At 50.6% G+C, this 71,672-nt stretch overlaps 1 protein-coding gene across 1 annotated transcript; it reads right to left on the bottom strand.

Moving 5' to 3' along the window:
* Nucleotides 1–10,709: 10,709 nt before the first annotated feature.
* Klf13 (KLF transcription factor 13) lies at nucleotides 10,710–41,475 on the bottom strand. Its single transcript, NM_001109147.1, has 2 exons — nucleotides 41,275–41,475; nucleotides 10,710–11,110 (listed from the first exon to the last, which is right to left on the bottom strand). Exons 1-2 carry the CDS (start codon nucleotides 41,378–41,380, stop codon nucleotides 10,821–10,823), a joined length of 396 nt encoding a protein of 131 aa, NP_001102617.1. The 5' UTR covers nucleotides 41,381–41,475; the 3' UTR covers nucleotides 10,710–10,820.
* Nucleotides 41,476–71,672: the final 30,197 nt, after the last annotated feature.

A 71,672-nucleotide genomic window follows, 5' to 3' on the forward strand; every position in this document is an offset into this window, starting at 1 on the left:
ATGAATGTACCAATCTCGGCATGAACGTTGTGGAAACATGAGCACCTCCTGGGGTTTTAATTCCTTCTCTAGGGACTCAGCTGCAACATATGAAGGGGGGCAGGTGACATTCAGCCCATAGCAGGCAATGTTGTGTGGGAGGCTGGCATGGCTGGGTGGCTCCCATTATTCTGTAGCTCGATTTCTTGGGACAGTCAATTTGAGGTGTGACTCCAATGATCGGATATTCAGGGTTTTTTTGTCCTTTCTTCATGCTACTATGCTGGGGGACAGGAAAAAGAGGTCTGGAGCACATCTGTCCTCCTATGGACTCCTGTTGGGGACATCTAAGGTGAGTTCTAAGGGTAGGCCATGGTAGCTGGTGGGGTCCTTGGAAGTGTGGTGGTGGGGCTCATGTCATCAGCTGGCCTTTGGCAAGCCTTTACCTCAGAGAAGTACCCTTGTAGGTTTTCCTGACATAAACTCTACCTGAGCAGTTTCGAAATTTAGAGAATAAAAGCAAGTAGACGAATGCCTTCTGTGTCTTTGGGTACCAAAGTTTGTGTCCCACGCATCTTCTGTCTATAAATGCATAATACAGACATCGAATAACTGTAGATTGTGTGTGTGTGTGTGTGTGTGTGTGTGTGTGTGTGCGCGCGCGCGCGCGATATTGATGCTGAGCGTCTGCCTCACTCCCCACCTTATGATTTAAGGCAGGGTTTCTAGATGAATCTAGAACTCACTGATTTTGCCAATCTGGTTGGTTATCAAGCCCCAGAAGTCTTCCTGCTTGCTTCTCACAAAGACGGGATTGTTGACACATCCACACCCTCTTTTTTACAGGGGTGTTGGGGATCCAAGCCCAGGCCTATGTGCTCACACAGCCATGTGCTCTGTAGCCATCTCCTGAGCACCCCCCCCACACACACGCACACACAGAAATCCTGTTCTTACAGGATTTGTTTCCCTTAGAAATAAGCTTGGTATCGTGTGATTCAGAGCTAACTCCTCATCTTGGATGTTAAGAATGTTTTAAATATTTTTGGCTTTCATATTTCATAATTTAATATCTGCTACATTTACAAAACCGTATGTGAAGGAAGTGTGAGTTCTGACGGACTCCTCCCACCAGCACCAGCCTGCTGGCAATTGCTATGTGTGCCTCCCCTGGCCCTTCATCCCCACTGCAGAGGCATTACCCGCCTGGATCTGAGGCTTGTAAGTCCATCTTTACACAGCTTCTGTGAACTGCCACCTGCTCCTATCACAGTGAAGGTCTTCATAGGTAGGAAGCTCACTGGCCCACGATGGGAAAGACATTGTTGAGCTGAGGAACAAGGCCATCTTCTCACTCGGACAGTGTTAGGGCTACAGTGCAGGGACTGGTCTTGTAGACCTCTGTGACTAAGAGAAAGGATCAGGACACAGACAAGAGGTGGGGGTTGGTCTGTTTACTAGAGTAAGCACGTGCTGACCTGTTTGCTAAGCACCAACAGCAGTCAATCAACAGCCTTGCCTCCACAGTGTCTGTGTTCAGAGGACTCAAGGGGGAAGCTGATCGCGAAAGCTCCATTAACAAATAATACCGATTTTCTCTCTGCCTGGTGCTTCTGGAGAGCACACATAGAAATCATGCCCCGACTAGTAAGGTTGAAAATGGAGGACAGTAAGACTCAGACAGTCATAAAGAATGACTCTGGCATTATCAAAAAAAAAAAAAAAAAAAAAAAAAAAAAAAAAAAAACCCAAGCCAGCTGGGCATCGTGCTACATGCCACATCCGCACTCCCGACACTCTAGAGGCTGAGACAGGAGGATTGAGAATTGTCTAGGCCAGTCGGAGCTAACCAGAAATTCAACAACAAAAACCAGACAAAACTACTACTGGCGAGGATGCTGTGAAAAGGGACCCCTTCTCACTCTGTATAGTCAACGAGGATGAAAGTGACCCAGCACAGGAATTACGGAAACAGCAGCGAGAAGCCAGTACACACTAAGGAGTAGGACTCCCCTGTGAGCTGGTAATCTCACTGCTAGGTGTTTGTGCAAACGAAGTGAACCCAGTGTGTTGGAGAGATTCATGCATAACTGAAATTACGGGGGCACTACCTTTATGGCATCAACAACTGGGCAGAAGTACCCCCAGTTAGGTCATAATAACTTTTTACTTAACCCAAAGCTGTGCAAGCCTGGGAAGGCCACTTTGCCTCTCTAACCTCATCCTCTCTGTGTTATAAATCAGCCCATCATGCCTTCTGCAGACGGTGCTGACCAAGCAGCAGCTGCCCCTTGGTGTACAGTGATGTATCAGGCCGCAGTGGAAGTGGAGAAGCTGAGCTGGCTGCTGGTCCAGGCATCCAGGCAGGTGTGTCAGTGTAAGCCAGACAACCCACACCCCAGGCTGGCCTTGGTCTCCATCCACAACAATCCTGCAGGGCCGCACGCCATTTCCCACAAGTGTCTGGGAATATAGGCCAGACCCTGGTTGGCCCGAAGGCTTGGCAGGGCTCCTGATCTGCTGCTGCAGTGCCTGGCCTCTGCTGCCTCCTGTGAACGTCACCCTCCATACGCCATGGCCAGGCCTACTTCCCAGGAGAGAACAAAAGCCTGAGCAGGCTCACTGTGGCTACACAAGTCGTGCTCAGTGTGTTCAAGACGGAAGCTCAAACTGGTATCAGCGGAGACGCAAGCCCTGTCCAGGACTGCAACGGTCACCACTGCGATGAAGGCTGAATATGCTTGCAGGGCATGATGGTGTCCGTGTCCCAACGATCTGGAATCTAAGGTGAAGGGAAAGCTATGAAGGACCACACGAGCCCACAGCAATACTCAGATCTGGGAGACCTGGGGCCTTCCTTCCCAGCCCTTCTGTTCTTTAAGAGCAGCCCGGTGGGCCTGCCTTACTAGGTAGGTCGGATGCAATCACAGAGGCAGAGACACTAAAGAAGGTTCCCTCGACGGTTTGGAAGAATGATAGGGACACATGCCAAGGAACGTACACGGACTCTGAAAATGTTCAGAAGGAAGCAGTCATACTGACACCTTGACTACAACCCAGGAAAATTCAGTTTAGACTTTTTGACCTTCAGAGCTTTGACGAGAAAAAATAATATTAAATGCGTGTTGCCCTAAGTTGCTGTCTAGGGAAGTTTGTTAAAGCAGTAACATGAATGAGTCCAGGAGAGCCCTTGCAGTACTGCTAAAGCCTGCTGACACCTCCTCCTACTGTCATGGAGTCAGTCACCCTTGTTGGTGCAGGACAGACAGACAAGGTGGCTGTCAGTTTTACCCGATCACACTGCTTTGCATGTAAGACCTGAGGAGTGTTGCTCACAGTAAGTGTTCTATCATGGCACGTGTGAGATTTGACTGGGGAACTGAGCCCTCTGTGTCCTCAGCACAAATCACACGCCTAACTTGTCATTTAAGGTCCTCTGAATGGCTGACAGGCTTCAAGGAGTGCTCCCTCCAAGGGTCTCCATGATCATGCCCTGTGAATCACCTAAAGCAGACAGGCCACCCTGTGCATGGCGAGTGACTCTCCTAGGACACAGCTTTCTTCACCGTGCTCCTGTCAAGCAATGTTTACCATCTGCTTGAATGTCTCGTGCAGTGGAGGTGCTCAGAGTCTGCAAGCTGGTTCCAAGGGTGGTGCTGTGGTTTGGTTTTGGTTCCTTCCCAACAGGAAGGCACGCTGGAGTTAAACCATGGCGAGGGGTAAAAGAGGCACAAGCTTAACCCAACTGTGACGTTTAGAGCGAGATACTTGGTCAGGAGCGAAGCCCCCGTGACTGAATGTTCCTGAGAATCCTGACGTGATACATGCAGTGCACACATGCCCCTCTCTATGTGCTGCCTTGGGACTGTGATTGGGGGGGGGAAGGCTATCAGGTGTGGGCAACAGACCTTGCATCTATAGTTAAGACTGAGTCAAAACAAACCTTTTGTTTAATAGCTAACCCTGTGACACCACATTCCCAAAAGCAGAAGACAGACAAGGACACGTGGTAAGTCCACCCTTAGGAGAGGCAGATGTGGCTTGTGAACCTTGGCCACTCTGCTCTCTGGGATGACGGACGCCTGACACACTCCCATCTGACACCACCCCTCGGCGGGCCTGGACACGGGCAGATATGGTACTCCACCAAATCGCCACCAACTGCAGAGGGGCCTTTCTCCGCCTTGTCCCAGGATGACATAAAGATGTGCTGCTTGGATGTCACGTGTACTAATGAATTCCACCTCCACTTATCAGTAAAAGCTGACGCTGGCTTCTTACAGGATGTATTTTGTTTCTTTTCCACGACTGGGGCCCCTTCAAGGTCTCTGGGGCAATCAACGCTGCTTCCCTCTCAGAGCTCTCAGTGGTGACGTCACTAGCGACGGGCATTTTCTTTTTCCTGTCAAGTATTTTTAAAGCCTCCAAGACCCTTTCCTTACACAACTGTTTATGGAAGCAGACCCACCCTAGGGTTGCTGCTCTCTTCGGAAGTTCCTACACAGTAAGGGAACACTGCCAAGGAGGTGAACTACACTGTCCTGGGGCAAGACTCCAACTGAGAACCGGCTACAAGGACCGCGTGCCAACACATGCTTCAGGATGACGTGTTTATGGTTGTTAACATGTCTGGGTGCTTTCAACACACATGCCTCTCCTAATCTTAGCAAAGTGTCTACAGGGTATGTAGCTTCAGGAAAACCCATCATCAACTGAAATGCCTTATTTTTCAGTATTTAGAATCTCTTAGGGGGTTCTACTTACAGATACAGATTAAAATGGCTCACAGCATGGGTGCCACTGCATCCTCTTGGATCAAAAGGTGGATATGGGCCTCAACCGGGTCTTCTCCCCGGTCTTCTCCCCGCCACCCCAACTCTGTCCATATGCTACTGTTGATACAGACCATGGGGGACAGACCCAGTCACATCCTGACCCTGCTGGCTGTTAGTTTCCACTGCTGGCATCCAGGAGCAGCCACAGACAATTAGATTTGGCCTCTGGTGTTGACAAATACCAGATCTCTTGCCTCTCCCCTAGGCAGTGAATTTTGGCCTGTAACCAGCCGGAGAACTTCTGTGGCTAGAAATAGACATTTTCTAGAATCCTAGACAAAGGGTGGCTGTATCCAAGGAGAGTGTAGGTGCTTATGGGAGTGCTGTCCCTTGGGTCGGAAGCATCCTCCAGGTGTCCATGTGGCAGTATTCATAGATGGCAGAGCCTAAGTCTTCAGGTCCTGGTGCTGTGCCCATCAAGGGCACAGTGGAAACCTGGCATGTGCCCCCTCCCCTCCCACCCCCATACCCCCTTCCTCCCTAGCTTATGAAAGAGGTGAATGGCAATGCTCCCCCCATTCCCTCTTGATATGACATAGGCTTACAGTGAAGGAACTAACTGGCTATGGTTGACCCTATGAAACCGTGAGCCAAGACCCCTTCTCTGAGCTGACTATTCTATTTGTTACAGTGACAGGTAAAATAAAGGAAGGCTGAAGGAAGCTTGTAACGCTCTGGATACACAGGCATCACATCTGTCCACTGACCTTTAGTTAATGAGCTCAATGAAGCCCCACAAGACAGGATAGAACATACAGAAGAGAATCTACCCTTGTTCAAAGCTCCCAAGCTGAGATTCTGCCTCTCCCAATCAGCGGCTGCAGTTTCTCCAGATTTTAGCTTCTGCCCCTTTAACAGAACCTCTGCAGACCATGCCCCTCAATTGAATCACCTAGGCAAATAAAATAATGAATCATAAATTTTATTTCAAAATGTAAACGTCACTAAACATGCATACATGTTAAAACAATAAAATTTACAATTTCATTAATTTTTTTCTTTTGCATAGGACATTACAATATAGAATCTATGCCTTACAAAATACATAACAAAGTTTTATCCGAGCAAGCCAAGGCCAGATTGGGAACTGTACAACTGTAATACTTCACTGTAGTGATCCAGGAAAGACGGAACATGGCCTTTGGAAGCATGTTGGGAGCTAGGTTTAAAAAAAAAAAAAAAGTTCCTATGGAAAAGGAAACTGGGAACTGGATGGAAATGGCCTTGGACCCTTGGATTTTGCCTTGGGATTTTGGCAAAGGATCCCACAGAAGTTCCACTGATGGCTTCTGGCTTCGGGTGGGAAGCAGTCACCTGGGGCTGTCCAACAAAACCACAGCAGGGATTTCCAGTCACCAAGGAAGGACAGGAGCTCTGACCCCACAATGCATAGTGGCTCAGCAGGGAGCCTTGTGGTACTGTCCATGGGGTCCCCACACTGGACACCCGGGGCCTCTCCAGTGTGCAATGGGGCAAGAGAAAGATCCTTTCACCCATGTACTAGGGTAGACATTGTGAGTCAGGTATGCCACTGGAGCGGATGACCAGGCAGTGTCTGAGTCACAAAAGATGTAGCTACTCCTGGGGGAGGAATTCTCCTAAGTCTAGGCTCTCGGCCCTGAGACCGGCAACCCGGCCCACAAGCATTCGGAATGAGCACAGGCAGCTGATCTGCAGTAAGTACTCTAGGGAAACGGTGGGAAGAAAACCCCACCCTCACGCCTGACCTACGTTTCCTGCCCACCCCCAGTAATGTGGGGGGAGGTGTCTTCTCTGCCATCCTGTTTGTTTCTAAATAAAAGTAGTGAAGTTTTAAAGCTGTGTGAGATGGGGGAGGTGGGGGGGGAGGGGAACGACATTATGATTGGACTGGGCTAAAGAGTTCCAGAGCAAGTCCACTAACCCTGTAGGGGTCAAGGAAACCAAGCAAGCTTCCCTTCCCTGGTGGTCTGGGGCCTCTCCCTCAGCAGTGCTCCGGCTTGTATCAGCAGTGCACTGGACTGTGCATCCATGGTCGGGTTCAAAATTCTCTGCACAGTGTCCAGGACAAACCTTCGAAGACTCGGAATCAGGAGAATTAGTCATAGGACCTGGCTTTTCCTAGTGCCATCCTGATTTCAAAACAGTGAGTCAAACATCTGGATTTTAGCTTTGAAAGATGCAGGCACCAGGACAGACAGACGGAAACTCTGGGCAGGAAAAAAAAAAAAGTGGGTGACCTACAAAGCATTTCTTACTGATCACAACATGGCTACACATGAACCTTCCAGCACTGTCTCTGACCAAATGACCTTCTGTGAAGGGGAGAGGGGTGGAGGTTGGGGACAATCGGTAACACCTGTCAGAAGTCAAAATAGGTAGCCTTGTAAACAAAGCCACAGTCAGGAGCTGAGACGTGAGGCCAGCTGCTGCTCAGTTTAGCCTCACAGGACGGTGCCCCTGCTTGGTGGAGATCCCAGACGAAGCCTCTAGGAAATGCCGACCCTGTGCAGTCCATCATAGCACCTGCTTCTGGCAAGAAAAGGGCCAGTCTTCTGGACGGAGCAGACGGGGCGGGGAGGCATTAGTCTTGAAAAGTAGCCTCTCTGTTCTGCCACATTTCTCTTGGGACCACAGAATATCACCTTCCCTCATCCACCCCCACATCTAACATCCTCACTGGGGTCGCCAGGATGCAAGATTTTGCACAGGCTGCACTCTGGTGAATCCTTCCCTTGCCCCAATGCTGGCCTTGGAACAAGGTTGCGATGGTGTGGGCTGGAGGTGGGGAGCCTTTGTATCTCAGGTCCTGTGAGTGGGGGGCCGTGGCAGGACACAGGTAGGGCACCTCCAGGACCACACTCCCATAGAGGGCATCACTGTCCATCCCTACGTAGCACCCATCAAGAGAGAACCGAAGGCCCTCTTTGGAAAGGGCTATTTTCTGTATGGCTGTAGGATTCAGTAGGCATCTGGGGAACAGACAGTGGCCCCGTGATATGGCTGATACAAAGAGGGACTTTCTCATTTGGGACATGAGCTAAACTCCAGCCCCTTGATGGCTGAAGTCCAGAGCTCCTCTTAGACGCTGCTGTAGGGAACTCTCCCTTCACTCAGGCACTTTCATTGTGGGATCTCATCTTCCCATCCCGAAAATAAAGATTTGACTTTTCAGTATTATTCCTGGGCACCCTATGGGTTCCTCAAGTCAAATTGAAACCAGGAAATATGGCCATAAACCGCAAAAACTCAAAGATCCTGCAACAGACCCGGGCTGGGAAGACAGTGCATCTCAGAAGGCGTCCCTTGTTTATGACAAGATGGGAACCTAACGAGAAGCCACTGGAACTGAATCTAGTCACGTTCCTTCCTCCCTCCCACCCCTTGATGAGATGAACTGAAGCCCCAGATGATATGGGGGGGGGTCCACGAGGGGTGCCCTGGCCCCATGAAGGACCACACCCTGCCATTAAAGGAGAACCACTTTGGGAATGAAGACACGTTCATTTGCCAAAAATAGCCAACGCCTGCATATTTCTGTTTTAAGGCAACGTTACCCTTCCATCTATCAGACGGAACAGCCCTGGGTCATTCAGGGGAGAATTAAATTAAGTGCTCTCTTTGGAAACAGCCTACGCCCGCTTTCCCTCCCCCTCCCCCCAACCCGCTCTAAAACAAACCAGCTCTTTCTTTTATTCCAACATGGTGGGGCTTAGAGTCCTTTTACCCTTCCTCTGGGCAGACAGTGGTGGAGTTAGAAAGTCTCCTGCTGTGACTCTGTGGGTAGGTTGGTCACAAGGAGACACCTTGGCTAGCCTTTGGGGCACACTGCTGCCTCTGTCTTCAGAGCTGTGGATGTAGGTGCACCAAAGGACTTTGGAATAAAATTCCTGAATCTGGAATGTGAATTCCTGAGACATGAAATGTGTTCAGAGTGTGGCTTTCTCTGCCTCACACAAATGACTTTGGGAGGGACTACACTTTGGAACTCAGCAATGAAGATCGCCACATCCCAAGCACCCAGGGTTCCCTTCAGTCAAGGCCCCGACCACATACCCCGTTCTCTTCCCCAGATGAAATGCAAACATAGCTGTTACCAGCTTTGCACTGGACTAGGGCAGGGACCATCCCCACCCACTGTGCCTGCTCTGGGCAACAACAATGCCACAGCCTAACTCAGCACCTACTGTGCCACCAGAAGCCACCATATGCCATTAGCCTCTCACAGCTGACATAGGTAGTTAGAAAGGGGTGCCCAAGATCCACATGGGAGCCATATGACAACAGCCAGAGACTGGAGACTTGGCTGGGCATGGTCTCTGGGTTTTCCCTGTGCTGAACCCCACAACTGTGTGAGGGTTGGGGTGGAGGCAGAATGGCCACAACCAAGGCACACTGGGCCCAGGAAGCCCATCTACGACCCTCTGAATCACAGGGGCCGATCCTCCACATCAGAATGAAGAGAGGTCTCTGTAAGATAACACAAGTCCATCCCAAACCCACCCACCACCCAATACATACTCGAGCTCACACACACACACACACACACACACACACACACACACACACACACACACACACACACACACACACAGAGTCCTGGGGCCTTGTGTTCCTAGGCCCCAGTTCTTGGGAGAAGGGGAAGAAATGCCTGGGCCTCTGCAGGGTGGGAGTAGATGACACTCCAAGTATCTGCAAAGGAGCAACCAGAACATGGTCTTGCTGATGAGGCCCAGCACCTGAAGCCAATGCAGCCCAGGTCTGGACTCCAGAAGAAACAGGACAGGCCTGGCTTGGACTCCTGCTGTCCTACCAGCAGGCCACCCACCCCTGCCCTAACCCACACTGCAGACTGGGTGTGGTTTCGGTGCTCCCAGGCAGGGCAGGCAGGAGAGGAAAGTGGGTAATGCAACAGTGTGGAACTGTGGGTTTGCTAAGTCTGTACCCAAGGTTCAGAGAAAGTGGTTCCCGCAATTTTCGTACGGCACCTCCCAGAGCAGCAGAATCCTTGTCTCTCCAATAGCAACTCCTGCAGTGCTGCTCAGAGGAGGAGTCGGCTGGCGATGCCTTTGCCACGGCCAGTCCTGTGGGATATGTGCATGCTGCCACACACACAGACTAAGAGGCAGAGGGGTCGTGGTGGTCCTGTCCAGGTGGCCCGGGGCACGAGAGCTTAGGGAGCTGATTAAACAACAGCAATTTGGGGGTGGGGGGAGCAGTTTCAGTACAATGTGCCCAGGGCACTGTTTCCCAGTCTGAGAACATGGCGTGATAGTGAAGGGTCCCAGGTGCCTTCGTGTAGGGCAGGCAGGGCCCAGCTGCCTCCGTGGGTTGTTGGCAACAATGAGGTGCCAATCCAGGCAGGGTTTGCATCTGGCCTCCATTTCCCCAAGGGCTTCTGGAGGCAGGTAGGCAGGCAGACAGGCAGGACCAGCCTTAGAAGGCAGATATCCTCCAGAGTTCCACAGGCAAAGGCTCCCATGGTCTGTCCTGGCTTACCACATCCCTGTGAGGTGGCCAGTCCCTCGGGCCCACCTGTGCTCTAAGCCAGGCCAAGGGGGCAGAGGACCGCAACTGAGTGGTAGGCAGGAGAGGGTCACAGGCCTCTGGGGGTCTGCTTCACAAACACAATATCAGTGACCACATCTGTTTCCAGCTGTCCTGTTCTGCCCCAATGTAATCCTAAACCTCACAGAAAACTCCAGAGTGCAAATCTATGTACAAAGTAAGGCGGCAGAAAGGCATGCATGCCCTCACTGACCTCGTGGACCGCGTTCATCCCTGAGAAAGGGGGGAGGGGTTTCCAACACCACTGAATCTCAACTTCGTGGATAGCTGTATTGTGCAATTTGTGGGTGGTGTTTTTGTTTTGTTTTGTTTTGTTTTTTTTGAGAAAAAAATTTTTTTTCCTTTTTTGTTAAAAATTGACACCTGAGGTGAAGAAAACTGTTTTGCTGTGGACTTCTCAAGTTCGCTCAGCTTTCCTATTACCAAAGGGGCGAGGAGGCGCGGTCCGGGTGCGGGTGCTCAGGGTGAGCTGGCCGGGCTGATGGTGGGGCTGCTGGCATCCGAGCGGCTGTAGTCGCTGAGCGAGCCGGTCCTCGAGCCCCCGCCACGCCGCTGCAGCATGCCGGGATGGAAGTTGGCGTGGCGGCGTGCGTGCTTCGTCAGGTGGTCGCTCCGCATGAAGCGCTTCTCGCAGATGGGGCAGCTGAACTTCTTCTCGCCCGTGTGCGTGCGATAGTGTCGGGCCAGCTCGTCGGAGCGCGCGAACTTCTTGTTGCACTCCTGCCAGCTGCAGGCAAAGGGCCTCTCACCTGCGGGTGACAGAACAGAGGTAAGTCTGGGCCATGCCCCACCGCCTACAGGCCACCGACTCTCTGTCCTCCGAGGCCTATCTTCCCGTCCTGCACCGAGCCCTCCGCCCACGCCCAAGATGGAAGCAGATGATGTCTGAGGAAGGAAGGACGACAGGGCCAATCCTGGCAGCGGATCCCAGACGACCATGGCGTGCCAACCAAAGCTCTCAGGGAGCCAGTGGTGCTCAGGCCTGGGCGAGGAGTAGGAAGGGAGTGCAAGGTCATGGGATACTCTTCCTCAACTTGTCTAGGAAGGAAGGGTCAAACACAGCCTGCTGCTTTTGCTCCAGAGGCCCTATGGCGGGCCAGGGATGTATCAAACTTCCGACAGGCTCTAGGAGACTCAAAGCAGGATGGCAGACAACAATGACGACGCAGAAAAGCCCAGGAGAGGCCTACACAGGTGTGAAGGAGGCCAACCAGTGTAGGACACATAAAGGTACTTGCTTCATCAAGCCCGATAACCTGAGTTCCAGCCCCAGAACCACAAGGCAGAGGGAACCAATTCCCAAAAATCACCTTCTGGTCTTTACATGTGCATGCCGTTCAGATGCATCACCATATTCCAATTTTTTTTTTCAAAAAAGAAAGGATGTTTAGATACAATTTTAAAAATACTTAACCCAACCACAGTCAAAGAAACGGGAATGTTGGATACACTGCTAACTGGTCCCAGAGGAGGGGGGTCGAGTGAAAAATGTTACAAGCTGACTTCATCCTCAGACATTAACAAGGCCTATCAATCTCTGGTATTACATGGGTCAGGCTAAACCCAGTCTACACCAGGCAAGTTCCCAACTGCTTGCAGCAGGATGAGCAATGAAAAGATATAGTCAAACCCTAACTACCACCACCTCCACCCCGAACCTGTGAGGTGGCCTAATTAAGAAGGAGAAAAAAAAAACAACCTCTTTGTAGATATATTAGGGAAAGATCTTGAGATGAAACTACAAGTTACACAAGAGGGAAGCTCAGTGAAAGGGACATGGCGGTAGGAGACTGGACCATCTATAAGCTCTGGGTTGCTGGATCCAGCACTGGAAATGAGGAGAGAGGAGCAGGAAAGTGGATTCTCCATTGGAGCCTCCAGAAAGAACCACTCCTGCCAGTCAGTGTCTTGCTCTTAGATTTCTGGTTTCATTCAAGAAATCTGAAAAGTAAATTTCAGCTGCTTTTAGCTATGCACTTTGTGGTCACATGTTACAGCAGCTAACGGATATGCCAGCTCTCACAGAAAGGCCCCCGTGGTGATGCTGTACACAGTCAGCTCTGGCACCAGGCCTGGCATGTCCCAAATGTCTTATTCTTACTTTGTTATCCCCCGCTTAGATTGGGGTGGGGATGGGAGTTGGGTTCAGGGTGAAGTCAGAAACCACGGAACTGAGATAGCCCTGGATCCCTGTTCTTTTTTTTTTTTTTTTTTTTTTTTCCTTTTTTTCTTTTTTTCGGAGCTGGGGACCGAACCCAGGGCCTTGGGCTTGCTAGGCAAGTGCTCTACCACTGAGCTAAATCCCCAGCCCCTCTTGGGATCTTTCTGCTTGCACCCCTGGAAGCCTGTGAGATGGTTACACATGGTCCAAGTGATGTAATGTAAGGGCTTCGAGTAAGGGAAGCCTCTAAGGAGACAGCTTGCTTACAGAGAAGAAGGCAGGAAGGTCTTTCCCCACTCTCACTGAGTACACGCTCAAGATAGGACCCTCAGGACATAGTCCTCACCCCAAGAGATGATTGGCTTCCACCTGCTCCACTCTCTCTTCCTGCATCAGACCCTCCCCCCCCCCAAAAAAAAAACCCCTTAGGTCTGAACAGAAATTATAGGAGCTCAAGCTAGACGCTCACTCACAGTGGTAATATCCAAGGCTAGGAGACTGGCAGACACTACTATGAACAATGGAAGATGGGGGGGGGGGGGCATAACACTTCACACTTCAGAGCTTCTAGTACTGTAACAGCCCCTGATAGGAATTGTATTTGAGAAAAACACAACACAAAACAAAAGCCAAGCACACATTCCAGTAGCTGTCCAGAAGTGAGGCCATCAAATTATCCCACGGCCTCTGGAATTTTCCACTGAACTCTTTATGAAGGGCAAAGGTAGCAGAGGTTACTGTAGTTAGCACAATTGTATCTCATGGCCCCATGAAAGGGTCTCAGGTGCCTACAGGAGGTAAAGCCCAGCATCACTCTGAAAGTGCTGTTCTGGAGACGGGCCTCAGGGTGGGGTGCCTGAACTGAAACCACAGAGGCGAGGGCAGGTAGCCCAGCATCATAGCCGGTGACCCACGTCCTGTGGGGTGGGCTCATCAACAGCCCCAGTATCCCCCACCGCGGGCTGGAATCCTGCATCTGCCCTCCAGTACAGCACAGCTAGCTGGCAAGGATACGGTGTGAAGGCACTGGCCCTCCCAAGTAAGGTAGCTGGATTAGAGAAAATAGATACCCATAGAAGTCTGGCCTTTTTGAAGAATCCCAAAGCTCGCCTCCTCCACCCCGGGAGCACCCCATTCTCAGAAGCTACAAGGGACCAGGGGACAGGGTGTTGAGTGACCAATACAGGTGTATATATGTGCCTGGGAGTGGGGGAGGTGACTGGAGGCACAGGGCTAGATGGGGATTAGGCTTTGAAAGGGGAATCTCATGGGAAGAAGGGAGCTGAGGACTGAATGTGAGCTTTGGGACTCGGTGAACAGGGAAGTAGAGGAAGGGAGACTGAAAGCCAACTGCTATAGGGGGCTGGGTCAAGGCTAGGCAGTGCTGGTGGCACAGGGTGGGGGGAGGTGCCTACACTGGCACAAGGGGCAGAAGCTACAGGCCAAGGGAAGGCTGGGAGGGAGCTACCACAGAGCCCCTATATGCAGGGTGTGGGGGAGGGGCGGGGCGGGGCTTAAGCCTTGAGGGAGGAGAGGGGGTACATGTGCTCTGGGGTTTAGTGGGAGGTGGGAAAGGCCATGGGCATTTGGCGCGCCAGAGACACGGTTACATAAATGTTCCTTGGCGCCGCCGCGAGGCCGCTGGTAGCAGCAAGCAGTGCATGGCGCGGGCTGAGCGTGATTGCCTCATCTTATCAGGGAACACAACGTCCCCATATGCTCTTGCCCAAGCCACAGGCTTGGGCGGGAACAGCATGTTCTCTGTGAGGCCAGCCAGAGGAGGGGAAGCGACCGAGGAGGCTCTCCTCCCGCCAAAGCCCTCACTGGGATTGGGCGCGCACTGTCACGCAGCAGAAGGGCACAAGTGCTGCTGGCTTCCCAGACCGTTCTAGCTCAGAGCCTGGAGCTGGGTCCTTCGGTCCAAAGGGCATAGCTCCCATTACCTAGCACCAGCCAGAGAGCTAAGCCTTACTGCCACTCACTCCTTGCCACCACGTGGGTGGGCGTCTTCCTGGCTCCAGCAGCACCTGCACAAACCATACTGCCTTTCTGCTTTGTGTGGACCTCTCCAGAGTAGCATGTGTTTTTAGAGAGAGACTTTTCTGCTGTCCCACCCCTGCCTCATGTATGCAGTGATAGTTGTGGAGAGGGGGTAGAGCAATCTCCTGTTTGACCTTGGTTTTTGGTTTACTGCCCAAGCCCCAGCATCCAACTGGAAGCCTACCTTGCTCTCTTACTGTGGAGGAAGAAGAGGGGGCCTGCAGATGATGCTCCACTGACCTGAAACTGCAGCTAAGATCGACTGAGCTTATGCAGTATTCCCAAATTATAAGATCCGCTCTCAGGAGGCATAAGGAATCTATGTGGGAGTCGGGAGGCAAATGGTCAGAGGCCTTTAAGAGACCCTACACCTTGCAGGCTCTCAGTCTTGGCTACTCCATACCAGAGTGGGCTGTCATTCCTTAGTAAAGAGATTTGGTCTGTAGTCACTGGCCTGGGGCCACTTTAGCTTCAACCTGAAGAATGCCTTGAAGTAGTCTTCACTCCAGGAAGGCTTGCTTGCCCTCCTAACATAGCTTAGCCAACAGCAAAGCATTTGGGTTGATCAACTGGAGACCTCCAAAAATTTCAGGTATATGGCCCCAGTGGGCTAGAAAGAATTGTTTCTGAATGGTGCATGGACTTACCCATCCCTCCAGGCTACATTTGGTTGGTGTCTTGGTCACTAATCTGCAGGTGACTTGTCTCCCCTACCCATGGAACAGGTGAGAGACCTATATACCCCAGGAGAATCAGGCTAATGGCAGAGCCAAAGCCATAGGTAGGACCCGTGACTCAGTCTGCACTGGGAGAGATGCATGCAGCAAGGAAGCTGTCTCCCCTACCCCCATCACTGCTGCTAATGCCTTGAGTCGACATCTTACCTTTCTCAGTCACTGTGAGGGGCATGTGAGGGAACTTCCTGCAGGACACAAGTGGTGTATGCCTGAGCCAACTGGTGGTGGTAGGGCATGGAACAATGAGAAGACCTGCTGGCTACAGATGGAGTTCGAGCCCCTGGCCCCACTGCGGGCGCGCTGGCCTGCTGTTGCTGTTGTGGGAGCCAATGATCATATATTCTTACACTTGATCTCAGCCAAGAGACTAAGAAGTGACGATCACACAGGAGCCGTCAGGAAGCAGAAGGGAGACTGCCATTCAACCTCAATGTACCCTGGACTGATTTGTGTCTTGACAGTCTCTGCAGTGGAGGCCAGGGTATTTCCTGGAATTTGCTCTTTGGTTGTTGTAATTTGGTATGGAATAACTTGTTACTAAAATGAGTGTGGAAAATTAAGTTAGAAAAGCTCTATGAAGGAACCACCGTGTTTGAGGATATAACTGTGACAGCTAATAACTAGTTGCTGGGGTGGGCAGGAGGTCAGACCTGGACCCAAACAGAGTGGCAATTTCATCAGATATCACTTGTCCCTCACCAGCTCTATTTTTGAGGTTGATTTTATTTTATTTTTAAATATGTGTATGTTTATGTGTCTGTGTCTTGGTGAGTTGCAAGTGCCACTAGTGACCAGAAACTCAGGGTGGGGGGTGTTCCACAAAAGGCATTAAAACAATTAGTGTCTGTAAGGGTTCACACCACGCTTCATACATTAAACTAGAATCAATTGTACACAGCATCAGTACAACACATGGCCCTCCATAAACAGACACAACTTTTATGCAGTAGTTCAAATTTCGAAAATTAAGATAAAGTTTAAGTTGTCAAAGATTTGAACGTGAAAGATGAAACCATGAATGTTCTGTGAGAACTGTTTTATAAATCAAAGTCCAGAAGCCATGAAAGAAAAGACTGATTGATAACTGGACTACATAGAATGTCATGGACAGGGGTTGAGGATTTAGCTCAGTGGTAGAGTGCTTGCCTAGCAAGTGCAAGGCCCTGGGTTCGGTCCCCAGCTCCAAAAAAAAAGAAAAAAAAAAAAAAAAGAATGTCATGGACAAAGTCATTATAAACAAAGGTAAAAAGTAAGTGACAAACAGGAACACATGCATGTGAAGCTCATTCTCTTCAATACAGAGAGTTCATGGAAACTGGGAGAGCCAGTGGAAAACCGGGCAGACACAGTTCATAAAGAGAACACAGTGGGTCTCTCAAACAACCCCTGAGGTTCCCCCGACCACGATGTCAAGGCAAAGGATTCCACTGAAATGTACTTTTTATTCACCAGATGGTCAGGCTACAGGGACACTGCCATTCTGTCCCTCTGCTCAGGACAACTGTGAAAAGCTCCTCTCTGGGAGACTGGCGACATTAGAAAGATTATAAATGTGGCTGCTGAGACGATGGCAGCTCAGGATCAGCCCATTACGGGAGAGGACCAGCCCCCACTGTTGCATTTTTAAACACTGCATCATATTCTTCAACCCTCTAAACCTTTCCGTGCCTAACCTACAAATGTGTACACACCTGTGTACTTATAGAACGCACCCACACCCGAATGATCAGCACAACTGAAGCCCAGAAATAAGCAGCACTTTTCAATAGATGGATAAGGAAACTATGGAACACATATACCACAGAAAGTGGGTGTTCTTTGTGGACTGCTACAGACAGGCTACCAAGTTTCACAGAAGTGAGAAAGACCAGGCCCAGCACAAATGCCCGAACCATTTGGATAAACAGTATGGAGTTGCAGAAGCACCTACCTGTCTGTGCAGAAGTGAGCACTGGCTCTCTTGAACAGACAGAAGACAGGAAAGACAGAAAAACAACTTAACCCAAGCCAAGCTCCCCCACTCCTCAAATAATCTGTAAGGTAACTAACTACAGAATGATCTAATCATGATGGGGTTGGCAAGATGCTACAGCGGGTAAAAGCCCTTCCCGTGCCAACCGGACAACATGAATCAGATTCTTGGACCCCACAGTCAAAGGAGAGCCCAGTAGAAGGAGGGCCCCCACAAGCTGCCCTCTAACCTCCACATGCGTGCTGTGGCATGAACGCTGCTGTGTACATGCACATACAATATACAATAAAAAATTAAAAATAGAAGATCCTACTCATGGGTGATGTAAACTTAAAAACCAGACGTCGGGGCTGTGAGAACAGCTCACGTGCCTCTTGCCTAGCGCATGGGCCCCGAGCTGCACTTCCAGCATGACAAAATATAAGAATAAGAGTTAGACTTTAAATACTTTTAGCAGGACGTGGCACCCTTGTGTCTGTGATTCCAGCATTTTGGGGATAGGGAGGCTGAGACTCCATTTAAGCAGGCCTAGGCTATCCAGTGGGTTGCAGGCCAAGCTGGGCTCATATAAAACACTGTACCAGTAATAAACAATAGTAATTTATCTGCACACTCCTGGCCAAGCTCCCATGTTGGTTCATTTGCATTCTAGTGTGTACAACATCTGTCCCTCACCAGCCTTCTCTGTTTTTAATTATGTGTATGTATGTTTGTGTGTCTGTGTCTATGCCGTGAGTGCAGGTGCCACTGGTGGTTGGAAACTCAGATGCTGGTTATTAACATGCTGCCTAATGTGTGTTCCAGGAAACCAACTTAGGTCCCCTGTTCTTAACCACGGAGCCATCTCTCCTGACCAACCAGCTCTCTTAACATGAGTATCACTGAGGAGATTCTCTTAAAGCCATATGGGAGGGGGAGAGGGGAAGCGCTGCTTAGATTAGGAGAAACTCCAAAGGTCCACGAAGTACAACTCCTAATTATAGGAGCTGTTCTAAGGCAAGGCTCCATGCTTTAGAGACTCTGAATCATCCAGCAAGTGATTCTGTTCAAGGGCATCCCTGGATAAAGGACTTGACAGGCAATCCAGAATAGGTCCCTTCAAGACAATGTTTGAAAACCTGCCTGTGTGTATGGCAGGTGCTGGCAGCCTAGAGGCCAAGTCCTACCCACCACCATTATATACATCCCAACATCCATCAAAGCAGGAGAACTGGCTTCTCTGTATCAGCCAGAGAATGGCGGGCACCACGGATACAGCAGACTTCTGGGAAACAGTTCACTCTTAGACCAAAAAGAAAAGGGCAAATGGGAGGGCCACAGGCACAAAGAGGACCCTGGGTACTTCCTCTGGTAGAGTGGGCTAAGGTTGTGATGTCTGGGACAGCCCCGGCTAACAGCAGCTGCTTTCAGAGATCTGTGGTGACTCCCAGAGAATCTCCTGCTGTTCATTACACGCAAGCCCTGTGCCTACCTGGGGATGAGGGTAGAGGACACACCCCCTGTGCAAAAGAAACTCTTCCATGGCACCAAGGCCTCAGGGCTGGGTGAGGCATAGTGATGGGGTATGCCAGCTGCACTGCTGGCAGCTCCACCCCACATCCCCAGGACCCTGTAAGCAGCTGCGAGAAGGGTACCTCTGTGCTTTAGGTAATCAATGTGCCTCTTTCTCTTGCCTCTTCTTGTACACCCCACCCGTACCCCTGGTGCCTCCTAGACGCTTTTGCTCTCAGATATCCCGCCCCAATGGAGGAGCCACCAACAGTGGGTCAGCTCTACCTTTACGTCAAGCCGGCTCAGCCGACTCTTCCTCAGATGGTGAGTCAATGCCCATCAGAGCTGGGCCTCAAAGGCCAGATTTTGCCTAGAAATGAATCTGCCTACCCTTCCTTACCACAGCAGTGCTGTCAACAGATGCTACAGCTTGCTGCCTGCACGGTCGGATCACAGGTGAAGAGAGGACCAGAGGAAACCAGTGCCCCCATCTGACCCACGAATGGGGGCTGAGCAGTACCAGTCTGAGGTACCTGGTTCTGAACCTTCCAGATCCAACCCACAGCACCCTGTCACTTCAGGCTTTGAAAGCAAGGCTAGCAGCTACTTCAGAGCAGGTTGTAGCAGCTGGCTAATCAAAGTCAGCCTGAGAGGTAAGCGCCCCTGCAGGAACAATCCCAGGCCAGGGCCACCAGTCACCAATGTGCCTGCTGCAGCAGACAACACCTAGCATCTGGGGGAGGCTGAAAGGGATACCTCAAAGTCTTGAACCTGCCCTGCCCCAACTGACACAGAGGGTTCTAAATTAACCGGGAGGAGGGAGGGAGGTCCCATGAAATTGCTGGCAGGACACAATAAAACAATTTACCCAGAGTTGACTTCATAAAGCAAACACATCGGAACTGCCTTTTTTTTTTTTTTTTTTTTTTAAATCATGGGGCCTGGCTATTTGGTTTTTTATTTTAAAGGAAAAAAAAAAAGGAGTGGGGGGGGGGCGGCTCTGTCATTTCTGGAACAGCTGCTGAGCAGTAGGACTCCTGCTTCACACCCTCAAGGCCAGCCAGCCAATCTCTCCCTTACAGGATCACAGACCCACTGACCCAACAGACGTCTCCAGTTACTGGCAACTTACACCCAGCATTTTCTGGGAAAACCATCGTGTTCAAAGGTCTAGGCTGAGAACAGGCTTTCCTGCAAAATCTCCATACACAGGTATAGACCTTCAGCTCTGCCTGCAGCTGCTCCCAAGTTTGGGAATTCTGCTCAGGAAGCCCTTTAAGAAATTCCAGGCCCTGGGGTTGGGGATTTAGCTCAGTGGTAGAGTGCTTGCCTAGGAAGCGCAAGGCCCAGGGTTCGGTCCCCAGCTCCGAAAAAAAAAAAAAAAAAAAAAGAACAAAAAAAAAAAAAAAAATTCCAGGCCCAGCCAGCCCTGCCCAGTGTTTCCACACAGCCCCTTCCTCCTTGAACCCCGTTTCCTATTTGCCCTCCACCCTATTTCCTATGCCCTTTGCCCCCCTGCCCTGGGGCAGGACCCTAAGGGAGCTGATTCAAGAGACACCACCCAGGGAGGAAGGAAGGCAGGTGCTTCGGTCTGTACACCCAGGACTGGAAAGACCTTTCCACTGTAGCTTTGCAAGGGATTCTATGACCCAGGCCTACCTGGGTCTGCTGCTGCTAAGGGAGGTTCGGTGACAGCAGGACAACTCCCAGAGCTGGAAGTTTGTCCCAAATCCTGCCCCTCCTCCAGTAAGTCTCTGGTTGGAGGTGGCACTCCATGCTCTGTGGCATCTACAGTTGCTTCATTCATCTGGAGGAGGGGTAGGGTGTGTGTGGGTGGAAGCTCATGGAATTGTCTAATGTTTTCACAAGCCACAGACAAGGTTTAAACACAGCAAAACTCTTGAAGCCATGTTTGGATGCAGGCAAGCTTCATATCTAAGGAGTACCAAAGTATGTATGTACTCTATGAGCACAGCAGAGAAACATGGAGTATTCTGGGGTACAGATAAGGAGTAAGTATGATTGTCCCTTCTGAAATTCTTGAATTGTCAACTGAACTGGTTCAGGCAGTCATAAAGAATATAACAACACTCTACACAAAGCCACATATATACCTGCACGTGTGTGCGTGCGTGCAAACACACACACACACACACACACACACACACACACACACACACACACAAATCTCCCGCTCCCAAACAGGGCTGTTTCCACCAAACTGTCACCCCCAAACTAAACAAGGAAGTAACACTCATTTGCACACTTGCCTAGAGAGGGCAATAGGACCACATGCCAGACATTTCATAATAGTGTTTCCCCTCCTTTAACTAAGGGTTGCAAAACACATTTGAAAATTTCCGTTTCTATGAACCCCTATAAGACAGTAATAATTCAACACCCTTGGTTTCTGCCAGGAGACTAGCAACCATCACAGACAGGCTCTCCCAGGAGCTCTATCCTGTGACTCCTGGAGTTCTATACAGGGAGAAAAGTATCCACTCTAAAAGCTTTCAGATGCAGAATGCTGTGTCAAGGGTCTCCTCCAGGTGATTACGGCTATGAGGGGAGAGAGCTGAACCCAGAGAGCAGACATTTCCGTTTCTTCCCATTCAATTCTTAGGTCTCGGCTCTGCTTTCCAAAGGAAAACAGAGTATCTTCTGCAGTGTATCTTCCTGGCTCCATCTTCCCCAAGCTGCAGAGAGCCACATGGGGGCCTGCTTTCTTTGTCATCCTGAACTGAAGGGACCATATCCCATTTCAGAGACCAACATCAACAGGCTCTCTCTGGGACGTCCGTGGTGGCTGCTGCACAAGAACACGGCGCTCAGACAGTGGCCTGAAGCCCCGGGAGGATGTGCTCGCTCCTGTTTCAGACTTTCCAAGACGCCAAAGACAGACAAGACACCTAGGTTTAATTATCTGACAAAAAAAAAAATCTTCCTCCTTTGAGGCTGATCTAAAGAAACGGCGACTTAGCCAGGTATGGCAGTGCATGCCTTTAATCTCTGTTCTCCGAAGGCAGAGGCAGGAAGATCTCTTGAGAAGGCATCCTAGTCTACAGAGTGAGTTCCAGGACAGCCAGGACTGTTACACAGAGAAACAATGTCTCAAAAGGAAGTGGGGGGCAGGGAGGGAGGTCTGGCAACTTGTAGCCACCCAGGAAGTCTAACAATGAGCTCCCAGCTTCATCAATGAATGCATAATCTGAGCGTGACACTGAAGAGGATGGCTAACAGCTCGGGTCTTCTGACCTTATGACCACAAATGAGAACAGGCGAGGACAGCACTAGACGCTCACGTTCACGACAATGCCAGAACATAAAGCTGCCAGCACTAAGTGCTGTGAGACCAATTCACTGTCACACTAGGAAGAGAGAAGCAGCCACTGTGGAAGGTCACTCACGGACTCTTACGAATTTATACAGCCTTATGCACAACACCCTAATCCCACTCATAGGTGAATTAAAAATGGATTCCATGGGCTGGAGAGACGGCTTGGTGGTTCAGAGCACTGACTGCTCTTCCAGAGGTCCTGAGTTCAATTCCCAGCAACCACATGGTGGCTCACAACCATCTGTAATGGGATCTGATGCCCTCTTCTAGGTATCTGAAGACAGCTACAGTGGACTCATACTTAAAAAGAAGATAAATTATGAGTGAATTTTGTTAAGCTGAAGTAACCAGACATAAAAGGCTGCACTTCACATGACTTTTTATTTCATTCTGCAAAACACAAACCTATAGACAGGAAACCCATCAAGGATAGAGGGATTTCAGACGAGTTAGCTTCCATAAAGGGATAAACGGGGTGATTTCTATAGTGGTATCAGGACAATTGATAAAGACTGCATTTGTCAGCTCTCACGGAACCTTGGTGCAGTCTTGATTTCAACCCAACACCATAACAAACAAACAATAACCAAAACCCCCAGCACTTGGAACTGTACTCACAAACAAGGCATTTCAGGCTACACAAATATACACCAACCAGGAAGTTGGGGAATCCCAGGCTGGAATGCAGACTAAGTCACATGCCTTTGTGCAGGGTGGGACAGCAGCTGACCTAAGTTACTGGGAACACAGTGTTGTGACTGGAAACTCTTTGGAGTAGGCAAAAGGACCTGCACTGTAGTCAGCAAAACATAAACTCTCATCACGGTCTAACAATCTACACCTGCCTCCCAGGTGAGCTACGGAAAGGGGACACTGCTGAGGGGTAGAGGTTAAGGGGTCATAACAAGAGGCAGTCTAGTCCCAGAGGTTGTCCCCAAATGAGACCTAGATGTGGATTTGTGCTTAACTCGGCGTGTAAGTGCAGGGACAGAGAGAAATGTGTCTTTCATCAATGTGTTAAACAATATATAAAAGGCAAACACCCCCCCCCCCCCTCTCTCTCTCTCTCTCTCTCTCTCTCCCAGCTCTACCCACAGATTGGCATGGCAGCAGCCACACCCCAGTCACAAGGAGCACACCCTGATCCCGGATTCTGATACCGTTCTGCAGTGAGAGGAAACAGGGTCCTTTGGATTTGATTTGTGGGCTGGGACAGGAAAAGTCCGTAAACCCGAGTATCATGTAATGCCAGAAAGTCAGGAAACAGACAAAAACTCAAAATGAAGAGGCACGTCAAAGGGACACAGAGGAACAGGCCTGAAAGAGTCCCGGGCCGGAGCCGGGACATTTGAGTAACAACATAAGTAGCAGTAAATTCACATGAAGTGCATGTCCACAGGCATGAAGTGGAGAAGACAGATTCTTCCTTTCTGTTGTGTTTACCTCCAAAAGCCACACACCCAATCCAACTAAAAGACAAAGACCAGACAGCTGCAGGCCAAGGAGCAGTCTACAGAACACTCAGCCAGTGTAGACTTACTAGTTCTGCTGCAGTGTCTAAGTACCTGACCCCAGCAATGTAAGGAAGAGTTTATTCTGGGCTCACGGTTTAGGGGGGCAACAGTTCCTTATGGCAGGAGGCAGGAGCATTGGGCAACTGAACTGGTCACAGCACTGCCTTCTCGGGTAGCAGAGAGCTGAATGTTGGTGCTTGTCTGCTTTTCGTACAGTCTGGGACCCCAGATCGTCAGGAGGTATCACCCACCCAACAGGTGGGTCTTCCCTCTCACACCCAGAGAGGTGGCTCCTGGGAGGTGGCTCCTGGGAGGTGGCTCCTGGGTGACTCTGAATCTAATCTGGTTGACAGTGATATCAAACATCACAGCCAGTACCCCTCAACATTGTTGAAGGTCTACAGTAGAATGCTATGTTTTAGACACGGCATGGCTGCTGCACTAATGAACTCATTTCCTCTAAAGTTACCTGCACAAGATCAAGACAGTGAGCATTCTAGCATGGCCTGGGGAAGGGCTCCTGAGGTCCTACCCCTAGCTGACAAGCTATATGGTAATCAATGGTTTTTGGCTGCTACGGTGGTGGGACTGCCATTTTTTTTTAAAGGGTTGTGGCCACCGTTAAGTTGCCCATGCTCTGGTGGGTGAATGACCCCAAAACCCATATTCAGGAGGGCAACATTAACTGGATTCATTGACTTTGTTTTTTTTAAAAAAAAAAAAAAAAGAATATAAGGGTTAAAGAAAGACAAGCTGAAGGGGTAAGGGGAAATGTGAGAGGTGAGTTGGGGGCTGATAATTAAGATACAGGGGGCTGGGGATTTAGCTCAGTGGTAGAGCGCTTACCTAGGAAGCGCAAGGCCCTGGGTTCGATCCCCAGCTCCGAAAAAAAGAACCAAAAAAAAAAAAAAAAAAAAAAAAAGATACAGGGTATACATGTATGAAACTGTCAAAGAACGAATAAAAGTATTTATTTAAAAAGAACTGACAAAACTGGGCACAACGGTGGTGTATGACTTTAATCCACAGAGCCCAGGAGGCAGACAGACGGAACTCTGCGAGTTCGAGGCCAGTCCAGTTTACATAGCAAGTTCCAGGCAGCCAGGGCTATACAGAGAGACCATGTCTCAAAACAAAACAAAAACAAACACCCAACAACCAAAACCAAAACCATAAAAACAAGCCAAATCTTAGATAGCAGGTGGGACCCAGGAGTCATGACAACTATAGTCCAGCCGCTGAGTGGCAATGATGTCCCTTGCCTTTTGTGATCCCAACAACAGGTCACATGGCCCTACTTGGAGTGACAAGCTAACACTGCTGAGCTAGTGCAAATGGCTAAATCAGATTCACCTGACAGAAAAAGATGAAGATGGATAAACTAATTTCTCCCGCTCCTCAGCTACATTGAGAGTAACCCTCGGTGGTCACTTCTGTCAAGCAGACACTCCCTAATTAGTCATTTCCCACCTGGAAGGTAAGTGCACAGGAGCCACACAGCAGTGTGTCACAAACAGGTATCTTCTGGCCCCGCAACCATTCTTCAGAGGGACTGACTTCAATTTGAGAGGCAATACCCAAGTAAGACTGTCCTTCGCAGACTCCCTTAGACCTGGCTTTATGAACTGCTTCTGACCAACCAAAACTAGGCAGATTTCCTTGAGAGAAAAAAGAAAAGAAGAGAAGAAGAGAAGGGCATATTTTCCTTCCTTCTCCCTTTCTTCACACCTGGGTTATGCTCCAGTGCCTCTAATACAATAGCTCTTCCTAGACTTCCTGTGCTAGACCTAAGGCCAACAGGCATTCTGGGAAAAGCTGGAAGCTTAGCTGCAGGCATGGGCCACCTTCTGATTTCCACTGACACAAGTGAACAAAGCAAAAGATAAAGGGCAAGGGTAACACTCAGAAGCTGGACCCTAGACAACAGAGACAGCGAAAGGGGGTTCTCCTTACTCTACACAATGTACCTGACCCAGAAGCCTCTGGCAGCGTTAGGATCAAGAACATTATTAGAGGCAGTGCAAACACAGGGTTCCTCTCCTCACAGACGGCTGCCCGCCCTGCCCATACCTGCTACAGCAGAGACTAGCTGATGGAAGGCTTTAGACAGGGAGTCTTTGGGCTCAGGGTGTGGCAGCTTTCTCAACAGAGCCAGGGGAACAGCTCACAGTGCCCCCCAATTGGTTCTGAACCCCCAGGCAGGGCAGAAGACGCCTTCCTGAGGCCTGAAGGAAATGTCCTAACAGACCTCTACCATCAGAGCAGCACCACCAAGCACCAGAAAACTCAGCTCCTGGCCCTGTAGGCCAAAGGACAGTGGAGAGCAGGGGACAAGGGACAAGAATGAGAAGCACACTTCCCAAGCTCCCACTACAATCCTGAGACTGAGCACGGCAGGAATGTTAGAGGAAGTGCACAAGGCTGCGGAAGCCTGAGGCAGAAAGCAATGGAAGAAAATGGGTCAGAAATGAAAAGCCCTGCACAGTTAGAACAAATGCTGAGGAAAACGAGAAAACAGCAGAAGGGACAAATGGACGAGGAGGGGAAAGAAGAAGTGAAGGCCAACCCAAATAGTTTCGGTCCCTGACAATGGAACCCCAACGGGAACCCCACCCCCACCCCCACCCGAGGCTGGTCAGATAACTCATGAAGAAAGTATGTAAGGACGCCCTTCAGATGCCAAACGGCAGGGGAGAGGGGCCGCAATATGGGAAAGCTTACAGCAGGCATGCTCACAAATATACACCTCCCATAGATAGAGATAGCTCAGTGGTTAAGAGCACACTGCTCTTATACAGGATCTGAGTTCAATTCCTAGCACCCACACTGGACAGCTCATAACTGCCTCTAACTCCAGGTCCGGGGTATCTGACAGCCCTCTGCAGACATCTGCACTCACATACACAAACCCACACACACACAGACGTAATTAAAAGTGAGAGGGGGTGGGAGGATAATACAAATACAGTATGTGTAAGAAGCTCTCAAAAAAAAAAAAGTATTTGGGTATTTTCAGAGAACTTGGATTAGATTCCCAGCACTTACATATGGCTCAGTTCCAGGAGACCTTCTGTCCCAGGCACGCATGTGGTGCACACATACATACACGCAGGCAAACATCCACAGATACAAAACAAAAATAAACAAAATTTAGAAAGAGGAGGGAAGGGAAGGGGAGGGGCAGTCCAGAGAGGAGCCAAGCAGGGGAGACACAAAAGGCCAACAACAGAAGGGCTCTAGCCTTAGCAATGTGGGCTCCATAGTACCAACGAAACTGGCACAGCCAAATCTGAACTACCAAGACCAAGATGGAGCCACTTCCCATCCTCTGAGCCCTCTCCGCACCCTCTTCGCCAGCAGACGGGGCACAAGATGTAGAGCAAATGAGCCTCCCTCCACCCTCCTGGGCACACACTGTAAAGACCAGACCCAGCAGGTACACAGACCCAGGAAAGCATCTGGTAACAGAGAAAACTATGCCCAAGGCAATCAGGCTGATTCCATGGAGGGGGTGGGAGGAGGCGTACACATGTGGTGCGCGGGTGCCCTGCAACTCCCATTCAGTCACCTATTACCACTGGGGAGGAGCAACAGTGCCATGGGCGGGTGGTAGGGGGGCCACAGCCTCATCTGCCATCATGTAAGTCAAGAGATAAAGCCAGATTCTTCTTAGAGGCCAAATGCCAAAGGAACAGCCATGGGACTGGCAGTGTTGCCTTGGGGTGAGGCACGGTGGGAGGGACAATGAGAGAGCCATTTATTGTAATAAAATGTGTCCAATAACCTGCTGCTTAAGCTTCATAGGTTTGCTGGATATGTACACTCACCATTCCGCCCCCCCCCCCCCAAGAACAGTTTTTAAAATCCCATTGCAAAATGGGGTGGACACAAATTCTCAGCATCTCAGCCATTCCTGGGAGAATTAAGCCCTGGAGAGAGCTGGCCCTGCTGGGTCTCCTTGGGCCTGTGCAGGCAAAGCATGTCCCCTGCTCTGGGCATCCATCCTGAAGGCACTGGGCCTCTCCCCGCTGCCTATGATTGCTTTGCTGCTAGCTTCAGGAACATCAATGGAGTAGCACAGCCCTGGTGGCAAACCACTGCCCTTTCTCACTCACAGCTAGCTAGGAGTTGAGGCTGAGGGTCAGTGTAGGTTTTTTTAAACTTCCTCTTTTCCAGTGTGGGGCCCCAATGTGTGCAAACACAGCACACACTCAACCACTGGGCTGCATCCCGATGCTACAGTTCTCCAGGTGGCTCCAACTGTGAGGTAAGGGGACCAGGTTTTGGGTTTCTTCAGGCGTCAGAGTGCTATCCTTCATGAATTACACATGTTGGACTTTCGTGTCAAAAGAAACCAAACCAAAACAAACAAACAAACAAACAAAAAAAAAAACCAAACCAACCAACCAAACAAACAAACAAAACCACCTGACATTTAAATACTTAGGGTAAAGTAATGGGGTGTTCCAGAAAATCTTTCAAAACAACTGGGAGGGAGAGATGGGGTGGAGTCTGTAGGATACTCTTCACCATGGTCGTTTAGCAATCCCCAGCCACAGGCCCCACACGGGCCATACTTCCTCCCTAGCTGGAAGGCTTGCCCTCCCCTCCCTGGGTGGGTCCATCCTGTAGCCTGAAGCCTTGGACCAAAAGTCACGATCCCCTCACTAGAGTCTAGTGTGCCTTCCATGGTGGAAAAGCAGTGCTGGGCAAACTCTAAGGCTGTGCTTGGCACACATGACAAGCTAGGGCATGGGGCCACTGGGAGTGAGGGGGTGACTGTAGCCAAGTGCTACACCTGACCCCTGACTATAAACCTGGGTGCTGTTGTCAGCAGTTCTTAGAGGGTGAGGCAGGGCTGTGGGGGTATGCCACTTTCCTGGCACTAGACTGGTTTTGATATAAAAGGAGAAAGAAATGGACAGGCGCCCTCCTGTGCTCCAAGCGTGGGAGCACCTTCGGGTGCAGGGCCTAGGACTGGGGCCCTAGGCTTATGCCTACAGACAACCCCTCCTCCAAGGCTAGGCAGCAGAAGCTGCCTCTCACAGGCTGATGGCTCACTGTGGGAACTGTGGCCACAAACCCTGCAGCCCCCCTTCCCAGCAGCTATTCTTGGTCTGTGTCTCCCTTTGGGGGGGGGGGGGGATAAGGGTGGAAATGATCAGAAGCTAAAGTTAGCAAACTACAAACAATTGAGGCCAGGAATCCGAGGTCAGCTAAGGACAACAGTTTGTTCTCTGCGGCCCTGAGGTGGTTTAGCAATAAAGGGAACTGAAAATGAAAACAGATCTGGAAGCTGCCCAAGCCCTGCTGGGACCAGGCATGCTGAGGGTGGCCCCAGGTGGGCCAGGCCAGATGGCCGAGCAGACCCCTCCTCCCATGGTACCCCACTTTGTGAGGAGATCCTCTGTGTTCTGGCAGACACATTCAAGGGCACCTACAGCTCTGACCACAGAGATCCTAGGACAAGCCTTCCCAGTCCTAAGCTAGCCGAGACATTATTGCTGGGTGGCCGGCACCATAGCTGTAAAGCCTACAATGACTGCACCTTATAACTAGGCTGACAAGTCTCCTGTTCTGGGCCTGTTGGCCAATTTCCTTTTGAACATGACCCACTGAAACTGCCTTGGTGGCAGACAAAGAAACCAAGCCAAAAGGGAATCTGAGGGGTGCCAGGAAGACTCACTCAAGCAAGAGGCTGCTTGAAGCCCAGTTCCCCGGGCAGGGCGCTGCTTTCCTCTCACCTCCCCCTGCAGCCCCTCCTCTCGAAGGCCCACCCAGAGTCTGAGGAGGCCACAGGCTGAGGGGAGGTGCCAGTGGAGCTTACAGTCAGGACAGCTGTGTCATGGCTGCAGACAGGCAGAGGGAGGACAGTCTAGCCTTTTCCTGTTCCACACTGAAAAGCTTCCCTTCCCAACAACAGCTCCCAGTGACTACCCAGGAGGACCCACTGCTCAGTGTCCTGGATTTCTTCTATCTGGTGATATCCGCCACTGGGGACTTAGAAATGATGCCCTCCCTGTTCCTTAGGAAATCTGGCTTTGGACACATGATGAAAGAGACTGAATGCAACCTTTCATTAAGTTTCTTTTAATCCATTTGCGAATGTCGAAAGAAATGAATCAACCAGAAGGCACATCAGGGGGCTAGAGAGATGGCTCAGGGGTTAAGAGTACTGCCTGCACTTCCAGAGGTCCTGAGTTCAATTCCCAGCACCACGTGATTACAATCATCTGTAATGGGATCTGATGCCCTCTTCTGGTGCGTGAAGGCAGCGTACTCATAGATGGAGAATAAATTCATAAACACACCTTAAAAAAGAAAAAGAGGTCCCATCCTCAAGGACAGTGGTCTAGATTGAGAGGGAAGATGCCAGAGCCATCCCTGGGCATGAGGAAGGTATATGGGTACACTATTTTCCTGGAAGCAGCCCTATTTCTATTTCAAAGGAGAAACAAACTCAGGAGGGGTTCTTCTTTCTCAAGAATTAGGAGTGTCTTGAGGGTGCACAATGGAGCTCAGGGTATTCTGCCTGCAGTGCCTGGGTCAGAGTCAGACACCACCAAGAAACGGTGCACACGGGTGTAACTTTCAGCACACTAAGTCTGCTGCCCATACTTGGGCCAGGCAGAGCAGCAGGGCCCACTTCACCACTGTGGCTACTAAGTCCGCATCCCAAGCAGAAGCCAGAACTCTAACAGCACACGGCAGAATCCATTCCAGGGTACCTTTCCTGCGGACAGCTGAGAAGAGTAGAAAGTGGTGGTGTAGCCCACTGTAAGCATTCTGTGGGCTGGCCCCTTTCAGTGTTCAGACTTCTGTTAGGAAACACCTTCCTTCAACTGCAACATCTGAGAATCCTAACCTTCAAGGCTGGATCGTAAGGCTCTCGTCTCATGTGTGAGGCAGGGCCACAGGGTGCACTGCTTTCCTGGAAGCAGTTTTATTTCCCTTTGAAAGGAGAGACTACAGTTCCTGGGTAAAGGGTGAGTCTGAGCCCCTCCTGTCACAAGCTTACTTAAACAGCACTTCTGTTCACTACGAAATCCTCTGGACAACATCTACGGAAAGCATACTTCTTTCTTTGCTGAGGTATGGACCGCAGGAGTCCTGAGGCCTTCCTAAAAGTCTGCTTACTGACCCTGGAAAGGCACATTCCTTAGCTGGTCCTAAGAATTCACACTGGAATTACTGAGGACAGCAGTCACAAGGCTGCCGCAGGAGAGCGCATCAGTACTGACGCTCACGCTTCTCTGACCTGGGGCTTGAGTGAGGAGGCAGAGAACTGCACAGGAGCAGCCCACTGAAGGCCAGGCTAGGGTTGTGGGACGAGTGAGTACAAGGCTCTGGGGGTCGTCTCTAGAGAGGCACACACACAGGTCAGGCTAAAAAACATCACGTAGTACCTTGTGGACACTCCCACTTGACTAGGAGGCTAAGGCTCTGGGTTCAATTCCCAGCACCATCGATGATGACCATCTCAACAACAGGGATGACTGTGGGTGAAGTGCCTGATTTCCTTTCACGTTCTTTCCTCGACAGCTTCCTGTCACTTAAATCATTTTTAATGAGAGCTTTTGGCATCAGAAGGTTAAGTGAAGAGAAGTCCAAGTCAGTGTTTCAACGAGGTAACTTCTTCCAAACACAGCACACCTCAGGCTGTCCCCAGAGCCCCAACAACGAGACTCAACTGTCAACTCAGGCTTTTCGGGCCTTGACATAATTTGGAATCTCCCCCCGGGCCCTGGGGTGGTGGAGTGGGGTGTTCTTGCAAAGTGAGTTGTTCTGGAGACAGAAGAGTGCTCCACTTGGACAACCTTGGTCCGTCTTCCAGCATCTTTCACTGTGAGCACCTTGCTTTCACAGGAGAGCCATGAAAACTAATCCATCCCATAAGGCCCCAGGCCAGTGGTGGCCAAGCCTGGGCTTTGGCTAAACTATGGGGGGTTCCTCAGAGCTCAGCGGACTTCATATTCTCTGCTAAAACTATGAGGGATTCTCTGCTGACCTTGAACTCCCCGAGGCCCTTCTTAAGAGAACTGACTCTAGGCCTGACCAGCCTGGTATCCCTTGAGGACTTTAGGCCAGGCCCCGTGTAGGTTACAAGTACTACCAGGACCAGGCGCAGGAACCCTAGATCACATTATGCACCAAAGAGCTTTCTCCAAATACTCGGTGAATGGACTCTAGGTTCATGTCCTTTACCGTGATATAAACTCTTTTGGGGAAACACAGAATGCCTCCTGGATGTTAAATATCTCAGGGAGATACATTCAGACAAGCATCCCCACCTACAGCTACCCCTGCCTCCTCAGGGATCCACACTGAGATCCATTCACACGTCTACCTGTCCAGCCATAGACAGCCATTCTCATTCTACTGTGACAGACTATGTACCTATGTGTTGAGTGGGCACTAGGAGCCCTGTGTCGCAAGGGGCCTGGTCTGTCACCCGTCTACTTTTTCTAGCCTCAAAGGACTCGTGTATCTGTCCAAGACTCCTGGGTCACAGATGCTTGATGTCCAGAGACCTTATGCCTTTCCCAGACCATTTATGCTTACATCATTAACAACTTAAGAGCTGAGGCTGCATGTAGTTAGTGTCCCTAAGTCCTAGGATGATTGAAGGTCAGAGCACCTGTCCCCAGGACATCACAGGGTAGAGAGCACAGCATCTAGGAGACGGTCACAGCTCCCAAAGGCGGCTCTGACAATCCAGCAACTTTCAGAACGCTACGAGTACTTGCAATTCGGTCATGGCTGATCATATTCTACCATCTGCCTTCATGTAGGAGTCCAGGGAGTATCGAATTAATCTGCTTTTTTTGAACTCATACCAAGTTCACATTGGCAGGGGAGCACTGAATGACTGGTAGCTGTGCCCCCCCCCCACCAATGGACCATGTCTGCCCAGGAGAAACAGCCTTCAAGCACCTCCAAGGACTTGGGCCACAGGCAGAACAGCCAACGCTCACTTGCAGAGCTCCACAGTCCCCTCTCTCCAGCCATCAGCATGTTTCCTCTCTCGTGCTGTGGGGTCCAGAAGAGGCTCAACCCCCACACTTGAGCAGCAGAAACTCTAGGGCTATGAGGGGTAAGGTAATATAAAGGAAAGGCCAGAACCTGGAAGGGGACCAGCGTGAGACGCTCTACTATTCCCCAGGTCCCACTGCTACCACACAGGATTCTATATGGGTGAATGAAGGCGGCTGCGGGTCCATCTGGAGTTCTGGGAAAAGCGTCACAGCCCAGACAGTGATGCAATATTGTAACATATTACAAATCCAGTTTCCACTTCCTCTCCCTAAATGGGTGGCAGAAGCATTTCCCAAGGGGTTGTCTGGTATTCCCCAAGATGAACGGGGCTGTGGTCCTGCAGAGAGGCAGGGTGCAGGAAAAGTCCCATGAAGAGGAGCAACAGACCTGCAGAAGACACAGGATCTAGCCCTACCCCCATCATCCATGCTACCTGATTCCACAAACACTTCACATCTAAATGTCTCCTTCAAAAATCCACACTGGGATAGGAGAGTGCATCGGAAACCCCGGAGACACTGAACCTGAAGCCGACATGAACTTGGCCTTCCAGCCTCTTGAACTATGATAAAGTCCTTCTGTCCTCAAGCCCTCTGGTCCACGGTGCATGACGGCTGCCCAAAAGGATGAAGTCCAGGAATGGTATGTTCCGAAATTAACTCAGTAAACTGAGGGTCCTGAATGAGGAGACAGAGGTCAGACAGAGATGCAGATGGTGGAGGTTTGAGTAAGAATGGTCCCCACAGCTCAGGTATTTGAATGCTTAGTCGGGTGGCACCATTTGAAAAGGATGAAAAGGCGTGGCCTTCTAACAAGAACTGGGGGTGGGATCTGAGGTTTCAAAAGCCCACGTCAGGCCCAGAGTCCTTCTCTGCTTCCGGAATCAAGATGCAGAACTCTCACCTACCTCTTTAGGGCTATGTCTGCCTGCATGTGATAATGAACTGACCTCTGAAACTGTAAGTAAGCCCCCAGTTAAATGCTTCCTTTTCTAAGAGTTGCCGAGGTCACGACATCTCTTCACAGCAATAGAACAGCGACTAAGACACAGACCGAGTCCCAGAATTCCTAACGCATGCAGTTCTCTGTGGAGAGCAGGCAGCTCACACACCTGTGCAGTGACTGCCAGCCATACCTTGGCTGGCAGCAAAGGCTACCCGGGCCGTTTATTTCTAAGTCTTCAGTGAGAACAAGGCTAAGCAGCTCTCTCCTCCCTTGGGTGCATCTTTGGGGGGCGCTGTATTTCTTCTTTGAGGCATTTATGTATCAACAAAATGGTCTGCTGTAATGTATCACTTTCTATAGAAATGTGTGTGTGTGTGTGTGTGTGTGTGCGCGCACACACACACACTCACATGCACCCACACGTGTTGCTGCTCTTCGGAACACATGAGTTGAGCTGGCAGCATTCCCTGAGTTCTGCTGTCAAGTCGAAGTACAATCGGGGTAACTGGGGTGGTGCAAAGCACCTGCTGCCCCCCTGTGCTTTTGCTGTGAACTTTTGTTTGGACTTTATCCCATCCAGGTCATTTTGGCAAGAGAAGCAAGTGTCCGCCCCAGCTCCATGCTTGACTTGAATAAAGAGACAGGGATTGGCCTTCCCTGAGTTTTCCTCCACTAGTGAGAGAACTCTAGTGTGAATCTTGTCTCCAGCTTCCTGACACTATATGCCTAGAGAAAACAAGGAGTCTCAGGGTGAGGGAGAGCCACAGAATGGGACAAAGGCCAGGCTAGAAGTATCCAGGGTATGACTGAGAATCATGACTTTTCCTTATGTTGAGAACCAATGCTATCCCGGGAGTCTGGTAACCAGGAAGAGCAGCATACACATTCATACTCTACTAAAACTGTGTCGAAACATGGAGGTGGTACCACTCCACAACAGCCATGCTGCACAGGGTTCCAGATGCCAGGAGGGAGTGCCCGGAGACTAAGTCCTTCAGGATACCCTTGGGTGGTGATCACAAATGCCTGTAGCTACTTTTTTTCCCTTGGCCTCCCAAATCATGCTGTCATCTGCCTGCCCCACCTCGGTCTCTCATGCTGGGGTGGGAGTGTACTGGAGATCTCTCATCTTTCAGAAGTTACCACTTAACCCACAGGCCAGGATCACATACCACCAGGGTCATGGCCAGTCTCCTGAGGGTCCCCGTAGACCTACAAATGCATGCCCTGTTATAAATGGCTTACCACTCCCTCCAAATTGTCACCCCTAACTGCAAATGATAAAGCAGTTCCCCTAGCCTCGTGCCCTCAGGCCATCTATCTCTGGGGGCTGAACCTTGTTTCTAACTCTAGCAAAACTCTCTCGTTCCACAGTCACAGATGCTGATGACAGCAATTCCCATAGTGCACTAGTCCAGTGGGTCTCACCAAAGAAGTAGGTAGCTAGTTCTGTTGACAGAGCTCTCTAAGGGCACCTGCTGATCCCTAGAGAACATCCACATCCCAACAGAACTTCTAATTTCTCAAGCCCTTACACTTTCCTACCTGTTGAGCTTGTTGTATGCTGTCACAGGCCCAGGGGACAGGGACCAGGCTCCCACCCAGGCCTGCCTAGTGGCACAGCCTATTCCTACTACAGCCTCCCTGAGTTCTGGACCCCAGGATGCCTCTTTCCTTGGAGCCTATATGGCCCTAAATGCACCTCCCAAGACCCTTTCTGAACTGCTGGCACACAGGGTGGGGTGATAGTGGCCACCAGGACGGCCACTGCGATGTAGTGGCCATACCACACAGAATCCTATACATGGCCTTAGAATACATAGGACCCTCTATATAGAAACTGGAAGATATCAAGGACAGGTAGCATCTTTAACCCTTCCTCCTGATGAAGGTGACAGCTATCCTTGAACAGGAAAAGATACAGAATTAAACTGTGGCCCTATACTAGAGTAAGCTTGCAGCAAGAGTGCCCTGAACCTAATGCAGAGGCCAGGATCACGGGTGGGCAGCAGGAGGCTTTGAAAGGTGGGAGCAGCAGTGACAGAGGGGAGGAGAATGGCCTGCACAAGAAGCCAGGCTCTGGGGAGAATACAGATCATTAAGGGATAGAGGGAGGAGCCGAGGTAGGAAAAGCAAGTCTAGAATGGACGAGGGTAAGATGCCTACTGTGGAGGGTAACTTCTAGACGCGCAGGAGATAAGACTGGTCAGGAAAAAAAACTTGTTTACTTCAGGGTGCATTTCTCAGAGCAGTGTGGGGACGCACCTTGGTGTTTATGGGGTACCATCGTGGGGTCTGGCCAGTACTGGGCATACAGGCCCAGTGGGTGCTCTGGATGAACTCCCACTCTCCTCCTTTAGAACAAGAATGGAGCATACATATCCAACCAGCAGTTGCTCACTGTACCCACAGGGCACTTCGTGTGGGCAGGAGTGCAACTAGAATCCTTTCCTGTGCGTTACCTCGTGTCTTCTTTGGACCGTGGGACAAATATGATTTCATATGGTTGGAGTGCATGAAGTACTCATGCCAGGGTGCGCAGATGCACATGAAGCAGAAGGCTATACAGTGGAGTGGTCAGTCCTACCACAGAGTGAGCGCAGCAGGCACAGCTGCCCTGGTCTCCTGACTCACAATGGTGATGGCTCTCACATGGGCCGAAAGCACATGCTTAACAGATGAGGTCTACCCATTTGGTCACATCAGAACCCAGTGTGGTAAGAAAGGGGCTATGGTGTGGGGCCAGGAGGCCCCAGAGCAGCTCACACCAGGATATAATCTGGTGACACATACACCCCACACCCCACATCCCCTCCCAGCTGCTTGCCTCCAAGCACACCAAAGTCACTTGGGCCTAGATCTGCCCTACCCCAACAACACTTTAGCCAGGCACCTCCCTCCAGGAAGAGGGAGGCCCCTAGAAGGCTGGCCAAGAGGGCTGGGGAAGGAGCCAGAAGTGTCCTCAGGTATCCCAGTCCCCAGGACAGAAGAACCAGACAAGCCAGGGCCCTCACGTTCAGGGAACAAGAAGAACCCCACGTCACTTACCCAGCACTTCCCAATCTACCCCACAAACTCACTTATGTAGTCAGGGTCAGCATGTGTCACTGGTCAGAATGGCCCCTGACCACTCTCTCTACTTTATACCCTTGACCCTCCCCATCATCTCTCCCCCCAAACCCAGGGCTTCTCCCAGGATGTAGGATGAACTAAGAAGGAACAGGAGTGAAAGCACGGGCCTCAGACCTCCACATTTCACACCCAGCCCAGCCCAACAACCACCCTGCACAATCATCATGGGCAGAAGAGGAGGGGCACTGAGAGGCCAGGGACCTCAGCCTCTACTTGGTTACCTAGGGCCTCTCTATCTCCACTGCTCTAGCTAGCTGGCTTCCTCTACATTATGAAGAACAAGCAGGCCCTGCAATACCTCACAATACCATAGCCACCCGACCATGGTTTTGTATGAGGAGAAGAGAACCAAGTAGAACAACAAAAAACACCCCCCCAAAATTCCATGGACTCCATTTAGTGTTAGTCAACTACTCCTGAGCATGGGGCCTCCCTGGAGTGTGGGTGACACATCCTACTGTGGGGAGGGGGACCTTCTGATAATTTCCTTTGCCAACAAGTATCAATTGCAATGGCTTCTTCATTAGGGGTGGAATTTCGTATCCATTTGTATCCAGGCTGGGATTCTGTCTGGTTTGAACCTGTGCAGGTCTTACCCATGCTAACAGTCTCTGTGAGTTTGTTTGGATTCCTTCTTGACAGAGAAAGAGGGGGAAAAAGAGAGACAGAGCGAGATAACATGAAGTTGGTGGGCAGGGAAGTAGGGAAGATCTGGGAGGAGTTGGGGGGGGGGAAATATTATCAAGGTACGTAAAATTTAAAAAACCTAAATAAAAAGCTAATTAAATAAATAAAGAAGAGCCAGGCAGAGAGAGCCGAGGTTCAACTCCTAAGTGAATAATAAGGCTTCCCTGCCCACAAGCAACGGGGCAAAACCAAGGCCACTACCTGACAGGTACCAAGTGCCCATGAGGAGCTGTTGGGTGTGTGTGTCTTGAGCTGAGGACAAAGGCATCCTTGACAGCCAGGAGAGGGGAACTAGCCACACACAACCAACACACAGGCTGAATGGCCTGGACAAGAGACCATTCCCAAGCTGATCAAGTCTACCAAGGAGGCTGGGTTGGCCGATTGTAGGTACTGGAGCCCAGGGTACCCGCAAGCTACCCACTCAGTCCTTTGTAGGAGGGTCTAGAGGGCGCCTCTGGTGGGAGTGCAGGGTCATTCTGCTGTCCTACGTGGTCTGATAGCAGAGCCTGAGCCCGACTCTTAGCCGTTTAAGAACAAAGTTCCTGGGTCATTTTCTGTACTTATAAACTGTCTCCTACCAGTGGGATATGGGCTGAGTCTACAGACCAAGGTGGAGGCTCCTGGGTAGATATCGGGTCCTTACTGGGACAAATCAGCACCAGACTCCAGTGGTCTTCACAGAAATCCTTACTGGTCTTCATGTCTTCCCAGTCTCCTTCTTACTGCTAGGAACAAAGGTGGAGAACCTAGAGCAGCACATGGCCTAGGTTACACATAGTGCGTGGGCAAATATAGGAGGCTTCCTGGGACACAGAGTGCACCCTGTATACACCTACTCTAACGGCAGCCCCTGACCTTTGCTTTCCTACCTACTCCATGGCCTTCGGGACATCCAAATGTGCTTAATAAACCGCCTTGCCATTGGTTCTCCCAGGATGGTGCTGAGTAGGCGCCTAAGCCCTGAAGGGGCTCAGATCCCCCCACCCACCCAAAAGGGGAGAGGGGGAGGGGGCGGGGAAGGGAGAGACTGTTCCAAAGACCACAGGAACAGGAAATGCACGGCAGCATCATGCCCTGCCTAAGTAAAGGACCCGGGCAGTACAGAAGGTCAAGGCCACCTCCTGTCCCCCAGCAAATAGGCTCGCCAGAGTGGCAGCATTCTTAGGCATCCGCCAGAGCAATCAGATACTAGGAGAAAGGCAGGCCATGTTCTTATTTATAATCAGTCAACACATTCACCTCAGACCACACAGGAAGCGTTTTCATGCCAAATACACTAACTGGAAGATGCCGAGAAGACAGGAAAGAGGTAAGAAAGGGTGGTTCACAGCTGAGAAGCCAACCTCAAAAATGCTCCCAGGCTTCCCTTTAGGAAACAACTGTTGCATTTGCAAATAGAGTCGCTGCCCACCCCCCAAAGAAAATAAAACTTGGGGTGGGGAGCATGGGGGAAGGGAGGCATGGGGTGTTGGTTGGTGGTTAAAGCTGGCAAAAGCAATTACTTCTGAAAGGATGAATGCCTGCTGGAACCAGAGCAGTCCAGGGAGGCCACGGATAGAGCAACCTGTCTTCGGTATCCTGATGGGCTCCCCATGCCCCTCATGTCCCTGCATGACAGCAGGCCTGCCCCAGGAGTCCACAGAAATACTGGGTGTGTTCTACAAGCTCGCTTCTGCACCATCACACGGTGAAGGTACAGAACCGGCCATGACACCTAGAGCGCGCTTAGCTTCCCTGAAGAACAGAATAACACCCTTGCTCAAGACTTCTGTAAAGTATAGCCCAGAGCACACCTGGACTCAGGACTGTTTCTCTTTGGGTGGAGACACTCTGCAAGGCTGGCATTGCTGCCCCCTCCTATGAAACTGTCCAAAACTACAGACATGGTGTGGGCTACTGGCCTTCAGCCGCCCACCAAGCCTTATCCAAGCCTTGAGGTTTCAGTTCATCTGCTCCTGATAAACTAGCCCAACTAAATACAATTTACTGAACTTAAGAGGTCTTGGTTACCTAGCAACAAATGAGTTGTACCTGGGATGGGGCTGCCACTCCCTAATCTGAGCACAGCTCAATACCTATGAGGTCTCCATAGCAATCCGAGGACGCTCATGGAAGCTGGAGGTTCTTACTGCTGTAGTTAGGTCCTTCAGGGGTGGTCATGGGGATCTGGAGACATGAAAAGCAGCAAAAAACATCTAGGCAACCATGAGCAAAACTGCAGGACTTGACTTGGGGCTGAAGAGAAGGTTCAGTAGTTAAAAACCACTTGCTGCTCTTACCGATGAGGGAGGTTCAGTTCCCAACACTGACAAGGAGGCTCTCAACCGTCTGTAGCTCCAGATCTAGGGGAATCTGAAGCCCTCTTTTGGTCTCCAAAGGTACTGCACTCCTATGGTGAACTTACAGGCAAAATACTTACACGCATTAAAAATTTCTGGACAATTCAGGGCGTGGTGATGCATACCTTTAGTCCTAGCACTCCGAAGCAGAGACAGATTACTGAGTTCAAGGCCAGCCAGGTCTACAAAGGAAGTCCTGGACAGCTACGGCTGGTTACACTCAGAAACCCTGATTTGAAAACACACACACACACAAACCAAAAGCCAAAAAAACTCCTTCAGTACATGAAATTCTGTTTTATCAGGCTACACCCACACACAAAAGGGGGTGATGGAATGGGGGGGGGGGGCTGCACAAACCCTCTTGGATGCTTGAGTCATTTTCTCTTCTGCTCTTCAGAGGTCATCTTGACCAGACAGACCAGAACTAAGGATGAGAATGCATGGTGGTGTGCTGCCCACTTGTACTTCAAGGCCAAGCCTCCTTACTAACAAGCTGTATTATCTTTGTTTACACAATAAGGCATTGCCAAATAGAATGCGTTCCTCAAAGCAAAATGGCACAATGGGTAAGGACACCCATTGCCAAGCCTGGTAAGTCGAGTTTGATTTCTGGAACCCACATGGTAGAGAGAACTGACTCCCCCAGGCTATCCCCTGACCTTCATGTGTATGCTGTGAGACGTGCACTGTGCGTGCACGAGTGCGCGCATGCACACGCATACACACACACACACACACACACACACACACACACACACACGAGTAACTGTAAAAGCAGCTTTTAAAAAATGAAACACCGAGAGGTTTTTAAAGAAGGGTGCTAAAACACACCATCTATGAAGCCAAACCTCACACAACTGGCCAAGGACGGAGACAGCAACACCACTGAGCCTTACAGACAACACGCAGGTCTCGGGCCCTTCCCCACCCCTCAACGCAATGTTAAAAACTCTAGTTGTTTTTTTTTTTTTTTAACACTATGAAATAAAATTCTGAAAAACAAAAGAACGAAAGCCTCAATTCTGCAAACATCCTTGAAGAGGTGACCCTCGGTCATATTAGGAGGATGGCATCTAAGTTACACAGAGGAGGGGTGGGAAGGCATTCAGTGATGGGGACACCAGACAGCCCTCTACTCAGGGGCTAGGCCAGGCCTCTTGCTGAGGACCAGCTGCTGCTCCCTAGTGAAAGCAGGCAGAGCTGGAATGTTTAGACTGAGGGAAGCAAAACCAGCCCTGAATCTGAAATCAGTACAGCAAATCTGGACATTCCTTTGGTGCTGGACTGGGGGCCTGCCACACACGGCAACTGCAGAGAGTTGCCTTCCTGGCAGGTCCACACTGAAAACAGAATAAACAGTCCATAAAACAATCCAGCCCCCTTGACATGCATAAACCACGAGACTGACCCTGCAGGACCATAAGGGGGGAGCCTCAGCGAATAAACTATCTACCAGGTGACCTAGACCAGCAGTACTGGTCAGAAAATGGACGAACCAGCTTCCCTGCTTACTCACCAGGCTCTCTGTTGGGGCAAGGATATATAAAGTGACCGACAGTGAGACAGAGTAGAGACCCTGGCAAACCAGGAGTCCCTGGGAATGTACTGTTGTGTCCACTCATGGGCTGGCCATTCCCACAGGGACATTCCCATCAACAGCCAGGCGTATGGACAGGAGAGCCCGGCCAGGTGCGGCTGACCCAGGCTGCCTGCAAGAAGCAGTCGGAGCTTAATAGCAGACATAATCCTCACTGGCATGGCTGAGGTGTAAAGCTAGTTCACACCCTAGACTCCTCCAGGAAGACTGGCTTTGGGCAGGAAGGTAGGTGGCCCCGGGGGCTCTGGAAGCTCCACTTATGGGCATCTGAGCACTCCAGGAGAAGAGAAGCAGCTCCCCAAAATTTTCCATGGAACTTAATCAGCCTCAAAGCCAATAAATCCTGGTGTGGTGTTTACGTAAGCGCTCCCAGCCTCTGGCCCTCAGCCAGTGCTCCAAAACCTACGCTGTGCCAGCTGTCGGCAGTGGGGTGCCCTCTGTGCTGCCCCCACCCTGCCTCACCAACCTAAAAGAAAAAGTCAATGAATCATAGAAATGTTCCTCCTATAAATGGAATATAAATGTTTATTAAGAAATTACGGGAACCAGGTCAGGCATTTTGCAATCTTAGTCATACTAGCTAATTAAAAAAAAAAAATCAAAATAGAAACCCATCTTAGAAACTTGAGACAATGAAAGCTTCTCTAGCCAAGGAGCGCTTGGAGCCTAGACTCAGCTTGGTTGTCAAGGCAACTCAGTATTTACCTCCAGTTCTGCTGTGTAGGAGGATCCTGACTGGGACCAGGAACAGCCAACCAAGCCACCTCCTCCCCAACACCACACAGGAGAGGTGCCAGGGTGTCCCCAGAGAGCAGAAGGAGGAAGCCACAGCTTCCCTCGGGGATGTGTACTGTCTCCCCAGCATAGACACCTATAGCACAAGGGAGAGGCACCTACATTCTCCTTCCTTCAGCCCCCTGTGCCCCAGTTCCTTGAGGGCTGGAAACCACTGAAGGCAAGTTAGAACCAGCTTGAGTCCAAAGTATAAGGAGGAAAGAAATTAAGGGTGGATGTGCCCAGACTGCACCCTCAGCTGGACAGCCCATGCCCACACTCAGATCCTATCCAGGCTCCTAGTCTGTGGGGAGGCCTGAAGGAGAGCAAATTCCCTCCTGTTCAACTACCGGTCCCCTCTATATCCGGAGACCAGTCCTGTCTGCACAGGCACCTCCAGACACGCTACTCCCTCCTGCTCTGCTCTTGCAGGGCATCAGGCTTTCTAAAGGGTTCAAGTACCACAGGGACAAACGTTCCTGCTGCAGCCTGTATACCTACAGGGCGTCTTACGGCTGACTTCCATCCAAGGGAGCAACTGACCCATGTGCCGGCTGAACGGCTCATATATAATAGTGTACAAAGTACACGCAAAGGCACATATGCACACATGTACATGTGGGCACACATCCATACACACCCACGTAAACTCTTTCTTCCAAGCCAAGCTCCACGAGTAACTGGACAAATGAGTTTGAAACTCTGGATCATAATTCAGGCTAAGAGACAGATGTGGGAGTGAAGGCCTATAATTCTAGCTCTTTGAGAGGCTGGGGCAGGAGAACCCCAAGTTCCAGCAGAGCCTAGGCAACTTAATGACATTACTGATGGAGAAAAACTGCTGGGGCTCAGTGGAAAAAGTACTTGCCTAGCATATATAAAACTGGGGATTCAATCTCTATGGGGACAGGAAAATAAAGACTGAAGTTTCTCAAAAGCTAGAGTGTGAACTTAAGAGTGATACAATTATCCAAAGCATGAAGTCTCTCCATGGGACAGGCCGTACCAGAACCTTGTCTTGCAGGCCTGGCAGTTTAGGAAAACCAGCTTTCTGACTGCTAACATGGCAGAACCGTGCCAGTGCGGGTAACACCCTGACTGTTCTATTTGAGAGAGCCACATCCCTCCACGAAGTCTGGCAGGCACACAGCCTTGACATATGGACATTCTGCAGAGCCCCACGCTCGCACAGAAGACACCATGGGTTGTGTCAGGCCAAGTAGCAAAGGGGGCACTCTAGAAAAGATGACAGCTCAAAGTCCCTTTGTGTCCCAGGTGCTGCCATGGGCTGATAGTCAAAAACAGCAGATCAGAGAAAATCTTCCTGAGAACCTCAGAGAGCCTGAGGCAATCTGAGGGTCCCAAAGGTCACCTACGAGTTGCAGGTCACTCAGCAAACCTGGTAGGAGAGGAGCATGGGAGAAACATGTAGGCACCATCACCACTAAGCAAACCAAGGTGGTGGGATGGGGTGCTGAGTGCAAGGAAACTGGAGAGGCACGGGCAAGACAAGGGAGAGCCTGCTAAGGACTGGACACCACAGCCAACACATCTTCATGTGACTGCTGGCCACTATGTAATTAGCTTAAGCTCACCGTCCTTGTTCAAACAACATGTTTGGGGCTTGTGGTTGGAAAGAGGCCCAGGTTCACCCCGGGATACCCACCTCTAGGTCCGAGGCCTGAGTGGAACAAGAGCCAGATAGTGCTTTGAGTAGCTCCCCAGCCAATAGCCAGGAGAGTGGCCTAACCTTTCCCACAACTCCAGGCCAATCTTCTGAGCACACACCTCTGTGCACCTTCACTAGCTCCCAGGAGTTTGGTCTATGTGTACAAGTCCCCACCACGATGTCCTCTTTCCCATCGCTTCTTTGTACAACCCTTTCCTACTTCCCAAGCTAAGCAAGCTCCCTTTGTTCTTTCTCTTCCCCAGTCCTGTGTGTGTGTGTGTGTGTGTGTGTGTGTGTGTGTGTGTGTGAGAGAGAGAGAGAGAGAGAGAGAAGGGGTGCAAGTGCACATGGTCATCTGTGGAGACCCAAGGTTGTTGACTCCAGTTGATACTTTCCACTTTTATTTTTTGAGACAGTCTCATTGATTCAGCTAGGCTGGCCAGCCAATGAGCTTCAGGGGTTCTTCCTGGCTCTGCTCCCATCCCCAACCCCACCCCCAGCTAGGAAGAGTTGGGGTTACAGGCCCAGGCTGCCTCCACAGCTTTTCACACAGGTTCTGTGTGGACTCCGGACCTCATGCTTAGGATGGCAGGCCCTCAATCAAGTGAGCCATTTCCCAAGCCTGTTCTCTGTTTTTACAGTTAAGGACAATAAGGGGTCAGAAAAGGAATTCACAGCAGTAAGACATTCCTGCTGTTACTGCAGGACTGACACACTCTGGTGTGTCTTGAAAACCGATTCTTAGGATTCCCTAAAGCTACCTTACCTGCACACCACAAGAACTTCCCAGAAGACTTGTTCCTTGTAGAGGGTGGACCCTTTCCAGCAAGGCTCCCAGGCCCCACAAGAAGAGCTCATCTGCCTTGGGATCCCACATACGAAACCCAAGGACTGCTCAGTCCCATAAACCTGAGGACTGTGCCGACTTCAAAGGTTCTCACCGTAAGAAAAGAGGTAGCCAGGAAAAGGACCACATACCCATAAAGGTTAACTACTGGCTCTCCAACTTGGTGTGTGCTACCAATGTGGCTGGGGCAAGGTGATCCTCTATGAAGTCTCTGGCTGCTGTCAAACTTCTTCCACAGGAGACCAACCAGTGCCAAAGCGCTACCTTTAGAAGTCCCCTCAAGACCCAGGGAAGTCACTGAGCCACTGACTCTCTGGCAAGTGGCTTCTTTTGTAACTTGGGGATCAAACAGAGCCTCATTCTTCTACAAGTGTGAGCCACACACCCGAGACCTGATAAGTGTCTTTGAATTTGGGTCCCATGTCTTGCTCTTCCATGATGCACCCTGGGTCTGGCTCTGAGGAGATAAGCCTGCCCTGCCCCCCACACACCCGTGGCAGAAGTACAAGGACATTTAATCTAGGGTTTCAAGCCTCAGGGCTTTTCTAAGCAGGTCACCTTGGGACAGACTGGCCAATGGCCACGGAGTGTGGCCAAGTTCCTGGTTAGCAAGTGTTTTTGTGTTCAGAAAGAGAGAGAGAGAGAGAGAGAGAGAGAGAGAGAGAGAGAGAGAGAGAACACACGAACAGATGCCCACCCCCACCCCCGGGAAAAAAAAAAAAACCTCTGAAAGTATGTTCTTGGTTTGGTTTGTTTGAACCATGCTGCAAAGGAGGGGTTTGTCTAAACCATGATACCATGCCGTGTTCCACCAAATGTGCGTGTATAAGGAATGTATATACACACATGTGCACACACTAGGGCACACACCCACAGTGCTCATACCCAGACCTTCATCAAGAGTAATAATGGAAAGATAGAAGACGTAACAGCCAGCCACAAGTCAGAGAGAGTTGGGCATGGACACCAGCACTCAGGAGCAGGGCAAGACCAAGCTAAATAGCAAGACCCCAGATAGATAGATAGATAGATAGATAGATAGATAGATAGATAGAGAAAGGAAGAAAGAATGAATGGATGGATGGATGGATGGATTGATCTAGGCAAAGAAAAAAAATCAAATGAGGACAGATTGGGCAGATGGACACCTCTTTACCACACAGTCCTATTTCCAAACAAGGGAACCCTGCACCTCTACCAAAAGCAAGACTCATAAAAAGCTCATCCACAGTTGTTGGGGCTGTGGGTGGACCCTAAAATACAACTCAGAAGTGGAAAGCAGAGTATCCACATAGCCGGCATACTCCAGCTCTGAATGCCTGGCTCAGACATTACATTTACGTGTGTCTTAGGGTTTCTATTGTAATAAAACAAGCAAGGCAGCTTCTAAAAGAATGAGTTTATTTGGGGTTATATTCCCAGAGGATTAGGGTTCATAATGGTGGGGTACAGAAAGTAGCAGACATGGTGGCTGAAGCTGAGTGGTAAGGGCTCACACCTCAAACCACAAACAGGAAGCCAAGAAAGCAAACTCAAAATGGTATCTGTCTTTTTAATTCTCGAGGCCCACCCCCCAGTGACGTACTTCCCTAGCAAGGCCACACCCCCTCGGCCTCTCCAAATGGCACTAAGTAGAGACCAAGTATTCAAATGGCGGGGGGGGGGGGCGGCATTTATCACTCAAATTTTCACATGAGTACATATATGTGTGTTTACATGTATACAGACAGACAGTCAAGGGATAAAGGCAGGGCTTTTGCCTGAAGGATCACTATTCCGGCTCCCAGTCAGCACCTTATACCCAGTCTATCCCTGCTAGGAGGACTCGACCGTTGAGGTTCGGGTCCCCATTACACTGGCCTATAACAATGGCTACATCCTTCTCCACGCTGCGCCTAGGGAATGGGTGGCAGCTGCTTCATCACCCCAGTCCTGCTCAGAGGGCAGAGCCAACTTCTAAACTACCTAGCCTTTACTTTCTACTTTGAAGAGAAGCTGATTTCTTGTGAAAAATCCCATTTGAGCTATAAAAAGCAAGCAAAGCCACACAGACTCAGTGGGCACAGGAGAGCTCTGTCTTCTTGAACGTAGGTAGTGTCCCACCAGGTCCTCATAGGTGCTGGTGACAACCACCATCCAGAGGAGCAAGCCAAGTGGGTTACAGGAGGTCGGGCCATAGAATGATACCGATCACCCTCTGACTGACTACAAATGCACCCGAACGCACTTTCACTACGAGTGATGCTCTGGGGCACTTGCTTGGGGAAGGCAATGCCCAACGTTCCTTCAGGATACTCTGTTGACTTTAAGAAAAACATGTCCCTGTACAATAGGGATTCAACAAGTACCATCTTTTTGTTAAAAATTTTTAATAGATATATTTCTTTCCTTACATTTCAAATGTTATTCCCCTTCCCGGTTTCCTGTCCATAAGCCCCCATTCCCTCCCCCATAGGGGGTATTCCCCCATACAGCCCCCTTATTCCCCCCCCATTCCCCTGAACTGGGGGGTCCAACCTTGGCAGGACCAAGGGCTTGCCCTTCCACTGGTGCCCCAACAAGGCCATCCTCTGCCACGTACACAGTTGGAGCCCAGGGTCAGTCTTTCGGAACAAGTACCATCTTAACCATGTGATCCATCAAGGGAACTAGTTGGCATCTCTTCTCTAGAGTGGTTAAGAGCACTTGTAGCTCTTACAGCAGCCTGGGTTCAGTTCCCAGAACACACGTGACGGCTCACAACCAGTATCTCTAGTTCCAAAGGATCTGGTGCCCTCTTCTGACCTCCTTAGACACCAGGCATGCAAAACACTTGTACACTTAAAGTAACTATATCTAAATAAACTTTTCTTAAATGTCAATTTCTCAAATGGTCAAAAGACATACTCATGGAAGCCGAGGATGACCTAGATAGATCCTGGCTGGGAATTTGGGGACTCCTTACAGAAACTGAATACAGACAGCACTCATAATAAAGAGCCTGGGAAGGAGAGAGATGAAGTAAAGGGGCAGAGCAGGGCACAGCATCAGCTGCTCAGCCCCAGTCCCTAAGCACTCGCAGGAGTCATACCAAAGTGTGTGTGGGGGTGGGGGGGTGGGTGCCTTTCTTACCGTGTCACACAGAATGCTAGCCAAGGAGCAAGCACATGGTAGGTAGCACTTGTGCTGTGCCTCAGAAGCCCACAGCCCACTACGAACCCTTGATGCACCCTCGCCTACAGTGTGTGCATTTTTTAAAAGATTTTTTTTAAATTTATATGAGAACATACAATAGCTGTCTTCAGACACACCAGAAGAGGGCATCGGATCCCATGACAGATGGCTGTGAGCCACCATGTGGTTGCTGGGAATTGAACTCAGCACCTTTGGAAGAGCAGTCGGAGCTCTGAACCACTGAGCCATCCATCTCCACTCTTAACCCATCGGAGCCTTAATTTCCTTATTTGAAATGAGCTGTTCTGCTAGTTCTGTCAGATATGGCTGCATACTCCTGAAATCCCAGCCACCCATGCGGCTGACTAAAAGCTGAATGTCATCTTTGGCCACATGGGAAGATCTTGCCTTGACATAAACTAAAAAGTATTGGGGATGCAGCTCAGTGATAGAATAGCTACCTACCATGCCTGCTTAGGTTTGCGCCCCAGTACCACAAGCACAAACCCTATATCCTAAGGTCCTCCTGAGAAAGTACAGAGATGCCTCACACCAAGCATGTGGTGTGGGAGTGTCGGAGATGTGGCTGAGAGCATACCCCTATCATCCTAAATCAGTGGCTCTCAATCTGTAGATCGTGACTCCCACAGGGGTTACACATCAGATACCTTACGTATCAGATATCTACACTGCAATTCATAACAGTAGCCAAAATACAGTTGTAAAGTAGCAAGGAAATAATTTCATGATTGGGGGTCACCACAAACATGAGGAACTGTATTTAAGGGTTGGAACGGGAGAAGGTTGAGAACCACTGATCTGGATGTTCTCGTGAACCATTTAAAGTGCCTTCTTAAGGTACAAACTGTATATATTTTAATGCACTGCTATCTGAAAATCTCTGTGAGGACTGTTGGATTATACAGGGTCTCTGATGCAGGCCGAGAACTGCCGGACACAAGGATGGTGTGCCTCTCCACAGACACATGTACACCCCTCTGTGCTCCTTGGGTTTCTTTGGGTATATATTTAAATGCACACACATGCACGAGTGTGTTTATGAGCATCTTAACTGTGTGTTTCCTCATCTTTAACAGCTTTGGGATCTAATTCACCTTGTCCCTTTGCTTTGCTACAACTAAGAACCAAATAACCACAAGGTAAAAGTTACATAGTTAGCAAGAAGAAGCAGGGCCTGAGGATAGAAAGGCTGTCACGAGTTCATTTTGGTGCCCGCCAACAAGGCCCTTCTCTGAGGTGCTCCCTAGCACTCTGTACCTCAGATCCAAGGCCTCTTCTGGAGCGACCTCTAGCCTATGACATACCCTTGCCTGTCAGCACATCCCAGTCCCTGGTCGGGCAGGGGGCTTCTGTGCAGGGAAGCACAGTTGACTGTCATAGGGACTGAACACTAAGTGAGCATTTATTTCCAAGGATCTGGAAAAACCAGCGCTAAGGAAGCCAGGGGAGCAGGCACAGAGTCTGTGGGAGTAAGCCTGGTCTAAACCATCTAATGTGGGTCTAGATTCTAAAGTTCTGTGGCAGCAAAAGAACTAGAGATAAAAACTCTTTTGAAAGACAGCAGTGACACAGCAGGTCTCCTCCTCCACCCAGGGGAGACCAAGAAGTGCAGCTGGTTCCTTGTCTTTCAGGTCGACAGGTTCCACACGTACTGTAATCAGCTCACAGACAGTGTGAGCAATGCCACCGGGTCTCTACAGAAATCACCAGCTCCTCTGCACAGAGACAGTCATCTACAAGCTGGAAACAGCAGAACCAAAGCCTGACGCACAACTACGCTTTCGTCGGGAGGCAGGAGGTCACGAAAGCCATGGCCTGGCCCTAGGACCGACCATTCCACGGAAGACTCACACCACAAAGAACAGTACTGTCTCCTTTAAGTAAACACATGGAGCAAACCCTGCAGAAGAGCCTACTCATGCACGTCTTAAACGTCAGTGTGGCCGCACAAGTATGCACACATGTAAACACACCGAGGAATCCAGAAAGAAATGCACAGTGCAGGTGGCAATGGGTATCTGTTTGGGAGACAGTTCTCTGTGCTACTTGTCCAGAAGAGACTATCTACAAGATGGCTGAGATAGGGCTAGAAGCCATTGGAATAGCAATGCTCTTGGACAAAGGGCTGCTCATCAAGGAGCTAGGCTCTGCCCTGGGTCCTACCCAAGCCATGCCCTGCCTTCTGGGCAGCTATGTCAGTGTACCTACCAGTGAGCAGAGAAGTCAGCAGTGTATTGGAAACGAAGCTCTGAGGTCAGTGTGCACACTGGGAAGAGGAGGCTGAACTATATGGCCCAGGAATCCCATCAAGAATCAAATCCCTGCTTGGTGGGGAAGGATAAATCTGCAGGCTAACCCCTCAGAAATGAATGCAGGGAACCGTTGAGGGCAATCTTATTCTACTTCCTAACCCCTGCCCCAAACAAGAGCAGGCAACCACAAACCCCGTTCCTGGCTGCAGTGGAAGGACTATGCCCAACACTGCACTTACCTTCCTCGGGATGCCCTGAGATCCACAGGGAGCATACAAGGAAATATTTCGGTTCTAGGTGCTAGAAAGGAGAGCAGCACAAAACCACTTTGAAGACAATTCTTTATGGGAACAAGGAGAGGGGAGGAATCTATTCAGGGTATCTGAAAACCAACCAAGTGACCCACCATTCCACTTCAGTCCTACCAGCCATGCAGGCCTCGCCAGATGGTGTGTGTGTGTGTGTGTGTGTGTGTGTGTGTGTGTGTGTGTTTGGGGGGGGGGGGTCGCTGCTCAAAGGAAGGAGTAGGCCTTCTGAAAATCCTCACATTTCCACCTCAAATCCCCCAGCCTCCAAAACAACCTGCTCTTCCAAAAGTAAGGTCAGCAACACCCCCCGCCCCCAAATATGGGCTGAGAGGTTCCAATTAAATAAACAAGTGGCTTGGGTTGCTGCATTTCTTTGTTCTATCCATTTGCTGTAACACTGACTACTGAAATGTAGGCAACGGTCCACAGAACTACTAGGGAGGGGTCATCACCTTACAGCTAAGCAGAAGAAGGGGCATCACTTTGCAAACAGCTGTTTAGGCAGAGGACACCCATACCAGAGGAGAGCCCTAGCTACGTACCCTTGGCCTTCTCAAGGGCACTAAACATACAGCACCCTACTCCCAGCTTTCTAGGTGGCCAGGGCACAAGCCACTAAACCACAGCGAGGTTTGAGAAAGTTGCCGGCTATCTTGTTAGCTAAGGGGGTGATAATAATCACTGCTGCCATGCAACTCTTATTCTGGGGGGGGGGGGGGTTTCGGGTGGAGTAGATGTGGCAAGGCCTTAGTCAGCCACTGCGATCCACGAACCAAACTGCCCCAAAGCCAGAACCTGAAATCCGGAGATTAAGTCACGCCCAGGGACCACCTTGCTGTGCCCAAGAAACGCCCTGTGTCTCTTTTACGAACATGAGGTATTTAAGCGCTACAGGATCTAGCAATGGCTTCCCAGATCAGAGGCAGAACCAGACTCCACCCAGGGGCAGACATTTGAAATCGGCAACTCTCATCATCAGACTCACCTGGGTACCAAATAAGATGCAGCCTAGACATCTACTGGAATCCCTAACCCTACTCTCAAGAGGGCCTGGAACCTTACTTACAACTACCCCAGAGGTGCAGCCTTCCTCTATCTCAGCACATATGGAGGGCGGCACCGATTACAGACCGCAGAGCAACTCTTGGCACTAAAAAGAAGGCTGACTCTATCCTCTTCTACCTGCTGAGTTTCCTGGCGCTCCGAAGAGAATGGCTCCCTTTCCATTACGAAGATGCGGTCCCCAGCGCCCCCAAACGTTTTCTAAACGCCAACTGAGACTGAAAGGAGGAGCGAGCCAACAAGGAAAACATCTTGAACCCAACACGCCCACGACGTCCAGCCCCTCCCCTCAGGCAAGTCCTCTGCCTTTCACCAGATCGGTTACGGAGTGCTGCAAGTGGGAAACCACGGTGAAATATTCTGCACCAAGATTTCTCAATCCGATAGCTGTTCGCCGAACCCCCGCCCCAACTCAGCACTCTGGGTCCATCAAGTTATGAACCAAGCTCTCTGCTCCTCCCCCAAAGCCACACCCACCCCGGCAGCGGCTTTCCCTTGCAGAACTGGGAACCCGACACAAATCCCACCCACCTCCTGGGCTCACACACCACGAATTTCGACTCCGAATGCCGGGGGATGACACAGGCTTCACTCAACCCCATCACCTGCCACGTGGTTTAAGGAACCACAGCAAAGGGCTGGGACTCCTCATCCCCTGCCTTTATGGCCAAAGTTCTGAGTCGCCCCCCACCCACCCATCCCCGGCCTAGAGCTGGGGCTCGCTCCATTACAAATACACCGGCAGAAAGGCCTAGAGCTCTAGCCTCCACCGCTTCAGTGTCTTGAGCTTCTTGGTCTGCCACTTAACTGTTCTCACCAAGAAAGAACAGCCCCTAGTAACAAAGTAACGGAATTGAGTATTTTTGCTGTGAACTTGCCTCAAAGCTGTATAAAGAGTTAACTGTTACGAAAGAGTTTCCGTGAGCTCAAAGAAGAAAAAACAAAACCCTAAATGTTTGTGTTAACACCAAAAAATGGAGGGGGGGAACCTCCACATACGAATCAAATACCAAAAGCCCGCTGCAAAGCAGTGCCCGGAAACCACAGAAGTGAGTGACCCCCAAGCCACCCCAGGTTTCAGGCTTAAGCCGGCCGCCCCCGTACAGGTGCCACCTGCCTGTACCCAGTCCAGGAGCAGGTGAGAGTTGGATCAGAAAGGGCAGTGAACGGAGCGCGCATTTCTAGAGAAAGCGCAGCCCCACAGCGCAGCCCCCTGCGGCCGGGCGCGCCCCCGCCGGCCGGATGGGCTGGGGCTCCCACAAAGAGCCGCGGGGTGGGGAGCGAGGACTGGGACCGCCCCCCGCGTCGGCCAGCGCCGCCGCTGGGTCGGGTTGCGACAAATTAAACCTTAGAGCCCTGGAAAAATTACAGGAAGAAGAGAGCGAAGAATGTGCCGAGTGGCTGAAGAGAGCCCTGTCCCCGCGTGAACTTCGCCCGCCCCGGCCAGCCCCTCCCTCGCCAGAGCGCGCCCAGAGGCCTGGGGAGGGGGTGGCGAGACTCCAGCAACGGGAGCACCTACGCCCCAAAAGGGAGCGCCGCCCGTCCCCCCACCCCAACCACCTCCAGCGCACCTGCCCGCGCCGCCCGCAGCCCGGATGACGACATCTACCCCCGCGGCCCCGCCCCAAGAGCCCAGGAGGGGGCGTGCCCGATGGGGGCGCGGTCGCCGAGAGGGCGCCGGCTCGAAGCGCCACGGCCAGCGTCACGCGAGGCCGGAGCGCCAGGGCAGGGGCGCGGCCGCGATCGCCCTCAGCTCCCCGCTCCCCGCCCCCGGCCCCGGCCCCCTCTTGCGCTGAGCCCCGAGCTCTGGGGGCGTGGCCGGTCCCAAGCAGTCCCTAGTCCCCGCGTTCGCGGCGTCCCGGCCGCCCCACTGACCTGTGTGAGTTCTCAGGTGCGCCTTGAGGTGCGAAGATTTCCCGTAAACTTTCTCGCAGCCCGCGTAGTGGCACTTGTGCTTCCTCTGCGGGGACTCGAGGTCCGCGCGGCTGCGGCCCCGCCGACCCCTTTGTCTGAGGCCAGGCTCGCCGCTCCCCGCGGGGCCCGGCTCTGGCTCCAATGCCGCCTCGGGCTCGCTCCACGCGGGGCTGGGGGGCGCGGCCGGCGCGCCTGCTTGTCCAGGGGAAGCGGGCTCTGGGCCGGGCGGCGGCGCAGGGGGCGCGGGCGGCAGGCGGCAGGGGGTCCTCGCCTTGCGCGCAGCAGCCCCTTCTCTGCGTTCCGCGGGGGCGGGGGCCGGCGCCTGCTGGTTGAGGTCCGCTAGGATCCGAGCTACCACGAAAAGAGAGGCGCTGTCCTTGCCGTCGCGGCGCTCGTCAACGCGGGGCAGTGTGGGGGCGGCGGCGGCCGCGCCCTCGGGCCGGGGTTCAGGTCCTTCCCGCGGCTCGTGCACGACTGCGCGGCTGGACATGGACACGAGGCACTCGGCGGCAAAGTGGTCCACATAGGCGGCGGCTGCCATGCTGCGGGCTCGGGCGCGCGGTGCTCTCGCAGGAGTCGTCAGCGGCGCATCCGCACCCACGGCCTCCGGAGAGCGGCGGGGGGCGGGGGCGCGGCGCGCCCTCTTCTCCGGCTGGGCTGGGCTAGGCTGGGCGCGTAGCCGCTTCTGCCGTCACCCGCGCGGCTCCGCGTCCTCCTGGCCGGGCACTGGAGGGTGAGCGCATGGGGGGCTCCAGTGAGGTGGGTCCGCGTGCGGCGTCAGAACCGGCCTGTCCTAGGGACGTCGAGCGGCGGCGACGTTAGGCACGACCCCTGCAAGTTGCGGTCGCAGTTCCACCGTGCATTGTGGCAGGCGGGACAGCCTCCGTGCGCGCCGCGGCTCGGTGTGGGCGGACCGGCCCCGGGGGTGGGCGGGGCCGGGGCCACATCTGGACCCGACGTCAGCCCCCAGCCACATCCTGGCGGCGCAGGTTACAGGCGGCAGCGGCCGCAGGGAGCAGCGCGCACGAAGGGGGCGGGGAGCCTGGAGCGCGCACCGTCCCTCCGGTGCGGTCGCGCGCCCGCGTCTTAAGGGGCGTGGCCAGTGGCAGACGCGAACTCCATTGGCTCTAGAGTACTTTATCCGGCCAATCCGGACCTCTAGAGGGCCCTACTGGCCGCGGGACCTGCGCGCGCCAGTGGGCGTGTCCCCTGGGCCTGCAAGAGGAGGGGCGGAAATCGGAGCCGGGCGCGGGGCGCGCAGACGCATGACGTCCGAGGGTGGCGGGCCGCTGTGTAGCGGCGCAGGGCTAGGGCGCGTGCCTCCCGCAGCGGGAACCTCGCCGGGCCTTTCCATGCCAGAGCTTTTGTGAGCAGGCAGCAGTGGGTGGCACGAGGATGGCAACGCTGGGGAGGGCACCCTGTGGTCGCTCGGCCGGCTGGGAGTGCGGGCAAGGTGGCGTATCTGTCCCGGCCGGACCTAGGCGGCTGACCTCGCCTTTGGGCGGCACATTTCCGAACCTCACCCCACCGCAGCGGAGTTCTCGGGTGGCCGGGCTTGCATTGCAGTCTCCAGCCACCTCCTCACCCTGCTCCTACTGAGCTCAGGTCCTCGATGCAACCTTGGCCGGAGCCATGTCACTACTGGGGCCGCCCCGCCCCCGCGCGGCCGCACTGCCCTTGAGCCTATGTTAACCTGGCTGATGCAGGACCCACCACTGCCAGTGCTGAGAGAGTGAGCTACGTGCTGGGGCTGCGGTCGCGGCTGTTCAGGGAACGCAGGGCCCCTTCCTCCCCCTTCCTGCCCCAGGCCTGCTGCCAACTTCTCCAGGCCGCCCCTCTCCCACCGCGGTCGTGGAGGCTTCAAACACCACCAGCTGCGAGGACCCCGCCCAGGGCGCCCCACCCATCCACTGTCTGGGCCTCTGAAGGAAATGCTCCGCTGCGCCCTGCCGGGGCCTTCCAACTAGGCCACCTTGCTCTAAAGTCTAGACACACATTCATGTTCTTTCTCTCTGAACACTAGGCCACCGTAAGAGAGACCATAGCTTCCTACTGCCTTTGAACCAATCTTAATACACTCAGGACTGGCCGCAACTGCCTCTGACCTGTGAGGATAGGATCAGCAGCCTCTGCTTTTCGTTGTGGATGATGCCTGGAAATAAGTCAGCCACTGGCAAGTCAGGGAAAGCGACTGCCGGTTGGTTGACCCCAGTGGGTTAAAGGGTCGGTCATCTTACTGGAGAAAATTAAGAACTATGGCTCTGATTTTTAAGTTCTTCAAATTAAATGGGAGCCTAAAATAGAAAAGACTTTGGTTCCTGATAATCGGAGAAACATCGATTTGGTATTTTCAGTTGGGAAACTTGTTAATGTTTGAACACCCCTAAGTGTGAGCACACACCCTGAATTTCCTCACTGATGTCTTGTGGAGAAGCTGGATCAAGGCTTTGTAGGAGGGTCTCAACTTGGCAGAAAATAGTCATCTTTGTTCCAGGCAGATTGTGTTGATGACATTTAAGAGACTGTGTCCTGACCGAGGGATGACTCAGAAGGCTCCTCCATTCCCACCACATGCCACAGACAGTCATTTCATTGGGAAAGAGCTGGCCCCTACACTGCCTTTCTGGCCATGTATTCCTTCATGTCCCTCTGCGGCCAGGGGGGATTCGACAGTCTTTTTGGTGGTGCCCTCCTGGGCTCTGCCTACACTAGGACAAAGTGGACCTTTTTGGGACATGCATATTCACTGGACCTCCTTATAGGCTTCTAGGGTAGCCTGAGTCAATGGACCCTTCTGACATGCCCCATCCAATCTTTCTTCCTGATGGTCTCCCAAAGGGTTTTCCCCATTTAGATGTTATATACAAGCAGCATTACCTTGAATGATTTCTCACCATTTCACTTACCAAGTATGTAATGATTGAGCTCTCAAAGTTAACCTTTCTTGTCCCAACCCCAGATGGAAATACCCTAGGGGTTCAGTTCTGTTCTGCAGTTAATATCTCATAGCTCTGGGTCCATGTTTCTGTGCTAAGAGAATCTTGACAACAATAGTATAGGTAAGAGTAAGGATGTTTCCCTTTAGCTGGAAAGAAGAGGAAAACCAGCACAAAACAGACCTGGCTGGACCAAAGTGGGAGCAAGTGAGCCATAAGGGGACTAATGATGGGTGAGGTTTGGAGTGAAGGTGGTAGTTGTTCCTTTTGGAGCCTCTAAAGCAACCTTGGCTATAAGATACAAATCTCAACTATAAGACAAGAATGCACATGGACAGGAGTAGGAGAAGAAGCAAGCAGACAGTGAAGCTGAAACATGCCCAAGAAAATGAAAGCCTGAAATAGGAAGGAAGGTTTCCCCACAAGGGTCACAAATGGTGACACTGGGTACCTCTGGACGTGGAAGGGAAAGGAACTTGAAATAAGAATGGTCCTAAATGATTGTGCTAGAGTCTGTTCTGAGATATTCAGGTGGGCTGCCGGCTCTGTGTAGCCTCACAGCTGCCCCCTCCTCTTCCTGAGGAGAGACTGTATCTATCTAAAGGAGGCAGAGATCAGTCTCCAAACAGTGGCAGACAGAGGCAGTGGCGCTCATGTGCCTGCTGACAGCTACAAGCCCCTTTCAGGGGTTCCATGGCACAAGAAGCCAGGAAGCCTAGAAGAGGCCTTTGGGCTGAGCAAGCCAAGCCACAGGGAATGATCAACACAGTCTGACATCCATAGCTGCTCACGTAGTGTCCGATTAGTATACATACTACACAGAATGCCACAGTGAAAGGTGCTACTTGATACAGCACTTCTGGTCCGTCTCAGGCCTTCCCAGGCAAGTAAGAGTGGGCAGCTGAGCTGATAGGAAACCTTGCATCAGGAAACACAAAGCCACAATAGGTTGGTTTTTGTTTGGTTTTGTTCTTGCTAAGTAAGTTGTAGGAAATAAGCCATGTAGAGAGAGAGGTAAACATCAACAAAACCACCAATAATATCAACAGGGAAATGTTAAAAAAAAAAAAAAAACAAACCACCATCTACAAAGGGAAAGTGCGCGTGAAGGCATATTTAGGAGTAAAAGAAAGAGTTCTTGAAGTATCAAAGCGAAGTAGCAATCATATAAATGACACAGTTTCATTGGAAAGACTGAGAGAGAACATTAACCAGAAAGAATCCACAAAAACACAGAATGGAAAGGGAAAAAGGAAAATTAAAGAATCAACCAGAAAGTGCTTTGGTCAGTTAATAGGAACCCTAACATGGTGGCTGGAGAAAAGTCACTGAAGAATGAGTCCAAGGGAAGTCTTGACAATCAGAGACTGTGCGTTTGAAAGGCCATGGAGAGTAAGGGCATGAGAGAAGGTTCCCATACTGTATCTTACCACCCTTGAATTTCTGAGTGTCAGGGAAGGTGGCCTGATGGTAACTGTAGTCCCTTGCAAACTGGAGCCAGAGCAGTGGGCTTCTCACAGCTGAAGCAGCTGCTAGGATCAAAGAAACAGTCTGAGGGAAGACTACCGTAGCTGTCACCTAGCTAAACAGTGAACCAAACATAAGCATCCATCGGTAGACATGGATACATTCTAGGAAATGTCTCCTTGGGCAGTTAGGGTGCTGTGGGCACTGCAGACTGTGCCCATGCAAGACTGAGAGCTGTGTGTTGGAAGAGACACAAAAAGCTTGACGTAATACTCTTCACCGTAGTTGGGATTCTTGTGGCCCGAAGGCAATGTGTTACCATTCGCACTATTGACTTATGGCAAAGCCAGAGATAGGGCCTAATGAAACATGTTCTTGGGGTATGATCTCGGGGAGAATAGAGACCCTAGACCTTTTACGTTTGTCCTTGCTCACTGCTGCCATTGGTCTGGGACTGAAATCTCTAAAACCATGAGCCAAAGTAACTTACTTCCTGCTTTAAAAAAACGTACGCACTATTTCACAACTATCCTTAAGTAGGAAGAATATACATTGGATTGTAAGAGTAACCAGTGTCAGATGTGCCTTGCTCTGCTTTTGGATGACTGGTAGCCCAGTAGGTTTGTTTTTACCAATACCTCATGTAAGTAATCCATTTCTCTGTGATCATCGACATACCGGGCATATTGGAGGTAATAGGAATCTATTCGGAATTCCCTTTAGGGGATCATGGTGGTGTGTGTTTTCTAAACTGACGGAGACTTTGTTACATAGCCCAACTGCATTTTTAGATGCAAGAGGTTCTTAAAAGTTCCCTTCCCTTAGTGGGGAAATGTATCATTTTCATGATAGGAGACACCTGAGCTCATGAGTCACCAAAATGAAGAAGGTAAGAAAAGGACCTTGTATAATCCAAGAAACAGGGTGCTGGACACAGGATAGAGGGGAGAGGAAGTTCCAGCCAAGAGCTGCCCTGATGCTTGCTGAAGAACCGAGAGTGGCAGATCCTCCATCAGTTAGAAGGGGCTGGCTGTGCTGCAGATCTTTGTTTCTGGCACACTGCACATCCATCATGAGGTGCACACTGCACATCCATCCTAAGGTGCCTGTCATCAGCAGGTGGATGGAGCAGCCTCTTTCTGCGGTGTGCTGGTTGCCATGGCAGAGGGAAAGGGAGGACGTTAACCTTGCACTGTTACTTACCCGTTCTCCCTGCACAAAATACATCTTCTCCTCTCTGGGTGGCCTGACCTAATCTCAAGTGCCTTTTATATCTGGATCTATAGGCAGAAAGAATGGAAGGAATTCACTGAAACACACTGTGTGGCTTCCAAGTTAAAGCCCAGAACTTCTGTAGGATGCTCTGATTTCTTCATAGAGCCCATATGGCTCCTTTTGGTCTAGAGGCTTATAACCTAAAAGTAAGCTGTCAGAACCCACAGCCCTCGCTGTATTTAGGTGGTGTTAAGAGATGGCGGAAACCTTAACAGGCAGGGCCTAAATGTGGGGAGGGAAGTCATTGAGAGCACCAACCTCAAAAGGAATGAATGCTAGTTTCTGGGAATGTGTGAGTGCCAACAAAAACGGGTTGTTACAGGGCTAGAGAGATGGATGGTTTAGTGGTTAAGAGAACATGTTGTTCCTGCAGAAGACTCAGTTTCCCTTCCCAACAACCACATGGCAGCTCACAACCATCCGTAGCTCCAGTCCCATGTCCTCCAAGGGCTGTAGGCATGAACTTAGTGCACAGACATACATACAGGGGAAACACATATACAAATAAAACAAACGTGTCTCTTCAAAAATACAAACAAAATAGGTTGTTTTGAAGACTGAAACTAAATTTCAGATGGCTCCAACTTCTCTTTCCTACTACGTTGAGAAAGAGCTGTGAGTATCCTTACCAGTGCCCAAACTCATAGGACCACACAATCTTAGACTTCAGAAGTGTAAAGTAAATAAACCTCTTTTCTTCATGGAGGATCAGCCTCTAGTATTTGGTTATAGCAACAGTGAAAGAACTCACACTCCTCTGTGTGTAACTGTCAGTGTACAGCAAAGCGTAGGGACAGAGTAACACCACAGCATCCCAGTCTGCGGGACAGGCAGACAGCCAGCAGTATCCATAGTGACCTTGCAGGTTTGCAGGTCCCTCCCCGTGAGGGGGAATTCGTTCTTCAGTAACTCTCAGGCCCTTTGCCCTATGCCCAAGGTTTCTCCTTTGTTGTTGTGTTCCTCAGCTTCTCATGAAGTGGACTTTGGAGACTATGTCCTTCGTCCTTCTGGGGACTGAGCAGTTCCCTCAAGCCTATGTGCATAAGCTTCCTATGTGCGTAAGCTTGAAGCAAGGGCTGTTTTGAGTCCCAGCCTTGCAAGGACTCAAAATGGAGTGAATGTCTTACCCATGTTAGAACCCAGTTGTGGGCAGGTCATAAAACAGACCAACATTCCAATCAAAGTGTTTTGTACTTATTATTTATAAGTACACTGTAGCTGTCTTCTGACACACCAGAAGAGGGCATCAGATCTCATTTACAAATGGGTGTGAGCCACCATATGGTTGCTGGGATTTGAACTCAGGACCTCTGGAAGAGCTGTCAGTGCTCTTAACCACTGAGCCACCTCTCCAGCCTGAGCTTTTTTTTTTCCCCCCAGGGCTGGGTACCAAACCCAGGACCTTGCGCTTGCACGCTCTACCACTGAGCCAAATCCCCAACCCCCAGCCTGAGCTTTCGAATTGTCTAGTTTTAAAAGATTTGATGCTAGCTATGCTCTGGTGGCACACGCCTTTAATCCCAGTCCTTGGGAGGCTGATCTCTGTGAGTTGGAGGTCAGCTTAGTCTACAGAGCAAATTCCAAGACCACCAGGAATGCCCGGTGGGGGGGGGTGTTGGGGGGGGAACCTGTCTTGAAAAACAAAATAAACAACAACAACAACAAAAAAAAAACAGGTGCAAAGGAAATGAAGAAAAAGCAGACAACCAAGCCTTTATTTACACAAAGGATCACATCCAAGGTGGGAGACAGATTAAAAGTATTAGCATAAACCAGCCTTAATCCTAACATTCCAGATGCAGAGGCAGGCAGATCTCTGAGTTCAAGGCCAGCCTAGTCTACAGAGTAAGTTCCAGGACAGCCATGGCTACATGGAGAAACCCTGTCTCAAAAAAACAAAATGAGTTTATAGCCAACAACCTGGGCAAAGTCATGTCTCAACCAACAACAAAGAGACACCAGAGGACACACACACATAAACACACACACACGCACACACAGGCTCTCGAACATACCGTGTGAGGTTATACAAGACAATAGCTAACTGTACTCAGTAGTTAGATCCTTACCTGACATGGAATCTTCCAGTACCTGGATGTTGGACTTCCCATAATGTGAAAGTGTGAGAAATAGAAAAATAGAAGTCTACGGCCTATACTCTCCACAGAATATACTATTGTTTATGTGTGTGTGTATGTGTGTGTATGATTTACATATTTTTAAATATAGCACGTGTGTTTCTGGAGCCTGAGGTGAATAGGCCATCCAATCCCCAGGAATTGGAGTTGTGAGCCACCATATTGGTTTTGGGAACCAAACCCTAGTCTTCTGCAGGATCTTAACCTCTAAACCATCTCTCCAGCCCTGGGAATGGTATTTTATAACCCCACCCTGGATAGAGTGGGACAGTATCCTCCCATAGGAAAAGGTCACAGTGGCTCTGAAGGCAAAAATTGACATGAGCAGAAAAGTACCCATAGTTCCTAGGGCCACTGGCCTGACTTGAGAAGACTTCAAACACTGGCTGAAACTTTGGGATTTTTTTAAATACTTAGCAAAAGTAACAGATGGAAAAACTTAGCTTCCATGGATGTCTTCGCTGTGATGGGAATGAGCAAAGGGATCATAATCTAATCGTTTTCTTTTTTTTTTTTTTAAAGATTTATTTATTTATGTATTATATACGAGTACACTGTAGCTGTCTTCAGGCACACCAGTAGAGGGCATCGGATCCCATTACAGATGGTTGTGAGCTACCATGTGGTTGCTGGGAATTGAACTCAGGACCTCTGGAAGAGCAGTCTCTCCAGCCCCTAATCGTTTTCTTGAAGGGCAATAAGGTGTGTGCGTGGGAACAAGCAGAAGGAAAGAGAGCCACACCCACATATACCTAAGGAGAAATCAACAGACAACACCCCAAACTGAAAACCAAAAGTAGCTGTACTGTGTCAGGCAGTACTGTAGAAGCCGGCACCCTGCTGCGACTGATCCAGTGTTTTTGGCTTTTGAGATGGAATTGATGTCCCTAATCAGTCGCTATTAGGATAAAGAGATAACAGGAGAGGGTCACCTGAGCTGATTGAATCTGGATTCTGAGCTCAAAGGACAGAGGCAGAGGGGGTCAGAGAATCCACCAGTCGAGAGGGTTAAAAAAGGAGTCCCAGGCTGGGGATTTAGCTCAGTGGTAGAGCGCTTACCTAGGAAGCGCAAGGCCCTGGGTTCGGTCCCCAGCTCCGAAAAAAAAAAAAGAACCAAAAAAAAAAGTAAAAAAGGAGTCCCGAGAGACTAAAGGTCGCAGGGGAGGGGTCAGAAACTGCAAGCCCCGAATGGAGTTCGGACACAAGTTTGAGATTAGAGGTCAGAGAGGTCACAGACCGGGAGGTGGAGAGACCAGAAGCCTGACAGCAATTGAGAAGTGAGGAAGCTTCTGGGCAGAGAAGTTGAGTAGCTCCCAACAGGGAATGGGGTGGCCTCCTGGTTGTTAAAATCGGTCCTGACTCACAGCTGACTAGAAAAGAGACCTCGGCCCCAACTCCAAACAGCAGATTCCTACATGGCCACCTGGGCCTAGACCAGTACCCTATTCCTGAAGGAAGCCACTCAGGCAGTTTGGTTTTAGTTCTTGTTGACCTGGAGCACAGAGCACACAACAGTGGGCCTACGGAGAGGTGGCTGAATGGTGCCTCTTAAAACCCTGAGCAATTCCTTAGGCAGCGTCAAGAACGCATATCCTAAGCTGTGTGAGCTGTGAGCATATTCTGCTAGAAGAAGCATACACCCTATACACACTTCGTGCCCTCCGCCTTGGCCACTGCCACACCTGCATTGCCAGCTGCCAACTGAAAACAACTTTTTAAAGTGACATTAGTACTGAACGTGTGTAGGCTGTCTTGTCATTATTCCCCAAGCAATACAACACGACAGATCATTACTGATGCTCCCTTGACCTAGGTGTAAAAAGTCACCCTTGCCATCCTTAAATGGACACTTGCATTGCCTGGGGCTTTTCTTTTGTTTCCTTTTGCTTTTGTTTTTCCAGGCAGGGTTTCTCGGTGTAACCCTGGCTGTCCTGGCACTCTATTTGTAGACCAGGCTGGTGTCAAACTCAGATCCACTGCCTCTGCCTCCCAAGTGCTGGGATTAAAAGGCGTATACTATCAGGCCTGGCCACCTCGTCCTTTTTATCCACAAGGGGTCCTAATACAAGTGCCCCAGTGGAGACAGAGGACTATTTATGACTTGATGCAGGGGAAAGCTAAAATCAGAAACCCCCTTCCACAGTTGCCACAACCACACATTCCTTGTATCTTTGCAGTTAGGTGGGACCAGGGCCCAGACGTTTACATGAGAGAGCAGCTGCCCCACCTCTGTCCTGGGGCTTTGAGGAAAGATCATCTTTACCTAAGTTGACTCTGTTAGCCCACAGCAACTTTCCGAGGGACGAGCCTTCTTTTGGCTCACAGTATGGTCTCTTGGCTGCAGTTTTGGGCCTGTGGCAAGCAGCAGTTTGGGGCAGGAGCGATAGTGAGGCCAACTCTTAAGTTCGTGGCTTGGGTCTAAATCTTCCCCAGTGACCTAAATGCCTCCCTCGTTTTAAAGGTTCTCCCTTTCCTGTTACCACCATGCTAGGGATGGAACCTTACAGCACCCAATGGTTTGAAGATGTATTCAATAGGCAAACCACAGCGGCCTCTGTGCTTCATGCCCTTCCTCTCCACCCGTAAGCTTACAGGACAAGGCTAGGCATAGAGACCTTTTCCTAGCATTCCCCTGGACTGTCACTGAGTTTGACCCGTGTGTGTGTGTGTGTGTGTGTGTGTGTGTGTGTGTGTGTGTGTGTGTGTGTGTGGTGTCTTTAATTAGTCTGCATTAATGGGAGTGAGAAAGCAAAACAACAAAAGTGTGTGAAATGAGGGACTGGTGCCAGGAGTAAGGGTTGTACTTCACCCTATAGAGTGTTCTTCAGTCAGAATGCAAGATGCCAGCACCATCTCCCCCTACCCCCCCCCCCCCCCCGCACTCCCCCACCGCCCTTTGCAGGGTACCTAGGAACTACCTTCATTGGTTCATGATATGTTAGGTCTCAGAAACCCTAGACTAATGGCTGATTTGCTTATTAGCATATCAAAGCCAGTGCAGGTCAGCTCTCCCAGCATCCTTCAGGACCTGTGGCTCCTCCCAGGTTACTTCCCACAACCTGATCCCTAAGGTACTCAGCTGTTTTGGCCTTTTGGTCTGGGACACCTTTCTTAGTCTCCTGCTCTCCCTCCTGCTCTCTCCTCTCATGGTCCGGTTTAATCTGCCGGCCATGTTCAGCCTACATTCTTTCCTTTGCTTACTTTCTCCCTTATGTCTACAATAAAAACCTTCTCCATATCATAAGTATAGTCATGCTCTCCTTTTATTTCATTTTTATTTCTTTCATTTGGGGTGGTGGTGGTGGTATAGTTTGGTTTTTCAAGACGGTTTCATTGGTGTAGCCCTGACTGTCTGGAACACCCTGTAGACCAGGCTGGCCTGAAACTCAGAGATCTGCCTGCCTCTGCCTCCTGAGTGCTGGGTTTAAAGGCGTATATCACCACTGACCCTTCCTTCCCCTTTCTTTCTTTCTTTCCTTCCTTTTCTTTTCTTCCTTCCTTCCTTTCCATTTAGTAACTTGGGCAGAGGTGGCTGAGTTCGCCAAGACTTTTCATACGTCTGTGATAAGCACCTCAGCCTAACACGTTGTGCCTGGGGCTCATTCATTAGTTTTGGAGTATCCCATAGCCTCTCCCTTCCTCTGCCTCTTGTCAAAGTTAGTCCCAATGATATTAAAGAATTGCCCACAGGGGAATCCAAAGGTGTTGCCACCCCCAAATCTAGCCATCTCAGAACTAGATTGTTGGGAAAACTAGATTGTAGTCAACCCAACAGGTTGACATGTAAAGAGGAACCAATCTGAGCTGTTACTCCTTGGGGAGTCAATAGAAAGCTGTTCTCATGTCATGTCCTGTCTCTTGCCTCGCAGAGTGCAAAATAACTCATCGAGTTTTCCTGATGAAAGCTGACTTTACATCTGGTCTGCATTTACATGGACAAAGATTAAAACCAGAAGTGCTTCTGAGACCGAGCCATCAGTCTCAGACAGGGTGACACTGAGAGTGTCTGCTGTAGTGTGACAGGAGCATTCGAGAGGACTTGGCTCCATTGCTGAATAGCAGATGGCCCCCACTCCCAAGCCTGGCACTGACATCAATACCCCCCACCCCCCCACACACACCCTTTTAGTCACCATCTAAGGGAGCTTGGTCTCAGTGACAATGCTTCCTTCTTGTGTGTGTCCCCTCCTCTCCCACTCCTTGGTCATCTGACATTCATGACATGTAATTCTATCCCTTGGGTGGGTGCCCAGGGTCGATTGCTGCGTTTCATGCTTTTGACTGCAATGCTTGCCAAGCCCAAGGTCAACGATAGTGAGCCCAGCACATGTGCTGTTCTGACACACAAGAAAAGTGCTCTCCCAGCTCATTGGATGAGAAAACTGGCCAGAGGAGAGACTTCTGGGAAGCTACCCACAGCAAGAACCAGAGCCTAGACTGGATCTAGAGTCCCTTCCTCATCATGGAACCTCCACTCCTGGTCTTAAGGGAACCGGTTACCAGATGTGAGTGTCAATCATCAAACAGTATGCATGGGGCTCTCCGAAGATCCCATCTGATGAACAACCTTATTCTTGGAGGACCCTTGGATTGCTGCAGGCTCTCCCTTGTTTCTTGCAGTGGCACCTAGGACTCTGCATGTGGTTCTAGTGGCCAGTTCAGCTGGGCAGACACAAATGGAGCAGTTGTCCTTCTTAGAGCAGGAGTAGCTGCTGGCCTTGTCTGGTGTCATGTAGACTCAGCACATGGACTGGTTGTGAGCCGCTGAGCCCTTGCAGCCTGGGCAAGGCGTCTTGCCCTGCTGCAAGCACAGGGATTGGACAACTCCGTCCCTCAGGCCCTCCACAAAGCGTGAAGCAAGGGGCAGTACCTTGTGGGGACTTAGCAGCTATCGGGCCCAATTTTTAATCATGAAATATGCTGCTTTAAAATATTTCCAAACTAAGGTACTGGTTGACATGGACTCTCTGGCAGCTGGTAGCAGGCTGTTGGGTCTGAGGTACGAAGCTTCTTTCATATGTAAAACAGTGGGCTGCATAATCACTGGCCATTGATAGGCTAAGAGGGAGAGTACAAGCTGCCCCGAGAGGGAAGGGAGGAGAGCTGGAAACAATCAGGAATCAGATTTAATTGAGTTTCAGGTAACTGGAAAGCAACAGGAGGTGACTTCAAGCAACCAGTCATTATCTCTGCCAAGGACCTGAAGAGAGGAGCTGAGGGCTCAGAGCCACTGATCTGTGGAGGTGAAGAAGAGCTAGGCCCCTCCCTCAGGTGGTGTTGGGGGGAAATAAGAGGGCCCTCTCAAATTACATCCTTCTCATAGCCTTATTGAATTTGAAATACATGTGAAGGGGTTGGGGATTTAGCTCAGTGGTAGAGCGCTTGCCTAGGAATCACAAGGCCCTGGGTTCAGTCCCCAGCTCCAAAAAAAAAAGAACCAAAAAAAAAAAAAAAAAAAAAAAAAGAAATACATGTGAAAACTCAAGAGAGTTAAGAAGTGCCAATAACCCTCACTGTCTGCGGACAGGAAGTGTCTTCTCTGTGTACTGTTTCCCTCCACCCCATGCTACCTTACACACAGTGACTGCTGCTGCTAATTGCATGCTGGTACCGATACATAACAAAACTCCCAGGAGCCAGTGCCTTGAGATCACAATAATCACTAACTCCTTACTTGCTGTGGATTTGGAAGTGGCTAAACTGGATGATTGGTGAACTGTGGGTGGGGATGGAGGGTGTCTTGGGAGCCTGTAGTTATGACATTGGCTGGGACCATGGTGGCCTAAGGCCTGTTTGGACTGGAAAACCTTCCTCCACAATGGCTGGCACAGCAACAGGCAGAGGACTCCTTCCTCACATCAAAGGATTAGAGACGTGTTCCATCTTGTGACAGCCAAACAGAGGATAACACCCTGGTTCGGGATGGTGACATCAGATGGTCAAGGTCATCCAACTAGGACCAGCTGCACCCTGCCCCATGGCTTGGGTTCCCTTGGGTAACCCCTAGGGAGTCCAAGTGTATTCCTTGATCCCTGCTGCTGGCTATCCACCATAGTTTCTCCCAATAGATAGGATCTTAGAGCCTCTCTGAGCGACCAACCTTGCTCACCTACCTACTAGTGTCCTCCAGGTGACTTCCTGAGAGAACCACTGGCAAAGCCAGTGTCCTCCAGGGGTCTGTCCTTGAAGACTAAAGGGCTAGCAGAAAGAGCTGAAACTGATACACACACACACACACACACACACACACACACACACACACATGCACGCACACACACACACACACACAAAGAGAGAGAGAGAGAAAGAGAGAGAGAGGGAGAGAGAGGGAGAGAGAGAGAGAGAGAGAGAGAGAGAGAGAGAGAGAGAGAGAGAGAGAGATGAGCCTACTGTATGTGTAGAACTTAACCTGGAAGGAATGGAGTCAGGAGCAGGACTGGCCCTGCCTATCAACTCCCAGGGTACCTGCTTCCCTTCTTCCCTAGATTTTATGCCAGTTCCCACGTCATTCTTTCTAGGCAGAATTGAACAGCCTGAGCTTGGGTGCAGCTGGGTGGTAGAGCATACACTGGGCACATGTGTCTGGAGAATACTGATGGAGCCTAGTGTCTGCCCATTGATGACACTAAGCACTTGGCTTCCAGGGCCCATCTTCTCCCTACAATGATCTCATGAGTGGACTAGTGCTCTTCCAAATGGCTGTGGACTAGACTGAGTCTCCCCTAAGCTTAAATGTTGAGGTCCTACCACCTTGTTTGGTGGCAATCACGTCTTAAAAGTAGAATCATCATGATGGAATCAGTGTCCTTGTAAGGAGAGAGATAGAGGGGGGCGGGGAAGGGGTGCAGGAACATGAATGAGTCTCTTCCACATAAGAATATGCAGGACAGGGGGTTGGGGATTTAGCTCAGCGGTAGAGCGCTTGCCTAGTAAGCGCAAGGCTGTGGGTTCGGTCCCCAGCTCCTAAAAAAAAAAGAATATGCAGGACAGCCACCAGCTAAGAGGCACTCTGTAGAAGTGACTGATTTCAGTCTACTGGCACCTTGACCTTGGACTTCTCGTCTTCTGTGGCTACAGAACACTGAGACAGGAACATCTGTTGTTTGAACCATATAGTCTGTCACATTTTGTTATAGCAACCAGCCGCCTAAGTCCCCATGCAACAAGAATATAGTCTTACCAGGGAGGGAAACCCATTCTGATGACCCAGTGGGTCACATGCAGGCTGTGCTAGGGCTTCTGCTGAAGTTCCACTCTGATTCCAAGTTTGTTGTAGTTTTGCCTTCTGTTGGTGTGATAACACATCCTAACAAGATGAACTTCAGGAAAGAGTTTATTTGCATCAATTCCGGGCTGCAGTTCATCATGCAGGGACATCAGGGTGTCAGGAACTTGAAGCAGTTAGTCACACCCACTGTACAAAGCAGAGTTTTTACGTGGATACCTGTACAGTGTGCTCAGCTGCTCTCTGCTTTCATTCAGAGATGGCCCCAGACCTTGAAACAGTGCTTCCTGCCCATGTTCAGGGTAAATCTTCAAACCTCAGGTAACAGCTTCATCTACACAATTCCTCACTGAGATGTTTTTTTTCTTCCTAGGTTATCCAGATCATGGCAAATTGATGATCAAAACTAACTCACAAAGTTTAAGCCCAGTTTAGTAGATACAAATATTTTGGGGACTAGGGCTTTAACTTTATGCTTGTCTACTATGTTCATGGCTCTGGGTTCATCAATCTCTCTCTCTCTCTCTCTCTCTCTCTCTCTCTCTCTCTCTCTCTCACACACACACACACACACACATACACACACACACACACACACACACACACACACACACACACACAGTTTTGGGCTGTAAGTAACAGGACACACTCTACTGTCTCTTAACCAGGATCTCCCATTGCACTGCAAATAACAAAACACGGTCAACCATCTAGTAAGGAACCATGGCCTCCCATTGTCAGATGTCTGGAGGTGGCTCTCCTTGGACTAGAAGGTAAGCGTCTAGACACTCCTCATGCTGCTGTACCATCCAGAGTCTAGCTTCTGCTCAGGAGCTGCCTGCCATAGACTCTGGCTCAGAGTCTGCAATGAGAAACAGAAACCAGGCATGCGGTAGAGGCAGACGACCCGCCCTCACCCCAAGCAACAGCTTTCCCAGAGTTCAGCTTCTTGTTTGCTGTGGTGAACACTTGCCACACCAGAGTGCCGGGATCAGAGAGCTGAGCATGAGCCTGAGAGAATGACCATCTCCCACATCACCCACCACAGCGTGTCCTCTCACACTCCCTACTGCCGATTCAGGCTGTGGGACAAGGCACTATTTAGAGAACTCCCTTAAGTATTGGGTACTCTTGAAGGGTTGACTAGATACCCTTGGTAGGCTGTTCTGGTGAGGAAGAACAGAGGCTTAGAGGCCCCTCTGTAAGTCTCTGAGATGCCAAAGCTCTCCTGAGCGTTGCCAGCCCATTTGTCTCTCACTATGAGGAGAATGAGGGGGCTGGACTGCATAGACCCTTTTCAAGGGTAGATGAAAGATGTCCCTAAAAGAACTGACCTTGACCTTCCCTCCTCCAAAAACTAGAGGACTCTTATCTTTTCTTGATTATACTGAGGTTCCCTCAGGCACATGTAGGCCAGAAAGCCTGTTCTGGGTGTGGCTCTGAGGTCTGTGGTGAGGCCTATGGTGACCTGGTCTTCCCTTTCCTGTACTCCTCCAGCCCACTCCCCTCCAGCTTCTCCTTGGGTCTCCCCTATATTACCTTTCTGCTTCTGGTCCACCCTCATAGAGGCTAAGATCTAATTCCCCAGAGGCCTGAGCTCAGCCTGGCTCTCTATGTGCACAATTGAGTTCGTTCCAATGTACTGTCCTGCTTGGTGGCAACCAGGCTCGGTGGCACCCAGGCTCAGTGCAGGCTGTCACTCAGAAGCTTTCCTTGGGCTCTGCAAGGATCCCTTCTGTTCCACTTTGCCTCTTCCCCCAGGAGGATTGTTTTATAGGCTAGATATGGCAGTAAGGGGGTTTCATAAGAGGATATCTTATGGAGAGAAGAAAAGGGGCTTCCCCTTGGGACTAGGAAGATTGGCTGTTTCCTATAGGAGCAGGCCTCTGCTCTGAGGAGAAATAGCATCCAGCAGGAGAAACAGCTCCCACTCCCTTACCTTTGCCATCCCTGGCAAGAACACACAACTATCTGGTCCCTCTGCGCAGTTCATGTCTTTGGCAAGGCCTCAAGGGAGGTCCATGATTATACAGTATACTGTGACTAGCACATCCCTAAGCCCCTTCAGGTTGTCTGAAGCCCGACAAGTCAGAGTGGCTGCCTGGTTATCTTGTGGAATATATAGCCTAAAGCAATTGAGGTCCGTGGGTGTTGGCTGATTGTACACTAAAGCATTGCTCCCGGGTCTTATCAGTACCAAAATGCACATTGCCGGGACAGGGGAGTGTGCACAGAGAGGTGGCACTCAAGGAGGACTTCAGAGGAAGGTGAAGTGTGAGCCGAAGGCTCACAGATAACAAGAGTTTGGGTGTTGACAAAGGCCAAGGGAATTTGGGTGTGTTGGAGGCAGTGGCCAGAATAGCCTAGGACCAATAAGGTGCTCTCAGGTATGGGAAGCTCAACTGGAGGACAGCACCCAAGAAGAAAGTAATATCCATCCAACGTGTGGGTATTCTGTCTAAACTCCACCCCCACAGCTACCGAGCAATAGCCAGGTATGCTCCGCCCCACGGTTGCCTAGCAACAGCTAGCTGTGCCTGACTATAAAGGGGGCTTCTTGTCCCCTCCTCTCTCTTACTTAACCCTCTTACTCTTTGTTCTTCTCTGTTCTTGACCCCTCCCCCCCCCCACCCCGTGCCCATCGCCGGCCGCCTTTCCTCTCTTCTACTCTTCTCTCATTAAACCTCTCCACGTGGAACCATGTTGTCTGGGTATGTTCTGTCCAGGCCTGGGCCAAGATTTAAACCCTAACGCAAGGGACTTGACAAGGGCAGAGGGACCATGTGCTTGCCCTCTGAGAAAGACAGTTGGGGAGGAAGAGAGGGATAGCAGGTTGAGAAAGGAAAAGGGGCAACTGGCCTTGGTAGTTTGCCTAGGGTGTGAACCCCTGGAACCTTGGTTTGCTGGTTGATGCCCGTTATTGAGCCACTCTGAGCCCATTTCCCCATTTGAAAAACCTACAAGCGTTCACTATGAGAATGTGGTGCCTTGGCATGACCTAGCACACCTTAAAGTGCGGTTTTCTTTAACTCTCCAAAGCTTACAATCACTGTTCGCCACTGGTGACCTTGGAGACCTCAACATTACTTAGCCAGGGCCTATTCTCCAGACCCTTGGGGTCAAGCCAAAATTCCTCTACCATCACTGTGATCGGGGTGACACCATGATCATGTTTGAGCCTTAGTGAAGGCAGTGGGTACACGGCGGGAACCCAGGACAACAGCGGACTGGGAGCAGGTGCTGGCAGCTGCTACAGGCCTTACAATGTGGCTTTGT

This window comes from Rattus norvegicus, chromosome 1 (assembly GCF_036323735.1).
Source record: "Rattus norvegicus strain BN/NHsdMcwi chromosome 1, GRCr8, whole genome shotgun sequence".
NCBI classification, from domain to species: Eukaryota; Metazoa; Chordata; class Mammalia; order Rodentia; family Muridae; genus Rattus; species Rattus norvegicus.

What these genes read in the sequence shown, in the direction of transcription:
- Klf13 (NM_001109147.1), bottom strand. Translation starts at nt 41,380, where the DNA reads ATGAGTGGACACAACAGTACATTCCCAGGGACTCCTGGTTTGCCAGGG. An exon ending in TTGCCCCAACAGAGAGCCTG is followed by an intron (nt 11,111 to 41,274) that starts GTGAGTAAGCAG and finishes TGTCACCCGCAG; the next exon opens with GTGAGAGGCCCTTTGCCTGC.